Genomic DNA, 57,500 nt, shown 5'->3' on the forward strand with positions numbered 1-57,500 from the left:
GGTAGGACAGAAAGGAAGGGGGTAGGGGGAAAGGGAGGAGGGAGGAGCATGAGGGAAAGGGATGGGGATGGGGAAAGGGTAGGGCAGAAAGGAAGGGGTAGGGGGAAAAGGGGGGGCATGGGGGAAAGGGAGGGGAGGGGGAGAGGAGGGGAAAGGGGGGGGAGAGGGTAGGGTGGAGGGAGAAGGGAAGGGGAGGGTAGGGGAGGGGCAGGGGGGAAAGGGAGTGGGAGGGGGAGGGGAGGGGAGGGGGAGGGGAGGGGAGAAGGGGGAGGGGAGGGGGGAGAAGGGGGAGGGGAGGGGAGAAGGGGGAGGGGAGGGGAGAAGGGGGAGGGGGAGGAGAGGGTGGAGGGGGAGGGGAGGGTGGAGGGGGAGGGGAGGGATGGGAGGGGAGAGGAGTGGGAGGGTGGGGGGAGGGAGGAGTGGGAGGGTGGGGGGAGCGAGGAGTGGGAGGGTGGGGGGAGGTGGAGGGGGAGGGTGAGAGGGTGGGGGGAGGTGGAGGGGGAGGGTGAGGGTGTGGGGGAGGTGGAGGGGGAGGGGGAGGTGGAGGTGGAGGGTGAGGGGAGGGGGGAGGTGGAGGGTGAGGGGAGGGGGATAGGGGAGGTGGAGGGGGGAGGGGGAGAGGGGTGGGGAAGGGGTAGGACAGAAAGGAAGGGGTAGGGGGAAAAGGGAGGGGCATGGGGGAAAGGGAGGGGGAGGGGAGGGGGAGAGGAGGGGAAAGGGGAGGGGGGAAGGGGAGAGGGTAGGGTGGAGGAGAAGGGAAGGGGAGGGTAGTAGAGGGAGGGGCAGGGGGAGGGGAGGGGGATGGGAGGGGAGGGGAATGGGGGGAGGGGAGGAGAGGGGGGAGGGGAGGAGAGGGGGGAGGGGGAGGGGAGGGGGAGGGGAGGGGGAGGGATGGGAGGGGGAGAGGAGTGGGAGGGTGGGGGGAAGGGAGGTGAGGGGGAGGGGAGGAGAGGGGGGAGGGATGGGAGGGGGAGAGGAGTGGGAGGGGGAGAGGAGTGGGAGGGTGGGGGGGAGGAGGGGGAGGTGGAGGGGGAGGGGAAGGGGTAGGACAGAAAGGAAGGGGTAGGGGGGAAAGGGAGGAGCATGGGGGAAAGGGAGGGGAGGGGGAGGGGGATGGGGAAGGGGTAGGGCAGAAAGGAAGGGGTAGGGGGGAAAGGGAGGGGCATGGGGGAAAGGGAGTGGGAGGGGGAGGGGAGGGGAGGGGGGAGGGGAGGGGAGAAGGGGGAGGGGAGGGGGGAGAAGGGGGAGGGGAGGGGGGAGAAGGGGGAGGGGGGAGAAGGGGGAGGGGAGGGGAGAAGGGGGAGGGGAGGGGAGAAGGGGGAGGGGGAGGAGAGGGTGGAGGGGGAGGAGAGGGTGGAGGGGGAGGGGAGGGATGGGAGGGGGAGAGGAGTGGGAGGGTGGGGGGAGCGAGGAGTGGGAGGGTGGGGGGAGCGAGGAGTGGGAGGGTGGGGGGGAGGAGGGGGAGGTGGAGGGGGAGGGGAAGGGGTAGGACAGAAAGGAAGGGGTAGGGGGGAAAGGGAGGAGCATGGGGGAAAGGGAGGGGAGGGGGAGGGGGATGGGGAAGGGGTAGGGCAGAAAGGAAGGGGTAGGGGGGAAAGGGAGGGGCATGGGGGAAAGGGAGGGGAGGGGGAGAGGAGGGGAAAGGGGGGGGAAGGGGAGAGGGTAGGGTGGAGGGAGAAGGGAAGGGGAGGGTAGGGGGAGGGGCAGGGGGGAAAGGGAGTGGGAGGGGGAGGGGAGGGGGAGGGGAGGGGGGAAGGGGGAGGGGAGGGGGGAGAAGGGGGAGGGGAGGGGAGAAGGGGGAGGGGGAGGAGAGGGTGGAGGGGGAGGAGAGGGTGGAGGGGGAGGGGAGGGATGGGAGGGGGAGAGGAGTGGGAGGGTGGGGGGAGGGAGGAGTGGGAGGAGAGGGGGGAGGGGAGGAGAGGGGGGAGGGGGAGGGGAGTGGGAGGGGAGGGGGAGGGGAGGGGGAGGGGAGGAGAGGGGGAGGGATGGGAGGGGGAGGAGTGGAGGGAGGGTGGGGGGAAGGGAGGTGAGGGGGAGGGGAGGAGAGGGGGGAGGGATGGGAGGGAGGGGAGGAGTGGGAGGGGGAGAGGAGTGGGAGGGTGGGGGGGAGGAGGGGGAGGTGGAGGGGGAGGGGAAGGGGTAGGACAGAAAGGAAGTGGTAGGGGGGAAAGGGAGGAGCATGGGGGAAAGGGAGGGGAGGGGGGAGGGGGATGGGAAGGGGTAGGGCAGAAAGGAAGGGGTAGGGGGAAAGGGAGGGGCATGGGGGAAAGGGAGGGGGAGGGGAGGGGAAAGGGGAGGGAGGGAAGGGGAGAGGGTAGGGTGGAGGGAGAAGGAAGGGGAGGGTAGGGGGAGGGGCAGGGGGGAAAGGGAGGGGGAGTGGGAGGGGGGAGTGGGAGGGGGGAGGGGAGGGGGAGGGGAGGGGGGAGGGGGAGGAGGGAAGGGGAGGGGGAGGAGGGAAGGGGAGGGGGAGGAGGGAAGGGGAGGGGAGGGATATAGATGGTTACTGGCAATTGATCACATCCAGAAATGATGTAATCCACACAATTTATGTACTTTACATAACGTTAATAGGAATACATGGCCGTGTAGATGGGAAATACAGTTTGTTTGAAATAAATCACAAATATCAGATGAAAGTGAAAAAAAACCTATGTGGTGTGAATAGCAATGTTCCTCGCTGAAATGTGAAAAAACTGAATTACGTGCGAACGCATAACTGTGAGATTATGACGGCAAAGTTGGAACATCACGTGATCCTAGCAGAAGTACCCGGCATTGCCGGGTGGGGGAGGGGAGACCCGTACATGCGCCCTCTCGACTCAAGCTCGTATTCGATTCGTATTCGAAATCGAAAGGGGAAAGGGGAAATCCTTCGTATTCGAATTCGTAAACACGAAATATGAATTAAAATTTAATTCATATCGCACAAAATCGACACAAAACACGGTCGCATAAAGGTGAAAAACGTAATGGCTTTTCGCCCTGAATCACGTGCAAACGTGTGACGTGTGACGTGTGACGGGATGGAACATCACGTGATCGCTCTGAGCGAATCAGCGAGCTGCTCGCACTGGCTGAGATTAGCGGGTACTTCGCTGAAATGCGCTGAGGTAAATATGAATAAAAAATATGGATCTCGTCAAATATGGTCTCGGCCATGTTCGTCCCAGGCTCAATGGCCATGTCTATGCCAAATATCAAGCACGTGAGCCTCTCCGTTTCGGAGTCTATCGGTAACATTACACACACACACGCACACACACACACACAAACTGTGTTTTATATATATATATAGATAGATAATCACGGGGCCTTCTTACTATTACTATTAGTATTATTTATTAGGTTCAGTCCTTGGGGTAGTTACCCCGCCTACGCCCCTACCCCTCTTGGCTCCCCTGTCTGCACACCACACATGAAGGGTTGGGCTGGACCACCCCCCAACTTCCCCCACAATTCCGTCAATACTCATTTAAAACTCACCTGTTGAAGATGCGGCAGATATCTCAGGTAACAGCAGAGTCCAAAAAGCAGGCAAGAACGAGCATGAAGATGCGCGACATCTCTGCAGAGAAACAATGCTGCAAATGGAACTCAGCGCGCCGTGGCAATGCCAACAAGTTTCCCACGCTCTGTGACGTCATAAAGTCACGCCCCTTGTGACGTCAATGAGTTCGAACCAAAATTGCATTCAAATTTGAGTTCTTTCGTTACCATGGTTAACAGTCACCACTCACCATGGTTACCATTTATTTCAGAGCTGGTCGATTAACATCTGCGGGGCTGTCTCTATATTCCTTATGCATTTTTGGATAATTCAAGAAACCTCTCCATTGGAGGGAGGACCTCGAACCAACATCACCGATAACATTAACACACTTATCACACGTCGATCATTCCAGGTGCATCTCAAACTCTGTCTCTCTGGAAGGATTGGCAAACGAACCCAACTTGTCCAACGCGTTTCCTAAATGAACTACCGTGAATAGGTTTAGTATTTTTTTTTTTGTTTTGTATACAAGATCGAGGCTCGTGAAAGAGCTAACATTAATCACACAAAAAGTCAAACCGACACACAAAACACAAAAAACAAGGTGAGCGGCAGACAAGATGGGGAGTGAGGGGGAAGGACACAAACACAACATTTGAGAGCAGGGACAACGGGAGGACTTGGGGGGAGGTGGGAGAGGTATAAAACATATGAACACTGCAAGGACTCTGGGGTGAATTACCTGGGGAAGAAAAGATCAAGGTTTTGGATGGGGGAAGATAAGAGATGGTGGTGAACAGCTGTTTTAAAGACCTGGAGGGAGGAGTGGGATTGAAGGGAGTGGGGGAGTTTGTTCCAGAGGCGGGAGAAAAGGGGAATGAAAGAGTGAAGGTGAGCAGAGAGCCTAGATTTTGGCAGTTTAACCATAAGAGGGTTGCAGGCAGATCTTGTGCGACCTGAAGGAATATTGGGGGGACAGAGCACAGAGAGAGCTGGGGGAGCAAGGCCGGAGAGGAGTCTGTAGAAGACAGAAAGACCACCAACCTGCCTGCGGTGAGTGAGTGAAAGGCCCTCGGAGTTGACTTCATCGCAGGAGATTCCAATGATTCTGAAAGCTTTGGCCTCAACAGCATGAAGCCGAGCTAGGTGTGAGGCAGGAGCACCAGCCCAGAGGGGGGAACAGTATTCCATTGAGCTGCGGATGAAAGCCTTGTATGTGGTGAGGAGCTCAGGTGTGCCAAGGAAGGACTTCGCACGACGGAGGATGCCCAGTCAGCGACTAGCTTTGGAGGCCAGCTTGGAAATGTGGTTTTCCCAAGAAAGATCATGGCAGATAGTGACACCCAAAAGCTTGAGCGACAGAACTTCTTGGAGAGGATTGTTGAGAACGTAGATGGGAGGGTTTTCCAGTCGGTCCTTTCGGAGAGACATTGTGAGAGTGTGACATTTGTCAGGATTGAAAGACATGTTCCACTTGTTTGACCAGTCTGTGATTTTGTCCAGGTCTGCAGAGAGTGAGGAGGCTGCAGACTGCCGATCTGAGGGATGAGGAATGGAGCGGCAGATTGTGGAGTAATCAGCAAAGAGATAGAGAGGATTTTCCAGAGAGTCGGAGAGATCATTGATGAAGACCAGAAATAGCACAGGGCCCAGAACACTACCTTGGGGAACTCCAGCCAGAACAGGAAAGGGAGATGAGAGAAATCCATTCAGGGCCACACATTGCCTACGACCAGAGAGGAAGTCCGCAAGCCATGAGTGGAGATTTCCATGGATACCATAGGAGGAGAGTTTTGTGAGCAGAGCTGGGTGCCAGACCGTATCGAAGGCACGTGATATGTCAAGTGAGACGGCTCTGATTTCCTGTTTGGCATTGAGGACCTCCATCCATTGTTGAGACAGCAGAAGCAACATGTCCAGAGTAGAATGACCTGGTCTGAATCCAAATTGATGATCAGACATCAAGCCATTGGAGAAGAGGAAGGATTTGATATCCGAAGCAATGATGGATTCCATGACTTTGCTGATAATTGGAAGCAGGCTGATTGGTCTGTCGTTGCAAGGATCTGTTTTTGCACCTTTTTGTGTAAAGTGGTAATGTTTGCTGATTTCCAAGATGCTGGCAGATGACCTTGAGCAAAAGAGAGGGTGAAAAGAACAGAGAGAGGGTGAGATAGAGCGGCAGAGCAGGGTTTTAGGACCCGTGGGCTGATGCCGTCTGGTCCAGTTGCAGAATCAGAGTCGAGGTTTGATTTTAAAAAACTTCTCCACCTTGTCAGGAGAGAAGGACACAGAGTCCAGGAGCATTTGGGTTCGACTGGGAAAGGTGGGAACAGAGAGAGATGGGTTTGGGACACAACATTTTGAGGCAAACACAGAGTTGAGGCATTCGGCTTTGTCACGTGCGGTGTCAACTGTGTCGCCATTTGAGGTAAGGGAGGGGATGGAGGGGGAACAAACACCAGAAACGGATTTGACCAGACGCCACCAGGATTTGGAGGAAGGAGAATGCTGTATCTCCAAATGTATAGTATTGTAGGAGCTATGCTCCAACGTAAATCGGAAGAATGGACGCGACAAAAAGCTGGAATTCGTCCGAGTTTCTTTATTGTGTCAAATCAACTCGGTTACTCTGAAAAGCCCGTTTATCGGGCAGCAATATATATACACATTATCCCGGAGCGTTTGCCCGGGAAAGGCGAGAGGGGGCGTGCCCGGGCGTCCTGGACGAGGCCTGGCAAGTCGAGAGCGGGCATGCCCGGCGTCCTGGACGAGCCCGGCATGGTGATCGCTCCGCGTCCTCGGTAGGTGCAAGGCGATTGTGTATACCCAGCGGTAGCCATGACACACGTCCCCCCAGAATCGACTTGCACCGGCAGGGTCAATTTAAGGGGGGTCCTGATGACCCAGCCGAAGCGACCCCTGGCGGGTCATGGGGGGGGGGTCCGGTGTGGTGGGGGGCGGTCGAGTGGGGGGCACCGTGGACGGGGGGCGGCCTCGCCGCGGCGGAAGGGCCAACCGTGGCGGTTGGTCGATGTCCACGTGCGCCGGCTTGAGGCGGTCCACCGCAATCCGGTCCGACCTGCCGCCGATGTCGATGACGAACGACTTGTCGTCCCGTCGCAGGACCTGGAAGGGCCCGTCGTACGGCGGCCGGAGTGGCCCCCGATGTGCGTCATGACGCACAAAAACGTACTCCGCTGTGCGAAGCGCTGGGGGGACGTAGGACTGGGGGTCACCGTGGTGGGACGTTGGCACGGGGGCAAACCGTCGGGCGGTCTCTTGGAGGTCCGAGCGCTGGTGAGCTGCGGACCAGGGACTGGTAGCATCGGGCACGAATTCGCCCGGGACGCGTAGCACCTGGCTGTAGACAAGCTCGGCGGTGGACGCCCGGAGGTCCTCCTTGGGGGCCGTGCAGAGGCCCAAAAGGACCCACGGCAGCCGGTCGGCCCAACCGCCGTCCTGAAGGCCGGCCATGAGCGCGGCCTTCATGGAGCGGTGGAATCGCTCGCACAACCAGTTGGCTTGGGGGTGGTAGGCAGTAGTACGGTGGAGCTTGACCCCCAGGTTGCGGGCGACCATGCCCCACAGCTCGGAGGTGAACTGTGGTCCGTGGTCCGACGAGATGTCCGCCGGTGCGCCGAAGCGGGCGACCCAGGTGGCGATGAAAGCCTGCGCCACGTTGGCGGTGGTGGTGGAGACGAGGGGAACGGTCTCCGGCCACCTGGTGGTCCTGTCCACCATGGTGAGCAGGTGTGTGAAACCCCGTGATGGGGGGAGGGGGCCCACCAGGTCCACGTTGACGTGGTCGAAACGTCGTTCGGGCACGGTGAAAGGTGCCAGCGGGGCCTGGGTGTGTCGGTGGACCTTGGCCTGTTGGCAGGCTGTGCAGGTGCTGGTCCAATCGCAGACGTCCTGTCGAAGGCCATGCCAGACGAATCGCGCCGACACCAGCTTCTGGGAAGCTTTCCGGCCCGGGTGGGAAAGGCCGTGGAGGGAGGCGAAGATGCGGCGTTGCCAGGTAACGGGCACGATGGGGCGAGGCTGGCCTTGGGAGACGTCGCAGAGCAGGACAGTGTCCGCGAAGGGGATGTCGGCCAGGCGGAGGCCCGTGTCCGCCGCCCGGAGGGCTTGCACTGTGGTGTCGGTGGTTTGGGCCGCCGCCATAAGTGCGAAGTCCACGCCGAGGTGGACCGCGTTCGCGCTGGCCCGAGAAAGACAGTCGGCCACGGCGTTGTCTTTGCCAGCGACGTGCCGGATGTCCGTGGTAAACTCCGACACGGCGGAGAGGTGGCGCTGTTGGCGGGCCGACCACGGCTCCGTGACCTTGGCCATTGCATAAACCAACGGCTTGTGGTCGACGAACGCAGTGAAGGGTCGGCCCTCCAGGAGGTGGCGGAAATGGCGAACGGCCAGGTGTAGACCGAGGAGCTCACGGTCAAACGTGCTATATTTGAGCTCGTTCGGCCGGAGTTGCCGGCTGAAAAAAGCGAGTGGCTGCCAAACCCCGTCCACCCATTGCTCATGTACGGCGCCCACCGCGTAGTCGGAGGCATCCGTGGTGAGGGCGATGGGAGCGTTGAGCACCGGGTGAGCGAGCAGTGTTGCGTCGGCGAGGGCCCGCTTTGAGCTTTTAAAGGCCGCGTCCATTGCTGCAGACCAGACGACGTCGTGCTTGGCCGGCTTGCCCCGGAGGGCTTCGTAGAGGGGCCGCATGAGTTGAGCAGCGCGGGGCACGAAGCGGTGATTGAAATTCACCATTCCCAGGAATTCCTGCAGGGCCTTTATGGAGCGGGGACGCGGAAACGTGGTGATGGCCTCGACCTTGGTTGGCAGCGGCACGGCCTCATCGTCAACCTGGCCAAATGCCACTTCGGCATGACGGCCGTTGATTTTTTGGGCCACCACATCACCAAGAACGGGGCCGTGCTCGCTGAGGCGCCCGAACAGTGTTCGGAAGTGGAGGAGGTGCTCGGCCCGGGACGTGCTGGCGACGAGGATGTCGTCCAGGTAAACGAAGAGGAACGGCAGGTCGCGCAGCACGCCGTCCATCAAGCGCTGGAACGCCTGAGCCACGTTCTTGAGGCCAAACGGCATTCGCAGGAATTCGAATAAGCCGAACGGCGTGATGACGGCCGTTTTTGGGACGTCGGCCGCCCTGACAGGTACCCGGTGGTATCCCCGTATTAAATCGATCTTTGAAAAAATGACCCGTCCTGCCAAACGGGCGGAGAAGTCTTAGATGTGCGGGATCGGATACCTGTCGGGGGTGGTAGCGTCGTTAAGGCGGCGGTAGTCGCCACATGGGCGCCAGCCGCCTCCTGGTTTTGGGACGATGTGTAGTGGCGAAGCCCACGCGCTATCGGAGCGCCGCACGATGCCGAGGTGTTCCAAAGCGTCGAACTCAGCTTTGGCCACGGCGAGCGTGGCTGGGTCGAGGCGGCGGGCTCTGGCGTAGACCGGCGGGCCCATGGTTGGTATGTGGTGCTCGATCCCATGTCGTACTGCGACGGCCGAAAACGTCAGCCGCGTGAGGGCCGGGAACTCCGTGAGCAGGCGAGCAAACTCGTTCGCCGCCGGGAGGGCGCATGCCAGCTCGGTCGGAGCAGAGCTGCTCAATGTGCATGCCAGGGAGCTGAAGGTCTCGGCGTTGATGAGGCGATGCCGTTGGACGTCCACCAGCAGTCCGTGTGCGCAGAGGAAGTCAGCGCCTAGCAGAGCCATGGGCACGCTTGCGGTTACAAAAGTCCAATTAAAGCGTTGGCCGCCGAAGCAGAGGGTGACGTTGCGCGGGCCGAAAGTGCGGATGGCCGATCCGTTGGCCGCAACCAAGGAGGGGCCGCAAACTGCGGACTGCCTGTCTTGATCGGAGGCGGGTATGACGCTCAGTTGGGCGCCGGTGTCACACAGGAAGCGCCGTCCGGACGCTTTGTCCGTGATGAAAAGTAAGTTGCCCGTGTGGCCGGCGCTCATGGCTGGTAATGAACGCCGGCCCGGCCGTTTCCCGGCTTGCCGAAGGTGCACGGGGGTCGGCATGTCCGGGCCTTCTGTCCGAACCTGGCATGATAATAACACCACGCCTGGTCAGGTGAAGGCCCCGGTCGTCGTGCTGGAGGTGGTCGGCGCGGCGTAGCGGCCGCCAATTGCGTCGGCAGTTCGGTCGTCGACGGTGCCGGGTGCTCGGGCGCCATGGGCGTTGCGTCGGACGGCGGTGGGCCCCAGGTCGCTGCTGCAATGCGTTGGCCTGCCACTGAGATCTTGTCGGCTTCCCTGGCGAGGGCGCGGGGATCCGTGATCGTAGTGCTTGCCAGGGCGAGGCGTACCGGGCTAGGCAGCTGACGGAGGAACAGCTCCCGGAACAGGAATGCCGGAGAGTGCTCGCCGAGCAGCGAAAGCATGTAGTCCATTCGCTCGGACAGGCGCGTGTCGCGGAGCTCGGGCAGGTCGAGCAGGCGCCGTGCACGTTCCGCTGATGAGAGGGTGAAAGCGTCGAGGAGGAGCTTTTTAATCACGTCGTATTTGTCAGCGGCTGGTAGGCTCTCGAGGAGGCTCAGGGCGTGGGCCGCGGTGGCTGAGCCGAGTGCTGCTACCACATGGTGGAAGCAGGTGTCGTCGGCCGTGATGCCTCGCAGGGCGAACAGGGAGTCCGCCTGGGCGAACCAAACCGCCACGTGAGCCTCCCAGAAGGTAGGCAGTTTGAGGGCAACTGCCGTGTCCATGTCGGGTCACCAATGTAGGAGCTATGCTCCAACGTAAATCGGAAGAATGGACGCGACAAAAAGCTGGAATTCGTCCGAGTTTCTTTATTGTGTCAAATCAACTCGGGTACTCTGAAAAGCCGGTTTATCGGGCAGCAATATATATACACATTATCCCGGGACGAGGCCTGGCAAGTCGAGAGCGGGCATGCCCGGGCGTCCTGGACGAGCCCGGCATGGTGATCGCTCCGCGTCCTCGGTAGGTGCAAGGCGATTGTGTATACCCAGCGGTAGCCGCTACAGTATCTCCAAATGCTGGGCCACACCATCAGCCAGCACCACATATCATGGAGCACACCACTTGTCATAATTGGCATCCAGAGCGAGTCTCAAGCCATAGAAATGTCATTTGGAAATCTGACCCTCCAATGGTGCTACAAGGCCTTTGTACAAAACTGAATTGGAGTACTGCTCGCTCCTCTGGGATGGTGCAACCCGCTTCACACCTGTCACTCATGGACATTGTGTCATCGATCTGAGGCTCAAGGTGCTGCAACAGCACATGACTAAGGAAATTAAAATAAATAATTTATTTCATCATCGATTGTGTGCAATCGTGTTTATCTCAAATAACACGTTGGTCATAACTATATGACGTCAGGAGCCAATGTGGACGCACGTGACATCAGTGGACAATTTGTGGTACCCCGAACAGATTATTTTTTTTGTACACACAGTGGTCAATTTGTGGTACCCCGAACAGATTATTTTTTGCACACACAGTGGACAATTTGTGGTACAGTTAAATCATTATTATTCACCTGGTGTTGGCCTAATTGTTAGGGTGGCAGGCTTGGGATCCTAAGGTCCTGAGTTTGAATCCTGTTGACTGAGGTTGACTCAGCCTGTCATTCTTCTGAGGTCGGCAAAATTAGTAACAGATAACTGGTTATGGAGAGGCATTGCATCAGTGGCAGATGTGCCCACAGAAAAATGATGCAACCAGCAGCTGGGTGGCTGCACATGAACCACCACCATTATTGTTCAATTTATTGTGGTGTTTGCGTGTTTTGTGGTTTGGGAATAAACCCGTGTGTTCTGTTCAGATGGACGCTTCGCATTCCTTCATTCCCGTGTGTGACAAAAAATAAGGCCCCATTAAAAAAAATTATTATCGTATCACCCTATCCAGGCTGGAGAAGTGATGAGGGAGGGTGTTTTTTTGTTTGTTTTGTTTTTGCCAAAGCCAAATTCAAATATCACCGGTGTTTGCTGGCGCATTGACGGTCAAGGTCAAATACATAACATTGTGGTAAATGCGCATGTGCATAAAGTAAAAACTATCGATCCGATGACTTCCGGAGCGCGAAAGGAATCGTTTGTTGTTATTCGGAAGGAATCGTCCGCTTTTCGAGCAAAGAAAGACCGAAAAGACGATCGAAAAAAAATAAAAATCGGAATTCTACCAAAAGTGATGCGCACGAGGGTGATAAGATAATAATTTTTATTATGGGGCCTAACGTCCTAACATTTTATGGGGTGATAAGATAATAAGGGTATGTTCGGAGAACGCTTGGGTTTCGGGGAGGGTCGGAGAGCGGTATTCAGGATTGCAAAGCAGATAGCGAAAGAGAGGTGTGATGTGATGGGGGTGAGTTGCTTGAAGGATGAAGTGGGACAAATCGTTGTGGACCCAGATGGAATTAAAGGAAGATGGAAGAGATATATGGAAATGCTGTTGAATACAGAGAATGAATGGGATGGCAACATAGTGAGTAACCCAGTTTTAGGACCGGCAGAGAAGATAACCGAGAAGGAAGTTGAGGAAGCGATAAGGCCAATGAAGAGTGGAAGGGCGGGAGGGCCGACGGGAGTTGTGGGGGGTGTGTTGAAGGCAGCGGGAAATTGGGGTGTGAAGAGAATGACAGAGATCTGCAATCTGGTGGTGGGGGAGGGCCGCATTCCAGTGGATTGGGAGCTGAGTACCCTCGTCCCTCAATACAAGGGGAAGAGTGACCCTCTGGACTGTGGCTCGTATCGAGCGATGGAGTTGCTGGAGCATGGAGTGAAGGTATTGGAGGGGGTGTTGGAGGGGGTGTTGGAGGGGAGGATGGGGAAGAGGGTGAAGATTGATGAAATGCAGTTTGGATTTGTGCCGGGGGGAGGAACGACAGACGCGCTTTTTATTGTGAGGCGGTTGCAGGAGGGGTGCATGGAGGGGAGTAGGAGGTTGTTTCTTGGGTTTGTTGATCTGGAGAAAGCATTCGATAGGGTTCCACATGAAGTAGTGACATGGGCATTGAGGAGGTTAGGGGTGGAGGAATGGTTGATCAGAGTAGTGATGGCAATGTATGGAAGAGCGCGCACAGCTGTAAGGACGAAGGACGGGAACAGTGGTGACTTTGATGTGAAGGTGGGAGTGCATCAGGGGTGGGTGGAGGGAGTGTATGGAGACAGGGGGTCTGAAGGTGAATATCGTACGGACGAAGGTAATGGCAAGTGGTGAAGCATGTGGTGGGGTGGAGGGAACTGGGGGTGGCCGTGTGCTGTGTGCAGGAAGGGTGTCGGAGTGAATTCCATTCAATGTATGGTGTGCGCTGAGTGGGTTCATCAGGAATGTAGTGGTTTGAGAGGGTCGTTAAGCAGTGTGGCGGCTACATTCGGGTGTGGGGTGTGCACGGAGGGAGCTGCAGATGAAGGGGATGTTGGGTTGGATCTTGGAGACGGCGTGAGGCTGGAAGGTGTGAAAACATTTTGTTACCTAGAAGGCATGCTGAATGGAGAAGGTGGATCAGACTCGGCAACGGTTGCATGCATGGAAGAAGTTTCGGGAACTGAGTGGCGTGCTGACGAGGAGGGGAGTGTCATTGAAGCTGAAGGGAAAGGTGCATGCTGCATGTGTGAGAAGTGTTATGATTTATTGGAGCGAGGCATGGGTAATGAACGTAGAGCAGCAACGAAGGCTGGAAAGGGTGGAAATGCGAATGGTTCGGTGGATGTGTGGAGTATCGTTGAGAGAGAGGAAGACAAATGATGAATTGCAAAAGATGATGGGAATAGAGCCTGTGATGGATGCTGTGAAGAGGAACAGGTTGAGATGGTTTGGTCATGTTTTGGGGGGGGAGATGGGGGTGGCTGGTTGGGAGGAGTGATGGAAATGGATGTGGAGGGGGGTGGAGGACGGGGAGGACCGAGAGGGACTTGGCTGGGGATGGTCGAGGAAGAAATGCAGGTGGGGAGGGGGGGTTGGCGGGGGGGGGGGGTGCAGAAAATAGGGCAAAATGGAGAAGATTGTCATGGGGACCCCCGCTCTTGCAGGAAAAATGGCCTTAAAATGTCTGTTGTTGTTGTTGTTGTATTTGAGGGTTATTTGATTGTTGTATTTGAGGTTACAGTTTGTGTGTGTGTGTGTGTGTGTGTGTGTCTGTGTAATGTTACCGATAGACTCCTAGACGGAGAGGCTCACGTGCTTGATATTTGGCATAGACATGGCCATTGAGCCTGGGAAGAACATGGCTGACCTAAAAAAAAATATTTCATCATATTTTTTAAACATTTTTTTACCTCAGCACATTTCAGCGAGGAATATTATGCACGGAATCTGAGCCGGTGGCAGAGCAGCGCGCTGATTCGCTCAGAGCGATCATGTGATGTTCCTTGCCGCCATACACTCACAGTTACGCGTTCGCACGTAATTCAGAGCGAAAAGCGATTGCGTTTTTTCACATTTCAGCGAGGAACATTGCCATTCACACCACATAGGTTTTTTTTTCTTTCATCTTTAGATCCATTTTTTTTTTCAGCGAGGAATATTATGCATGGAATCTGAGCCGGTGGCAGAGCAGCGCGCTGATTCGCTCAGAGCGATCACGTGATGTTCCTTGCCGCCATAAACTCACAGCAAGTAGCATAGATTTTAGCATGATTAGCATTTAGCATGATTTAGCATAGATAGTAGCATGTTTCACATAGATTTTTTTTTCAGCGAGGAATATTATACACGGATTCTGAGCCGGTGGCAGAGCAGCGTGCTGATTCGCTCAGAGCGATCACGTGATGTTCCATCACCGCCACCAGACCATTGAACATAAAACACAGTTTGTGTGTGTGTAATGTAATGTCACCTCCCCTCCCCCCTCCGTCCTCCCCTCCCCCCCCTTCCCCTCCCCCCCTCCATCCTCCCTTTCCCCTCCCCTGTCTCCCTCCCCCCCCTCCCCTCCCCTCCCACCTCTCCCTCCCCCTCTCCTCCCCCCCCTCCCCTCCCCACTCCCCCCCTCCCGTCCTCCCCTCCCCTCCCCCCTCCCTCTCTCCCCTCCCCCCCACTCCCCCCTCTTCTCCCCTCCCCCCCTCTCCCCCGTTCCCCTCCCCTCCCCTTCCCCCTTCCCCTCCCCTTCCCCCTCCCCTCCCCCGCCCGGCAATGCGGGGTACTTCTGCTAGTCTTGTATAAGGTTTAATAATTATGCACTCTGTAACATGGAGGTCGCCCATTGGCCCAAGGGATGGAGGGGTGTAACTGGTTGGACGTTTATTTCTCACACGTTGATCAGGTCCAGATGTCTCGCAGCACCGTATGAGCCCAATTAGCGACGTCCAGGATCACGTGTTATGTTAGCCATGACGTATGACGTGTGACGTATGATGTAGACATGTGTTTGAGGGGAAAAAGCTAAGGGACTGGGCACAAAGGTAAACGTGGTGAGAGTGAGACGCCTCAGCGAGTGTGATGGATTGGAAGGATACCACAAAAGTAGCACAATCACCTTCCAGCTGTCCTGCCTGGGTTTGAATCCTGACACAGCTATAAATTGTTATCCTGGTGTTTAACTGGAGGGTGATTCATCAGTGTGTGCGCCATCCCTCAGATGGACGTTAAGCCGGCCGTCCCGTCTGCCGGTATTGGTTGATGGACATTAAGCTGGCTGTCCCTTCTGTTGGCATTGGTTGATGGACGTTAAGCTGGCCGTCCCATCTGTCGACATTAGTTGGTGGATGTTAAAGATCCCACAGTGTTATTCGGAGAGAGTAGGGGAGATGTCCCCAGCCCATGGCCTAATTACAGGACACTACAGTTTGCTTGCCTACTCAGGCCTACAACTACAGTATTATTAATATAGTGTTAATTTGTGATTGGCGTGATGAATGATGCTGTTTGGAATGAAAATATAGTGTTTGAGGAGAAACACCAGGAAAAAACACCAGGGCCCAGTTAAACACCAGGAAAACAAGCGTTACGCCTAGGTCCCCCGTCGGTGAAGTGATGTGAGTTGACAAAGTGGAAGACGCAAGGCGGCCATCTTGGATTTTGACGTGGCGACACAATTTTCAATAGCGTTCTTCCTTCGGTCTAGATACACCCACACACCAGATTAGAAGTTGGTACTTCGCTTATTTTTCAACATATTCCGCTCACAACGTTCATACGTACATGGCGGCGGCCATCTTGGATTTTGACGTGGGTTGCACCCACACACCAAATTAGAATTCGGTGCTTCGCTTACGCGCACACACACGCACGTACGCCCGCACACACGGACGAAGGGGGAAAACCATAGTCCCCCTTTCGCTCCGCGGTGCGACGGGGGACAAAAATTGCTGAGCCCACTGGGGAAGCTGAAGCTCCTTCATATGTCCCCCTCAATCGGAATTTCTGACCATGTCAATGCCTGCAGGGCGGCGGTATTTTTTGACCTTCGCTCCAAGCGCCACAAACCATCACTACACCACTGCTTGAGAACAGGTACATTGTTTGTGTGACTCAGAGATCAAGTAGGGCAGCGGTGTTGCATCACAATGTAATTGTAATCGGCTCCGTCTGTCCGTCCGTTTGTTCGTCTCTCCGTCAGGCATGCTATCTCCTCCAAAATCTTGTGCAGAAATTCACCAAACTTGGTAGTTATGATCACCACATTGAAAGAAGATGCGGGAGCAGAATCATATTTGGCCCCACCATCTAGGGTGGGGTCAAAAGGTCAAATACCAAAAATGCAAATACATGTACATTTTTAAAACACTTTTAATGAAACGATGTGTGCAATTAACATTGGGGGATGCCATTTTTTTCGATTTGACCCTCGGTTCATGCTCCAGGGGTGGGGACTTGGGGTCGCAGGGGTCAAATCAGAAGAATTTTTTAATTCAAAAGTTGATATTGGCTCATTCCTGGTGGAACTTTTTGCCACCTTTCAAGTTTGCTTTAGGCGGGAGGTGAGGATTTGCGATGTAATGCTATGGACTTCACTCTAGTCAAAATATCACCGTACATGTCAAAAATAAATGATTGTTTTTATTGGATTTATCTGTCTCAAATACTATGTATACCCATATATGTATACCAGGTATATGCATACCCATATAAATTTTGTCGGGCATGCGATTTAGATTTTGAATTTTTACGGGACATAACCATTCAAGAAGATACTCCGGAATTCAATGGCTTCAACACAAAGTTGGCACGTGAGCAAGGACATTCCCCAAATCTTTCAACCAAAGCAATATACACACCGTTGATTGATGTGGTACATTCTGACCCTGATACGATTCTGCACAATGTCTTACTCAAGAAACTGGCCAACACATCACTATATTCACTGTTGATCAGCAACTTCATCGTGTAGCATTATATACCACATGGGTATACCCTGACTTGTTCTGTACTTTGTCCATAGGCTATGAGGCATGCACACATTGATGAGCTTCATAGGTTCAGTTGGCACACTGATGGCAAACAGTGGACTCAAAAATGTAATGGACACTGTCTCGGGGGGGGGGGGGGGGGGGGAGGGCCGGAAGGGGGGGGGGAGGTAAAATTATTTCTGGGAAAAAGATTCCCTCAGAACTTCAGAGCATTGATATTAGTCGGTGTAGGAGTGTTGGAAGAGGTGCTGAACAGTGTTGAGGCTCACTGAGATTTCATGGAGGTGCTGAAGAGTACGGCTTCAAAAAGCTGAACAATAAGACTTTAGTTAGATAATCTCATCAAGCCAGTCTTCATTAATTCTGTTTGTGATGGCAGAATGTGAGTGTCACTGGCCTCGACATCTTTGGGTAGTTATTCAAATTATCCAATATTTCTTCTCTGCAGGAGACATTTTAACGATACAATATATGCCTTGTACTATCTCAGATTTATGGAGAGACTCAAGCAAGAAATTAGATCACAATTCCTCAAAGGCAGCCATGTGATGCATCACAGACCAGGAATATGGAATATAATTTCGTCTGATATGTATGTCGAATCACCATTCGTGTGGTATGGACATCCTCCAGGTGGCATCATTGACATAACGATAACGGGGTCGAAGAACGAAGGAACACGGGGAAGAAGGAAATTAGATGGGTTTTTTTTTGGGGGGGGGGGGGGGGGGTAATTAAGACTTTAAACAAAGGGTATGGGGTGAAATCATCATGTTTCTTCATCATGTTCGAGGATGTATGGGGTGAAAAGAAAGACTGGAAAAAACAGTGAGAATGAAAGTAAATGGACCACAAAGAACCGCCGAGAGGAGACAGGAAAGCCTCGAGGGACCAGGCCTGAAAAACGCGGCAGGAAACAACCGACGATTATACACAGGTATGCATGATTTACACCGAGATCTTACTGGAAACACACAGCAAGCACACACACCGTAAAATAAAAATACAGTTTTGACAAAAATACAAACGGGAAAAATATTTTACTTTGATAGCGTGAAGAGCATGGAAAAACAACCTCGCGGGCAAAACTGGAGGCGGAAGATTGTAATAAGTGGGATAACTAGACGGGTTAACTCTGCAGTGTCTTTTTGCTTTGCAAATATCGCAGCACATGGATACCCCTATTGTTTGTTTTATGCCGCACCACACAAATAACTGTCTTTTACCCTGCTGTACTAACGTGTAAATAAACCCTGATTGTTAAATATACCTTCATCCTCTTTACTGCTGTCCGCACCTCCTCCTCCATGATCTCCACTACTTCTACATAACATGGAAGCTCCAGCTCACCACTGCTTCCTCCTCAGTTCAACAGGTCCTTGAAATATCCTTCACATACCTTCAATACTACCTCCCTCCCTTTCACTAGCCTTCCAGCACCATCAATCACCAGCACCACCCCTTCACGTCCTCACCACTCATCCCTGTCATGAGGCAATTTATGGATCATCTTCTTACCACCATGGGCTTCCAACTTGTTATACTACACCTCTTCCACATCATTCCTCACCTTATCTACAGCTCTCCTTTCTACTTTTAGCCATACAGGTGCGCAAACCCTGGCATCCAGTTGTCCCCCCTCTACCCTTGATCTTCTCTGTTGTCTTCCAAACCTTATTTTCACCAACTGCCTTCGCTACTTCCTCCATCCACCATACCTGGTTTCTATCCCTCGACGATGCACCTTTTCCTGGCGTCCTTCCACACCAAACTCCTGCAATTCCCCTAAACCCCTCTCCGTACTTCTTCCACTCCTCCTCCAAACCTCTGGCTTCTTCGTTAAGTTCCTGATACCTGCCCTTCAACCTCTCCTTGTTGGCAACATTGTCCCTCTACTTCCCCCACCAAATCATCTTCCATCCCCTGGTCTTACCTTCCTCCTTTTCTTTCTGATGTAAGTAACACCGCCGGCTTTGTACTGGGTGGTGACATGCTCTCCCGCCACTGCCTTGCAATCCATGATCCTCAAAAACATTTACTTCCTCACAACAAACAAATACAGTTACTTCTACGCTGTCCACTCTTGTAATTTTGTGGGTGTCCACTTCTGAAAAAATGAACCAACTATGGCCATCCCATTTCTTGTCACCAGCTTCCAATTCTCTCTATTCCTCGTTCCCCAACCAAATTTAGAAACACATTCCACTTCCCCTGGTTCCGCTACTCCCACATGCATGTTGAAGTCCCCTGCAATGCACATCACCTCCAGCTCAAACCATTATCCTCTTCCAGAGCGACTGTCAACAGGATCATAACGTAAACTCACCTAAATCAAGACTTTAAAATTGAAAAAACCCGGTTCTATTTCACAAATATTAATTGTTAACCATTATCAAAGAAAGGTTATTCAAGTACGATGCAAATTTCCAACTTCTCCACAAACCGGAATGAGGACTGTTCCTGCTATTGCAAGTTGAGACACTTGGCACAAATTTTTTATCTTCTGTATGGCGTTTCCAGCCATTGTCACTTTCTCCCAGCACCGGGTGCTTCCCGATGTCATTATAACAGAAATCATGTTTTTAGAACAAAACTTAAAAGGAGTCTGTCTCCTACTCACAACCAGTAACTTGTTGGATATTTCCACCAACTGGAGAATGCAAGGTTCCAATAATTTTTTTAAAACATCAACAATATGTGGTTTTTAATCTCAAAACAAATTTTTAGGTGTGACAAAGGATTAGGTAACGAACAAGGTTTGTACAAAGGGGAATAGTTCTTAATCAGGAATGTGCAACATGTGGAATGGCTGCAGATGGGAGCACCATTCGGAAGGTGAGATTACACACGAGGCAGCAGAACACGTTTACGCACAGGAACACTGTGGGTACCAATGTATGTTGGTGGGATGCTTCATAACCAACAAGCTGCCATGCTCGAGTACAACGCGCACTGGTTTTGGAGGGCAGCATGACTGGTGTGACTCTTTGGCCAGCGTGTCTTGAGAGGCCGTGTCGCAGAACAAAGTCCCGTGGCGCTCCCACAGTGACACGGAGGCAATGGGACTACGTGGCACAAGTTCCTTTTCATCATCGCGATGCTCCCCGACATGATCCAATCCATTGCGATACCTGAATGAAAAGTTCCTCGTCATACAACGTTTTTCTTCCACCCCAAATGTAATCTCAGACTGTCCAGTAACGACCACATGAAATAATTATTTAGCTGCATTAAAGAAGACTAGGGCATGCCGTACTATATATATATCTAAAATTATATCCCCCCCCCCCCTCTATTTACATGAAATGGTTTGGTCCATTCGCAAAGCCAAAGAGCGAACGGCTTGCGAGTACGGTGACAATCCCCCCCCTCTATTTACATGAAATGGTTTGGTCCAAAGCGAACGGCTTGCGAGTACGGTGACAATCCCCCCCCTCTATTTACATGAAATGGTTTGGTCCAAAGCGAACGGCTTGCGAGTACGGTGACAATCCCCCCCCCCCCCCCCCCCCCTCTATTTACATGAAATGGTTTGGTCCAAAGCGAACGGCTTGCGGAGTTTGGTAAAGAAATCGCCATCGCGTGCACAAACGCGCAGGAAAAGCGAATGAATCGCAAATTAGTTTTAATTAGTTTTAAAACATAGTTTAACGGCAACATAGTTTGCCAACGTGAAATAAATGAATACGCTCTCAAATGTGCCGTCCGAGGCAGAGTCTGTTCGCCACGTTCGGCACACGTGATAGCTCGCTGCTCTCTGATTGGTTGAATCGTTTTTTGGACATAGCTCGGTAACTACTTCTCCGATTAATATGAAACCTTGAAAAGGCACATCCTCGGGTCCCCAGCAATATACCTGGCAAGTTTAAAGTATATCGGACCCGTGGTTGTCGAGAAACAGCGGTCACAGACATACAGAGATTACTGGAATTATAGATAGATAAGCCAAGCTACTGTAACCAGGTTACATCACAATATCTAGTGGGTGAAGGGATAAGGGTAAATATCACACTGGACATGTTTAAATTGTTTGTGTTAAGCAGTTATACTTTTGGCCTTATCAATTATATTTTGGTCAAAGTGTAGGTATGGTAGATGCAGCCTTCATAATATGGTAGGTAGTATTTTTACGGCATAGCCCATAGGGCAAAGCTGTCTAGAACAGTGTTTGTCCATCCGTATGTATGTATGTATGTATGTATGTATGTATGTATGTATGTATGTCTGTATGTCCCCTCAAACGTATACCAATCGGAGCTGAGGATCTGGTCACATGACAGGGTGATGTGATTACATCTGGTGTCATTACGGTGTACAGCGGCTGCTTCCACAGTCCGCCATTTTGATTCCTATGCCGTTCAAGCCAAACATATCGTTGAACCTGTCATAGATCACAACCGCTGTTCTCTACCTTTACGTTTTTCATTCAGTGTGAAACACACACAAACCGATTGTTAAAATGACCATGAAATATCAAAAGCATAGACGTTACGGATCTTCCAACGACAGTACGTATAGGCCTTAGGCTTCATGCCTTCATGCCTTCATGCCTCACCTTCTGGCCGCTTCGCACAAATTAGCCCAGATTTCTTAATAGACTAGTATTGTTTCAGTAGTATCGTTTTGTAATGATAATCTTACTATAATTCACCAAATGTCCATCCGTCCGTCCGTCTGTCTGTCTGTCCGTTCGTTCGTTCGAAGGTACCGCAAAAACGGCTGAACCGATCGCAACGATATTTTGGGTGGGTAATCCTAGGACCCCCTGGAGTAAAATAGGCTATATTGTTTTTCCAATTTTTCCAAGTTTTCCAATTTTCCAGTTTTTCCAAACACGATGGAATAATATTTACCGATATGAACAGTGATGTGGCTTTTATTGAAATTTTACAAATACTGTTTAGATTTTGATGATTTGCGTGTGATATGATTTAATGGATGTTTATATAAATCGTTTATAATAAAAAAAGCCTTCAATTTCTGATATTTTGCCTTTTCATGTGGGCCTCCCAATTGAAGCCCCACCCGTAGGGTGGGTACCGTTGCTAGTAATAATAATATAGTAAATATAACCATAACACTTTAATCCCAATGTCATGAATGCAAAGTCAATAGATTGAAGCGGTGTATTGTTCATGGATCAATGATAAGCTGTGTACGTTTTTTTTAAATTGTAATATCATTTTCGTAATAATGACAACATAACGTTAATATTATAGTAAATCTAATCGTAACACTAATCCCTTCAAAGTGACTGCAAAGTCACGGGAGGTTAAACGATATCATCTTCTATATGTTAAAGTAGCGGCAGTTTTGTGTCCGTCCGTCCCACTGCGTCATTACGTCGATGATGTCATTACGGCGTACGATGGCTGCCTCCACTGATGGACATTTTAATTTAAATGCCGTGCATGTCGTCGAAGCGGTTGAACCTGTCATGTTTTTACACACGGACAGCTGTACGATGCACCGGGTAGAGACCCACTCGATCTGCGCATCTTTGCCAACCAGAGTGAATTCCAGATAAGGAGAGGAACTGCACATGCTGCAGGCCGACTAACCAGCAATGCTGTTTAGTGTTTATAGTGAGATCATATAAACTCAGGAGCAGATCGAGAGTGAAACTTGGAGGGTTAATAGCTCCCAAGAAAATGTTCCTTTAAAATATTTTTTTCATGGACTAAAAAAAACTTTCAATGAACTAAAATACTTTAAATGCACCTTTTATAGTTCACTAATATACAGTCACATGAAAAAGTAAGTACACCCCATGTAAAGTTTTGACTTTTTCAACATATTTCAACATACAGCTATTTGATCTTCATCTATCTATAATTCCATTAATCTCTGTGTGTATGTGTGTATGTGTGTATGTGTGTATGTGTGTATGTTTGTCTGTGACCGCTGTTTCTCGACAACCACGGGTCCGATATACTTTAAACTTGCCAGGTATATTGCTGGGGAACCGAGGATGTGCCTTTTCAAGGTTTCATATTAATCGGACAAGTACTTACCGAGCTATGGCGATTTCTTTACCAAACACTGCAAGCCGTTCGCTTTGGACCAAACCATTGCATGTAAATAGAGGGGGGGGGGGTTCTGTGGTCGTTGCGAATGGACCAAACCATTCATGTAAATAGAGGGGGGGGGGTTCTGTGGTCGTTACTGCCACGTGGTTTCAAAGTTTTTTTTTGTTGTTGTTGTTTGCACGCATGTTTTTTTGCACCCACGTACGGGCACGCCCTAGGATGTTTACACACACACACCCCTACACAAATTTTTTTTTTTTTTTTTTTTTGGCAAGGAACGGGCACCCACGTACGGGCACGTCCTAGCTTATATATAGTACGGGCATGCCCTAGTCTATCTATAATTCCAGTAATCTCTGTGTGTTTGTTTGTCTGTGACCGCTGTTTCTCGACAACCACGGGTCCGATATACTTTAAACTTGCCAGGTATATTGCTGGGGACCCGAGGATGTGCCTTTTCAAGGTTTCATATTAATCGGACAATTACTTACCGAGCTATGTCCAAAAAACGATTCAACCAATCAGAGAGCAGCGAGCTATCGCGTGTGCCGAACGTGGCGAACACACTCTGCCTCGGATGGCACATTTGAGAGCGTATTCATTTATTTCCCGTCGGCAAACTATGTTGGCGCTATGTTGGCGTTAAACGATGTTTTAAAACTAATTAAAACCCCGGGGGGATTGTCACTGTACTCGCAAGCCGTTCGCCGTTCGCTTTGGCGTTGCGAATGGACCAAAACATTTCATGGACCAAACCATTTCATGTAAAGCGTTCGCCGTTCGCTTTGGAGTTGCGAATGGACCAAAACATTTCATGGACCAAACCATTTCATGTAAATAGAGGGGGGGATATAATTTTAGATATAGATATAGTACGGGCATGCCCTAGTTTCAACAATATTGATAGATAAAGGTGATATAATATAACAAATATCATGAAACATTTACATTTTGTAGTCCATTGTATAATTTAAATAAACATAAATGCAAATCTGGCATGTGGAAAAAGTAAGTACATCCTTGGCTCAAATAGGTGGTATTGCCCCCTTTGGCAGAAACAACCTCAAGTACCGCAGGCGTTTCTTATAACTGTCTACCAGTCTCTGACCGACTGGGAGAAATTTTTGCCCACTCCTCCATGCAGAATTCTTTCAGCTGTGTGATGTTTGAGGGGTTTCTTGCATGCACAGCTCGTTTCAAATCCCCCCACAACATCTCGATGGGATTTAGATCCGGGCTTTGACTTGGCCATTCCAGAACCCTCCATTTCTTTATTTTCAGCCATTCCTTGGTGGATTTACTGGTATGTTTAGGGTCATTGTCATGTTGCAGGGTCCACCTTCGGTTGAGCTTCAACCTCCGACAGATGGCCTCACATTATCCTCAAGCACCCTCTGGTACAATGAAAAATTCATAGTGGATTCTATGATGGTGAGCTGCCCAGGCCCTGATGCAGCAAAGCTGCCCCAAACCATAATATTTCCACCACCATGCTTTACAGTTGGTATCAGGTTCGTGTGGTCAAATGCTGTCTTTGGTTTTCGCCAAACATGTCTTCTGGTACTGTGGCCAAATAGCTCTACCTTTGACTCATCTGTCCAGAGCATATTGTTCCAGAAGTGCTGGTCTTTGCCTAGGTGGTCATTGGCAAACTTTAGTCTTGCCCTGATGTTCTTTCTGGACAGCAAAGGATTCCTCCTGGCACACCTCCCATGTAGATCAAATTTGTGCAGCTTCTTTCTAATGGTAGACTCGTGCACTTTGACATCAACAGTACTGCAAGATGCAAGAGCTACCTGTAGAGTCCCGTGATGACATTCTGGGGTTCTTCGAGACTTCTTTCAGCATCTTGCAGTCTGCTCTCGGGCTGAACTTGCTGGGGCGGCCTGGCCTGAACAAGTTGGCAGTTGTTTGGAATCTTCTCCACTTGTAGATGATCTTCCGGACAGTCGAATGATTTATTTCAAATTGTTTGGAGATCTTTTTAAATCCCTTCCCAGACTCGTAGGCATCTATAACCTTCTTTCTGAAGGCCTCAGGGAGCTCTTTTGATCTAGGGATGGTGACGCCACACACTTCAACAACAAAGAGCAAACCGAACTAAATGTCTGAGGTTTAAATAAGACAGGTTCCTCCAAGATCCTCTCCAACAATGTTCTAATCATTTGCACCTGAGCTGGTGCATTTTTTTTTTTTTTTTTTTTTTTTTTTTTGTATACAAGATCGAGGCTCGTGAAAGAGCGAACATTAATCACACAGAAAGACAAACAGACACATAAAACAAATAACATCGGGAGCGGTAGACAAGATGGGGAGAGAGGGGGAAGGACACAAACACAACATTTGAGAGCAGGGACCGAGAGACATGGAGACATCGAGAGATCTGTGGGAGAGAGAGGGCTTTGGGGGGGAGGCATGTGAAGGGGGGGGGGGCGGGGTGGGAGAGGTATAAACATATGGACACTGCCAGGATTTATGAATATGAATATGGACACATATGAAACCTGATTCTAATTTTAGGTATTTGAAGTAGTGATAAATGCAGGGGTGTAGTTACTTTTTCCACATGTGAAATGTGCATTTATGTTTATTTATATTATACAATGGACTACAAAATGTAAATGTTTCATGATATTTGTTATATTATATCACCTTTATCTATCAATATTGTTGAAATGAAGATCAAATAGTTGTATGTTGAAATATGTTGAAAAAGTCAAAACTTTACATGGGGTGTACTTACTTTTTCACATGACTGTATAAATTACAACAAACGTAGGCTCTATGTAAAAATAGAATTACCAGGGGTAGGCTATATGTATATGTAAAAATAGAATCTCCACCCAGGTCATACTATCCTCTTCAACTAAAGTATCAAACAACCTGGCTACGCCGCTGTTCGTGTGTGTGTGTGTGTGTGTGTGTGTGTGTGTGTGTGTGTGTGTGTGTGTGTGTGTGGCCCCGCTCATTTATACTTGCCTACACATCACAATTTTAAACCGATCTTCACAAAACTTCACCAAATGGTATAGTTTGTGGTCCGACAAAATCGTATTTATTTTTGAGATCAACATAGGCCAAAAGGTCAGCAACCTTTTCAATTTTCTAAAATCCTCAATTTTCATCCGATTAACTTGAACTTTGAATAGGATTTTCATATCAGTTAACTGAATTCAACCAACAACTATTTTTGAGGTCAACATAGGCCAAAGGTCAACCACTTTCTCTCAAATTTCTAAAATCCTAAATTTTCATCCGATTGACTTGAAATTTAAATAGGATTTGCATATCAGTTAACTGAATTCAACCAACAACTATTTTGAGGTCAACATAGGTCACAAGGTCAACAAAGGCCCAAGGTCAACCACGTTCTTTCAAATTTCTAAAATCCTCAATTTTAATCCGATTCACTTGAAATTTGAATCGGATTTTCATATCAGCAAAATTAATTCAACCACCAACTATTTCTGAGGTCAAAAGGTCACAAGCCCAACATAGGCCAAAAGTCAACCACTTTTTTCAAATTTCTAAAATCTTCAATTTTCATCTGATTGACTTGAAATTTGAATACGATTTTCATATCAGCTAACTTAATTCAATCATCAACTATTTTTGAGATCAGCATAGGCCAAAAGATCAACATAGTCCAAAGGTGAACAACCATTTCAAATTTGTAAAATCCTCAATTTTCACTGATTGACTTGAACTCTCAATAGGATTTGCATATCAGTGAACTCAATTCAACTGCCAACTATTTTTGAGATCAACATAGGCCAAAAGGTCAACATAGGCCTAAGGTCAACCACTTTTCTAGAGTTTCTAAAAACCTCAATTTTTTCCAATTGACTTGAACTCTGAATAGGATTTGCATATCAGCTTACTGAAACCAACCACCAACTATTTCTGAGGTCAACATAGGCCAAGAGGTCAACATAGGCCAAATTTCTAAAATAGTCAATTTTCATCCGATTAACTTAAAATTTGAAGACGATTTGCTGATCAGTCCACATAATTCAACCACCAATTCTTTGTGAGGTAAAAAGGATGCTTTACCAAGTGCCATTCTACTTTTTTCTCATTTGCCAAATGTCGCACGATGAGTGATTTTTCATTTGTTTGTCTGTTAACAAGATATCTCAAAAAGTTGTGGACGGATTCAGACGAAATTTGGCAGAGAGGTAGTGTATATGACAAGGACAACATGATTATATTTTGGTGACGATCTGGATTCGGTCCGGCTAGTACAATTTTTAAAGTGATTCTTCACCATTGGGAGATAGAGCCAAAACGACATATAGCAGGATATCTCAAAATGTTATGGACGGATTTGGACGAAAGTGTGTGTGTGTGTGTGTGTGTGTGTGTGTGTGTGTGTGTGTGTGTGTGTGTGTGTGTGTGTGAGAGAGAGAGAGAGAGAGAGAGAGAGAGAGAGAGAGAGAGAGAGAGAAAGACAGAGAGAGAGAGAGACGAGGACAAATAGATTCGATTTTGGTGAAGATGACAATATGGATTCGGATACGAGAATTGTTTCATTGCTCAGTGATTCTTCACCATTGAGTGAAAGGGCTAAAAACGCTGTCTAGCACGATATCTCAAAAAGTTATGGACAGATCTGGACGAAATTTGGTGGACAGGTTGGGTGTGTGACAAGGACAAATCAGTTCGATTTTGGTGAAGATCCCAATCCGGATTCAAGTGATTCTTCACCATTGAGAGATGCGGCCAAAAAGGATACATAGCACGATATCTCAAAAGGTTATTGAGGAGTTCTGACAAAACTTGGCGGATGAGTTGGTTCGGTGACAAGAACAAGCCGATTAGATTTTAGTTCAGGTCCGAATCTAGATGCAACCTATCAGTGGGATGCAAAACGTAAACTAATCAGTCTGGCAGAGATATGCGCTCTACTGAGTGCCCTTATACAGCAGTTTGTTACTTCATTACCTTTCAAAATGGCACGTATGAATATACAGATGAAGTGGCAAAATTCTCATGGTGACCAATAATTATGACCATGATTATTACATCGATTTATGTTCACCGAACTGCAAGCAAATCATTTGTTGCATTATCTGGCATGCCAGCACATTTTGTTTACAAAACAATAGAGTAATCTTTATATATATTGTCGCGATCCCGGCTGTGAAATGGTTCCCAGCACGGAATACGGACGTTAATGTCCGGGCTTCAAGTAGTCCACGGAGTGGACAGAGAGAACTCAATAAACACAATTGTGTTTTAATCGTCCTTCTAGGGGTAAGGCACGATGCTTTATTGGCTCGATCACAAAAACCATAAATGGTAACAGAATGGAATACACTGCACAAAGCCTGCAGGAACTGTCGGCCCCAGAAGCTCCAAACAGGACGCAGGCAAGATCACTCGCGGTTCCAATCGACGATCTCCGGGACTCGGAGGGTAACAGAGTGGAATACACCGCACAAGGCCTGCAGGAACGGTCGGCCAGCAGCTCCAACACGACGCAGGCAATATCTGACTCACGGTTCCAATCCACGAGATCCGGGAATCACTCGTTCTCTTCCGGAGTTACTCACTCGTAAAATACAGAACGGTAAACGATCAGCCCAACGCGGCTGTCGTGAAGATTAAGGGAAATCCCTTTATCTATTTCCCACTCGGGGCCTTCGAGTCGCGTCCGTTGCATAAGATGGCGACCGCGCTCTCTGACCCTCCACCAATCACGTGCCGAATCGCCTCCCGATCGCGTGAGGCTCCAAGGAGGCCACGTCACGCGGTGGGCGGGGCACCAAATCTGGGTGAGAACAGGTGGTTTCACCGGTGGTTTCTCACAGTCCTCCCCCCCTAAGTAAAAACCCCGTCGAATAGACGGCGTTTTTAAAACCAGTATTTGTAGTAGGTGCAAATCACATGGCAAGATGATGGCGGTAATCGCTAACAGGCAATTAACGCAATTAACAATTATTAACACTTATTAACAACAATAACGCAACAACGCAACAATACAACGCAACGCAATAGCGCAACAATAACGCAATTATTAACGCACAGGCAATTAACAGGCATTAACAGGTTAACAATGAACCAGTTTGGTTTTTTTTTTTCACACACAAATTTTAACACCATACACCACATTAATATCTACCCTACAAGAGTTACACTTCACACAAAGCACAATAGAGAGGCAAGGGGGCCAAACTCAAGTTGGGGGAAGCGTTGACAGGAAGGAAACGGGCCGAGACCTAGAGCGGCGGGTACTCCTCCGGTGTCGAGAACAACAGTCATATGCGTAATGACCCCTTTCACCGCACTGGTAACATCGATCGTTCGGGTCGAAAGGCCTGCGGACCAAAGGGCGTCTGAAACGAGGCCGCCGCGACATGCCATTCGACATCTCGACGCACACACGCGATCCGCAAATTAACCTTCCATCAAGGGCTCTGACCGAATCTTCAGCATCTCGTGGCTCTTCAAACTCAACAACTGCAAATCCAGGTGGGTTTCGAGCAACCCATACGTTGCGGAGTGGTCCGTAATGTTCGAAGACCCTCCCTAGCTCGGCTTTCGCTGCTCCATTGCCCAGGTTTCCCACATATACCTTAGCATTAGCGTTCCTGCTGAATCGCGACATGGCGGGAGCGGTCCCTGAGGAGCACGGCACCTGAGGGTGGCTTGACGGGAGGCTCGGGTGGACTTCAGCTGACGCAACGTCACCGTCGGGAACTGGAGTCGAGGCGCTAGGCTCCTCGGGCCAGAGTGAAGATATGTCTGACTCCGCCACTCTCTCCGCCTGTTTACTCTGGGATCTAGTGACCCCCCCACAGGTCAGAGTCAATGACTCCTCCCTGGCCATGGCATCATTGCCAATCAGCAAGGAGACCCCGGGTATCGGGTAGTAGGGTACCACCACACAGGTCACTGGACCCTTAAAAATGTCACTCCGGACCTCGAGGAGGGCAAGGGGATACCGGCCAAGAACCCGGTCAATGCCCCGAAGGAGGGTATACTCGCCGGTATAACGCATCTGAGAGGCCGGAACTACCCCCGCCCGGAGAACACACCGTGTCGCCCCAGTATCCCGAAGGTATTTGGCCTCAAACTTCAGCATCGAATCAGGGCCACCCACTAAGGCTGTCCCTGAATAATCCTGGTACAGTGGATGAATGGAATTAGCCTCGGTGGCAGTGACCTCGGTCACCGATGCCACCGTCGTGTGCGAGGGCCCGGCGGATGAGCTCCACTGATCTCCCTCCGACTTAACAGGAGGGTTGCCTCGGTAGGCCGGACTAGCGGGATTAGAGAAGCAGCGGTTTTCACCGTGCCCCACGCGTTTGCAGAAATCGCACCAGGGCCCTGCCCTGGTCTGCGGCTCGCGACCGCCACCAGTGGAGGGCATCGGAGAACCCCTCCCCTCGATCCAGCCGCCGGGCAGACGGGGGGCGGTCTTGATCGCAGACTCCTCCATCTTACGACGCGACTGCGTGACTTGCAGCATTTTGCACGCCAAAACATGTTTATCAATAAGGTTGACGCAGTCTGCCAAGGAAACAGTGTCTTTGTCGACAAGAAACAATGCTAAGTCAGGCGGAAGCTGTTGATCGATACGGTAACGCACCAGGAGTTCCGCAACCGCTTGAGGTAACTCAACCTTGCTCCCCTTGAACCATCTCTGCAGCTGTTCCAACAAGGCCCGCGAATGTTCCTCATAGGTTTGACTGGACTGACGAGTCCAGCTGAAAAAATTTCTCCTATAAATACACGCGGACACCGCATAGGCGTTCAAAATCTCGGTCTTCAATGCCCTGTATTTGTTTGCGTCCTCGGTTGCCATCCTCGCATATACCTCCCTCGCCTTCTCAGATAGATGGCTCACAAGATGGCCGACCCACAAGCTCTCATCAATGCCACCGGCAGCCAACAACTTCTCCGCCATCTCCAGATACGCTTCTGGCTTCGTGTCTCCCGTCCAGTCCGGCAAACGAACATGAACAGTTTCCGGGACTCTTGCAGCAGACCCCTCTGCCCGCGGTCGTTCAGTCAACATTCGCAACTCATGCTCTCTGACGTGTTCAGCTTCTGCTGCTGCCTCTGCTGCTGCCGCACGCTCTCTCTCTCTCTCACGCTCTCTCTCTGCTGCCGCATGCTCTCTCTCTGCTGCCGCAGCACGCTCTCTCTCTCTCTCACGCTCTCTCTCTGCTGCCGCATGCTCTCTCTCTGCTGCTGCACGCTCTCCCTCTGCTGCCGCAGCACGCTCTGCCTCTGCCCTGTCATTCTCCCTGTTATACATGTCAAGTTGTTGAACCGGAGTCAGCCCGGTCCAGAAAGGCGAACGCATGCATTTAGTCATGATGGAATCGCTTCCTAACATATCGGGTTTAGTGACTGGGTCAAGGCTGATTGCGTCGCTCGCATCGCCACCCACGCGACTGTCAACATGATCAGGTTGAACTCTCACTTCTCTGGTCGACATAGCTTGGCTACGAGTTATCATAAGACAAGGCACAAAACACAACGCTCAAACACAACGCTCTGTTGGGGAAATACGACACGAACTACACAATATCACCACCGCACATCAAATTGCCAATGAGAAAAATACCACGTACAAATACTCACGTTTTTTTTTTTTTTGTCGGTTGTTTGGAGGGATCCGAAGCTATTCACTTATTCGGCAGTGAAGCACCACCCAAGACAGCGTCCCACGGCGAGAAGGCTCCTCCAAGACGGCGCCCGCTGGCGAGAAGGCTCCTCCACGACGGCGTCCGCTGGTGAGAAGGCTCCTCCAAGACGGCGTCCGCTGGTGAGCAGATGCAAAGAAGATGCAGATGCAGAATTCCCGTCTCAATTCGAATGTCTCTTACTTGAATTATCCCGGACGGGCCCCCATTTGTCGCGATCCCGGCTGTGAAATGGTTCCCAGCACGGAATACGGACGTTAATGTCCGGGCTTCAAGTAGTCCACGGAGTGGACAGAGAGAACTCAATAAACACAATTGTGTTTTAATCGTCCTTCTAGGGGTAAGGCACGATGCTTTATTGGCTCGATCACAAAAACCATAAATGGTAACAGAATGGAATACACTGCACAAAGCCTGCAGGAACTGTCGGCCCCAGAAGCTCCAAACAGGACGCAGGCAAGATCACTCGCGGTTCCAATCGACGATCTCCGGGACTCGGAGGGTAACAGAGTGGAATACACCGCACAAAGCCTGCAGGAACTGTCGGCCCCAGAAGCTCCAAACAGGACGCAGGCAAGATCACTCGCGGTTCCAATCGACGATCTCCGGGACTCGGAGGGTAACAGAGTGGAATACACCGCACAAGGCCTGCAGGAACGGTCGGCCAGCAGCTCCAACACGACGCAGGCAATATCTGACTCACGGTTCCAATCCACGAGATCCGGGAATCACTCGTTCTCTTCCGGAGTTACTCACTCGTAAAATACAGAACGGTAAACGATCAGCCCAACGCGGCTGTCGTGAAGATTAAGGGAAATCCCTTTATCTATTTCCCACTCGGGGCCTTCGAGTCGCGTCCGTTGCATAAGATGGCGACCGCGCTCTCTGACCCTCCACCAATCACGTGCCGAATCGCCTCCCGATCGCGTGAGGCTCCAAGGAGGCCACGTCACGCGGTGGGCGGGGCACCAAATCTGGGTGAGAACAGGTGGTTTCACCGGTGGTTTCTCACAATATATACATGCTATCAGGCTCATAATGGAGCTGCCACACGCACACGAGCCAAACACCTAAAGCCAGTGAGCTTGGTGGAAGTGCCGTCATTTCCCGGGATACTCTGGGTATCAGCGACGTCATAACTATGGCGCCGCTTTTTTCACCCCACACAGTGGGACATTTCCTTTCCTCCTTCCCATGGGGATTGTCCATGCTCTATCCTTTTAAATGCTGAAAGTCAAACAAGGAAGCAGCACGTACCATTTTTAATGTCTTTGGTTATGACTCGTACTGGTCCAATCCGGATGGGTGTTTATTAGGAGACACCATCGTCTTACCGGATAGCCATTGGTTCCCTTCAGGAGCTCATCTGCCCTTAGTCAGGTGTTCTTTTTAGTGCTGTTAAGGTGTCTAGGATACATGTTTCCAGTGGCAGCCCAAAACACTGACCTGACACTCAAACTTTCTATGAGAATACTCGTAGTGGCGGAATCTGGTTCACCGAGCACTACGAGTACACTCGTAGTCGGCAGTCAGGCTTCAGAACTAGAAAGTTCATGGAACACCTTACCCCACGCAGTCTTGAGAGGAATGACATGGGAATGGTCCTTGCAAGTCGATGTGTGTTACTCAAAAAAACAAAAAAAACAAAAAAAACAAACAATGTAACTGCAACTGAATCAAAATAAAACAATTTTTTTTATGGCTGTGGTTAAAAAACGATTTTTTTCAGCAGTTTACTCCTCTTGATGCACCTTCTTTTACACCACATTATTTAACACGATAAATTATTTCTTCGTACCTGTTGTTTGTGTCCTTTCGGAGATCCCTAAAACGGTAAGTTTCTGGTTTAGAATGATTTTAAATCTTGTTCGACTGCCAGACAGGGATACAGACTACAACAATGAACTTACTCCTCTCTGCGGATGCATGCTCAGGATGAGATCCCATACAGTTTGCAAAATTCAGAGCAAGTACTGCTAAACTGCATTTGTCTTTCAATTTGGGTTCTAGTGTTGAAAATAGAAAATTAAATTGAAAATAAGTAGCTCCTCGAGCATAGACCGACGTCTGTCAGACAGACAGAGTGAACCAATTGCTTAACCCCGCTTTGTGCTACGCGTGTAGGGTAATGAGGTGCAAGAGATGTTGGCCCACATTTAATTGAACATGGAGATTTTTGTTTTGAAGTGGAATTAAATTAGATCAAAACATCATTATTTTATTACTGGCAGACTGTCTCCTGCAGAAAGCTGGGGGCGAGGGGCAGAGCATAGAAAGGGCAGAGAGTCCAAGACCAGAAAGGTGCTGGTAGGAGACAGACCACTGATCTGTCTGCAATGTTAAAGTAATAGGCACAAGGTCAACAAAGGCCCAAGGTCAACCACGTTCTTTCAAATTTCTAAAATCCTCAATTTTAATCCGATTCACTTGAAATTTGAATAGGATTTTCATATCAGCAAAATTAATTCAACCACCAACTATTTCTGAGGTCAAAAGGTCACAAGCCCAACATAGGCCAAAAGTCAACCACTTTTTTCAAATTTCTAAAATCTTCAATTTTCATCTGATTGACTTGAAATTTGAATACGATTTTCATATCAGCTAACATAAATCAATCATCAACTATTTTTGAGATCAGCATAGGCCAAAAGATCAACATAGTCCAAAGGTCAACAACCATTTCAAATTTGTAAAATCCTCAATTTTCACCGATTGACTTGAACTCTGAATATGATTTGCATACCAACTTCTGTCCTGGAAGTCCTTGGTGTTCTTGTGTTTTATACTTCTCCCACACTCAGCATGCAGCACACTCAGCATGCAGCACACTCAGCATGCAGCACACTCAGCATGCAGCACACTCAGCATGCAGCACACTCAGCATGCAGGACACGCAGCATGCAGCACACTCAGCATGCAGCACACTCAGCATGCAGCACACTCAGCATGCAGCACACTCAGCATGCAGCACACTCAGCATGCAGCACACTCAGCATGCAGGGCACTCAGCATGCAGCACACGCAGCATGCAGCACACGCAGCATGCAGCACACTCAGCATGCAGGGCACTCAGCATGCAGCACACTCAGCATGCAGCACACTCAGCATGCAGCACACTCAGCATGCAGCACACTCAGCATGCAGCACACTCAGCATGCAGCACACTCAGCATGCAGGACACGCAGCATGCAGGACACGCAGCATGCAGCACACGCAGCATGCAGCACACACAGCATGCAGCACACAACACATGCAGCAACACTGTTGAGATTACTTTGACAACTCCCTCCCAAGGACGTACCTGTTAACAAGTACAAAGTTAAATGCAAGGCCCAAGTGAGACTCGAGGTCATCTCTAATTTTGGTGAGTACTGGGATCCATGGTTCTGGAGACAGGGATAGGCCTGAGTATCGGTACAGAAGACCTGGGTCACCGTATGTGGCTTGCTGACGTGGGATGTTGTGCCATTTTCCAAATATCCTTACACGAGCCAAGTGTCCTGCAAGTCCCAAGTGAAAGGAAAGGATAAAGTGTTAGAGGCAAAATTGCGAACTCCAAATAAGTAAGAATAAAAAAACATTGTGGTTCAGCAGAAAAAAAAAATTTCCTGTATTGGTCAAAATTACAATCAACAACTACAACCTATTAATCATACAAAAAGTAACGTGAAATATTATGTGTATGGGTAATCAATTTTGCAAAGATAACAAAATGTAAAAATCAGCTCATCATCATGATCATCATCATGTACCACGCCATATGCAGAGCGCCGGTGCTACAGAAGCAGTTACTACGCTCCAATACCAGACAGGTCACCACTCCGACTCAGGAAGTAAGGGCAAGAATTTTGTAATTTGTTCAGGGTGCCGGCAATAGCTCAAATACTCTTCTTGAAGGACACCGTGAGGTCTTCAACGTCCACCATCTAACGTCGGCAAACACGACGCCAGGTTAAACGTCCATCCAAGGGACGCACATTGATGAATTGCCCTGTCTGTGAAACACTGGGTAAAGGTTTATATTTGGGTTGGGATTCAAACCCAGGCGAGACAGCTTGGAGGCGAGGTGCACAACTCTAGGCCATCCGGCCAGCCCAATATATACCTATAAAAAATAATTTCAACGAAATAAAAACTTGTGTTGGGAACTTTCCAGGGATTGAACAATGGTCAAACCCATGATATTTGTCAATCCTACCATCAAGACACTTCAACCATGAACAGCACATACCTGAAAAATACTTGATTTGTTCTTCACAAGCAGTCAGCAAATCGTCAGCCACAGACTTGCGATACAACCTTACATAGTCACAGTCAAGGCCCACGTCACGTATAAAATGCCAATCGAGGACGCTTTCTGTGGCAGCACACCTTGACCTCCCTGATCCAGGCGTCTTCTGTCCTGCACACGGGTAAGCATTTGATACAAGCTCAGGTGGTGGACATTCAAAGGAAACCTGCAAAACACGTGGTGGACATTTACAGCTCCATACGCCATCATACTCGACGAGCCAAATGGGCAGCTACGTTTTAAGAATGGACACGAGTACCTTGAGGATGACCCCCAGGTTAAGATGGCTGGCAGAGAAGACTGTCGGAGAACCTGTTGCCAAAATCGAGGAAATAATCATGAAGGTTCATAACCTTAAGGTTATTGAAATATCCAGAAAACTTTGAATTTCTCACTTGGCATTCACAACCACAGCAAGATGGTCATCCTATACCTCAGCATTCACAATTGGCAGCAACAGCTGGCATCATGTTGCAAGTTTCTCAAATTGTTGAATGCAGATTCAGCTGTCATTCATCTTGTAACTGGTGACAAAACATGGATTCACCATTGGAATCCTGAAACAAAATTGGAATCGATGCATTGAAAGATTGTACAAGATGCTGCACCGAGACTGTACGAGTAGGGTAGGTCATAGGTGGTGGTCAAGATGGATACAGAAGCAAACACTGGAATTTAAAAAGAGGTGGGTTTGAGGTTAACGAGGGTAGAAAACATCATGGTTTTGGATTGGGGATGATCTGAGATGGTGGCAAACAACTATCTTGAAGACCTGGAGGGAAGAATGAGATTGAAGAGAATGTGGACGTGGGTTCCACAGGTGAGAGAGAAGAGGAACAAATGAGTGGAGGTGAGCAATGATCCTGGATTTAGGGAGTTTCACCAGAAGGGGTTGACTGTTTGCACCCTGCAGAAACCTTGGGGGAGGAGGAAGGGAGGGAGAAGTAGGCAGGGAGGAGAGAGGAACGGAGGAGAGGGGGAGGACAAAGCACCAAAATACCAAAAAGGAGGAGGTAAAAGACAGAGAGACCCCCAAACTGTTTGTGATGGGAGAGTGATAGACCCATAGTCTCAGCTTCATTGTGAGGGATTCCAATGATCTTGAAGGCCTTGGTTTCCATGCCGTCAAGCTGAGGAAGATGTGAGATAGGGGAGCCAACGCAGAGGGAAGAGCAGTACTCCATCAAGATTAGTAAGGTGTGATGCAGGGGAGCCAGCCCAGAGGGGAGAGCAGTACTCCATCAAGATTCGTAAGGTGTGAGACAGGAGAGCCAGCCCAGAGGGGAGAGCAGTACTCCATCAAGATTAGTAAGGTGTGATGCAGGGGAGCCAGCCCAGAGGGAAGAGCAGTACTCCATCAAGATGAGCAAGGTGTGATGCAGGGGAGCCAACCCAGAGGGGAGAGCAGTACTCCATCAAGATTAGTAAGGTGTGATACAGGAGAGCCAGCCGAGGGGAGAGCAGGACTCCATCAAGATTAGTAAGGTGTGATACAGGAGAGCCAGCCCAGAGGGGAGAGCAGTACTCCATCAAGATTAGTAAGGCGTGATGCAGGGGAGCCAACCCAGAGGGGAGAGCAGTACTCCATCAAGATTAGTAAGGTGTGATGCAGGGGAGCCAGCCCAGAGGGGAGAGCAGTACTCCATCAAGATTAGTAAGGCGTGATGCAGGGGAGATCTGGAGAAAGCATTCGATCGGGTTCCACGCAAAGTATTGACATGGGCATTGAGGAAGTTAGGAGTGGAGGAATGGTTGATCAGAGTAGTGATGGCAATGTACAAAAGAGCGCGCACAGCTGTAAGGACGAAGGACGGGAACAGTGGTGAGTTTGAGGTGAAGGTGGGAGTGCATCAGGGGTTGGTACTAAGTCCACTACTATTTGTAGCTGTGATGGAGGTGCTGGCTCAGAACGTAAAGGAGGGTTTACCGTGGGAGTTGTTGTATGCAGATGATCTGGTGTTGATTGCGGAAAGTATGGATGGACTGAAGGAAAAGATGAACATGTGGAAGGAATGTATGGAGACAAAAGGTCTGAAGGTGAATATCGGAAAGACGAAGGTGATGGCAAGTGGTAAAGCATGTGGTGAGGTGGAAAGACCTGGGAAGTGGCCCTGTGCTGTGTGTAGGAAGGGTGTGGGAGTGAACTCCATTCAGTGTACAATGTGCGCTGAGTGGGTTCATCAAAAATGTAGTGGTCTGAGAGGGTCATTAACCAGTGTGGCAGCTACATTCAAATGTAAGGTGTGCACAGAGAGAGCTGCAGATGGAGGAAATGTTGAGTTGGATCTTGGAGACGGCGTGAAGCTGGAAGGTGTGAAAACATTTTGCTACCTCGGAGACATGCTGAATGGTGAAGGTGGATCAGACCCGGCAACGGTTGCTCGAGTGAGATGTGCCTGGAAGAAGTTTCGGGAATTGAGTGGCGTGCTGATGATGAGGGGAGTGTCGTTGAAGCTAAAGGGAAAGGTGTATGCTGCATGTGTGAGAAGTGTTTTGATTTATGGGAGCGAGACATGGGTAATGAACGTAGAGCAGCAACGAAGGTTGGAAAGGGTGGAAATGCGAATGGTTCGACGGATGTGCGGAGTATCGTTGAGAGAGAGGAAGACAAATGATGAATTGCGAAGGATGATGGGAATAGAGCCTGTGATTGATGCTGTGAAGAGGAACAGGTTGAGATGGTTTGGTCATGTGTTGAGGAAGGATGAAAGTGACTGGTTGAGAAGAGTGATGGAAATGAATGTAGAAGGAAGTAGAAGACGGGGAAGACCGAGAAAGACTTGGCTAAAGATGGTGGAAGAAGAAATGCGGGCAAGGGGGTTAACAAGGAGAGATGCAGAAAATAGGGCAAAATGGAGAAGATTGTCATGGGGACCACAAGGCTAACCCCCGCTCTAGCAGGGAAAATGGCCTTTAAAATGCATGTTGTTGTTGTTGTTGTTGATGCAGGGGAGCCAACCCAGAGGGGAGAGCAGTACTCCATTAAAATTAGTAAGGTGTGATGCAGGGGAGCCAGCCCAGAGGGGAGAGCAGTACTCCATCAAGATTAGTAAGGCGTGATGCAGGGGAGCCAGCCCAGAGGGGAGAGCAGTACTCCATCAAGATTAGTAAGGCGTGATGCAGGGGAGACAACCCAGAGGGGAGAGCAGGACTCCATCAAGATTAGTAAGGTGTGATACAGGAGAGCCAGCCCAGAGTGGAGAGCAGGACTCCATCAAGATTAGTATGGTGTGATGCAGGAGAGCCAACCCAGAGGGGAGAGCAGTACTCCATTAAAGTTAGTAAGGTATGATGCAGGGGAGCCAGCCCAGAGGGGAGAGCAGTACTCCATCAAGATGAGCAAGGTGTGATGCAGGGGAGCCAGCCCAGATGGGAGAGCAGTACTCCATTAAGGTGCAGATGAGGGCCTTGTAGGTGGACAGGAGTTCAGGTGTGCCAAGGAAGGACTTTGTATAACAGAGGACTTCGAATGTTGGTATTATTTATGCCAAATAGCAAAACATTCAGATTCAGAAGAGGTCACTGCAAACAAATTGTTAAAATGGAACAGAATTAGCAAATGTAATCACGCCGGGTTAGAGTCCAGACTCGACTCAAAGTCCCATTTACACACCCGAACAGCGCACCTTCAGTCGACCACACGGTCATGAGCCCAGGGAGAAGGTTCGAGCTTTTCCCGTCATGTTTGGGGGACAGGTGAGGTGAACATTTTGTTCGAACTGCTAACAATTCCTTTCTCGCGGTTGCTTGGTCTGTGGACCCCGTTAGAAAGCGATCCATCGCCCGAACAAGACCATCAACACGCGAACGCCTCGTTGGCATCAACACTTCCAACACACACCAAGTTTATCATCAGATCATTGAGGCCCCTCAAGTACATTTTGTACACCTCTGTAAACATTCAAATAAGCGTGATTGGTTAAAAATAAATAAATTTATTTATTTGCCGATCCATGCCGTGTATATACAATTTGATTTACTTTATTCTACTTTTATCTTTATTCCGTTTATTTACGAACTTAGATGCTGCAATGCTTCTCTAATGGAGAAAATCTATAGATTTGCTTCTATTAAAAAAATTTAAAATTACATGCCGTGAATATGCATAGCAGCTTCAAATAATATAAATATCCGAACTACACCTCCGCAAAAAACGACTGCTTTGCTCTGTCTTATTATTCCTATCTTTTTGATTATCCTCAGCCGGTATAACTTGTTTTTATCCAACATTCTTAAAATATAATAAAAATTAAGTTATCTTATTAAGATATATTTAATTATTTTGAATATTTCATCTTCACTGCTTTGTAGGACTGATATATACTTGGCAAAAAAAGAAACGCGTTGATAAGACGCATTTTTTTAAAGTGCATTGTTGTGCACAAATTATCAATGACAAAGATTTGTAATACCATTTTAAGCACCTGTATTTTCAACCACATTTCTGGAGCGTCATGCCTCACTGAACCACCACAATGGGGGTTCAATGAATTTTCAAACAATCACTTATGCCTCGGTCACAAATGGCCTGCGGCGTAAGTCCTGCGGCGTGTTGGCGGCGGCCGTAAGTCCCCAAAATTGCCATAACCGTGCGGTGGCCGCACGGTAGATACGGCAGCCGTGAGGCGATCTCAAGGTTTTTTGCTCGTCGCAGGGGCTTACGATTTTTAAAATTTGACATTAAACTTTTTTTCGGAAATCGCTAGGCCGTAGGCTGCAACCCCACCGCATGTAGTATCGCAAGGTCTTGCGGCCTCCGTGAGATGGCCGTACGATGTTCTAAATATCGTACGGCGGCCGTGCAGTGACTTTAGTGCTGCCGTACGATGGCCTAACGGCAACCGTGACAACCGCAACAACCGTGCGGGCGCCTTGCGATTGCCTCGCGGTTCGCCTCGCGGTCTCCTCACGCATTTTGATTTCATGACTTTTACGATTGCCGTGCGGACCCCGTAACATTTGTGAACACTGCTGCCGCAGCCCGCAAAGCCGTACGATTTGTAAAAATCTCATCTACAAACCGCAGACCGCAGAACCGTGCGGCGGCAGCATCATATGTGACTAAGGCATTACTGTGGCTTCCAAGGCTAAATTGCATAAGAATGTTGATGTTCCTGTGGTAGTCTATGGTGCATGGAGGCTTGAACCGAATTCACTCAGCAGACGACAATGCCACGACTAAGGCAGTATGACCGGGCCCACCAACACCGTGACTTGACGCAGAGAATGTGGAACCAGGTGTTGTTCTCGGATGAGTCACGATTTCGCGTAAGCAATGATGACGGACGGGTACGAGTTTACCGTCGTCGTGGTGAGCGACTTTTTGACTGTAACTGTAAGGTCGTGGAGCTGGACAGGTGGGGAGGTCCCAGCATTATGATATGGGCCGGTATTACGGCAAATGCCCGAACTGAACTGATCGTCATCAATGGTAACCTCAATGCCCAGAGATACCGGGATGAAATTTTGGAGCCTGTTGTGAGGCCATTTCTGGATGAACATCTGAACATAGCCTTGTTTCAACAGGACAATGCGCGACCTCATGCAGCAAGGGTGATCACCCAGTATCTTGATGACCACTATATTAAGCTCCTGCCATGGCCTGCGTTCAGTCTAGACCTTTAGGGGCGGATCCAGGAATTTCAAGACGGGGGGGGGGGGGTGCATGAAACTATCGCGCTGGGGGTGAGGGGACAAGGGGGGGGTCAGGGGACCCTCCCTCAGGAAATTTTTAAAAATTGATCGTCAGAAACGGCATTTCGTGCGTTTTTGGAAGTTTCTGCAGTTCCTTGTGTTCTTCCCTGGTCCAACAGTTCAGCAGATTCGCACCGCCTGCACCCTCATCCTGGATCGAAGGGGGGGGGGGGTGCACCCCCTGAACCCCCTCCCCCCTGGATCCGCCCCTGACCTTAACCCCATCGAGCATGCGTGGGATGAACTCGATCGCCACCACCATGCTTCACCATGGTGCCTCGAACAGCTAAAGAACTTGTCGCTGCTTTTTTTATTTTTTATTTTTTTATTATATACTGAATCGAGGCTCGTGAAAGAGCTGACAACCGCGAGGGAAAGACAGCACAGGGGGACCGCGAGGGAAAGACAGCACAGGGGGACCACGAGGGAAACACAGCACAAAGGGACCACGAGGGAAAGACAGTACAGGGGGGCCACGAGGGAAAGACAGCACAGGGGGACCGCGAGGGAAAGACAGCACAGGGGGACCGCGAGGGAAAGACAGCACAGGGGGACCGCGAGGGAAAGACAGCACAGGGGGACCGCGAGGGAAAGACAGCGTCAAAGATTTATCACATATCGAGCATTTGTGGGGTCGCTCTCCTGTGTGTGTCAACATGTGCTCTTTCAAATGGCTGTTTTGAGAGAAACCTGTATCACATATCGAGCATTTGTAAGGTCGCTCTCCTGTATGGATCTTCATATGTTTATAGTGTAGCAGCATAGCAAACCTGTTGTGCATTTTGTGATACAAGCACCAAATTTGGCACAAATGTACATTAATATGTTGCGAACATTTTCAGATATTGGGCCACTTGAAATTCCGTAATTTTATTTTTCAAATTTTTTCAAATTTCGTAATTTCAAGTTTTTCGGGTGACACCGTCACAATTTCGGTCTTCGAGGCCGGCCGATATAGTGGGGCGGCTTAGCCCAAATATTCAAAAGAATTGTGCATTTTGTGATACAAGCACCGAATTTGGCACAAATGTACATTAATATGTTGCGAACATTGTGTGGTCAGCAATGAAGACGAGAGTCTGAATTACATGTATGCAAAAGACCTTGTGAACCAGTGAAGCAAATACACGGGTAAGCATGAATTAAATCTAGGGCATGATATAATTTCCATGATGTTTACCTCTACACTCAATGGTGGAAGGAGGTAATGTTTTGATCCCAGCTTGTCTGTATGTCTGTTTGTCTGTTAGTCCACAAAATTCCAGACAAAGCTTGTAGTAGTGGTAGTTGTAGTGGTAGTGGTGATAACAGAAATTGTTATATAGAACTGAACTTATATTATTATTATATGCAGAAAATAACTTCATTTCTATATGCCCTGCAGTGGACAGGTTAATTGGTTTATGCACTGAAGGGGTCACCCTGGTGTGCACTGCTGTGTTCTGCCTCACTGAGTTGTTCAGGTATGATGTACTCAGCACAAGCTTCCGGTCGGCCCGGAGGTGGGGGTGCGGGGCCTGTCACGGAACGTCAAAACAAACGGCCTGCCGGGGCCGCCCAAAAGTCGGGCGTGAGGGGCGCGTCCACTAATGGAACGCCTCTCGCTTCCCAGATCGAGGGCCACGTGGTCAGGAGAACCTCGTCCCTTCCGGTCACACTTTGCCTATCGGCCGGCCTCGAAGACCGAAATTGTGACGGTGTCACCCGAAAAATTTGAAATTACGAAATTTGAAAAAATTTGAAAAGAAAAATTACGGAATTTCAAGTGGCCCAATATCTGAAAATGTTCGCAACATATTAATGTACATTTGTGCCAAATTTGGTGCTTGTATCACAAAATGCACAATTCTTTTGAATATTTGGGCTAAGCCGCCCCACTATTATTCAAATTGCTTTTTGTCAAGAAACCTTTATCACAGACAGAGCACTTGTGGGGGTGTTTTCCAGTGTGGATCCTCATGTGTGTTTTCATGTTACTCGTTGAAGCAAAATTCATTCTGCACACATTACACTTGTGGCGTCTTCGCTTTTCTAGAACCTTTTTGTGTTTGTTTTATTTAACATAAATCTTGGTGTTGCGATGCCCAGACATGCACTTGTATTTTATGGGAAGTGAGTCTTGATTTTGTGACTGTTTCTTCAAAAAAGGCTTCTTCCTCACTGTCAAGTTGCAACTGGACCTTATTTGTCCCATATTACTTCTGGATTGTTCAGTTGCAAAAGAGGAAGCACTTCCGTTTCTAATGTGAATATCATCTGAATATTCCTTTTGAGAAGCACATTGTGAATCTTCTGACAGCTTTGAGGAGGCCGATTCAGTCCATGCACCGGCGCATCCAAGTGTGCATCACAGCAGAGGGAGGTCATACACCGCACTAATCTGTTGTAATTGAATGGTCATGTGATTTTGTAGATTTCATTCGCTATATTATACTTTGACATAAAAACTTGCGTTTCTTTTTTTGCCAAGTATACATTGATTGATACCATCGCTGCCTCTTGTTTTTTTTTTTTATGACCTACTCTCAAACTGTCATCATGGTGTTTCCCAGGTAGGGTGATCCATCAATGTTTGTACCGTCCCTCGGATGGACATTAAACTGGGCGTCCCGTTTGCCGACATTAGTTGGCGGACGTTGAAGATCCCATGGCATCCTTCCAGAAGAATTGGAAAGAGCTATCGCCGGCACCCTGAGCAAATTCAAAATTCCTCCCATAATTACTGCTGGGGGAGGGATGATAAACCGCCCAGCATGACCCTCGGTCAAGAAACTGCTTCGGCCGAACAAACGCTCCATAATAGAGTGGTACATCGGATCGGAAGAATCCGTCCGAAGAAGCTTACAAGATAATAATTGGAAAAACTTATTCCTGTCAGGAAATGTGAAGTATTTATCACCTTTAGTCTCATTCACCACATGGAGTGCTTAGTAAGGTGTGATGTCAGATGTCTACCATCATGATTTTTTCCCCTTATTTACAGTGCATTCAGAAAGTATTCAGACCCCTTCACATTTTTCACATTTTGTGATGTTGCAGCCTTATGCTGAAATCGATTAAATTCATTTTTTCCCTCATCAATCTACCCTCAATACCCAATAATGACAAAGAGAAAACAGGATTTTAGAAAGTTTTGCAAATTTATTAAAAAGAAAAAACTGAAACATCACAATGACATAAGTATTCAGACCCTTAACTCAGTACTTAGTTTAAGCACCTTTGGCAGCGATTACAGCCTCGAGTCTTCTTGGGTATGATGCGCCAAGCTTTGCACACCTGGATTTGGGGATTTTCTGCCATTCGTCTCTGCAGATCCTCTCAAGATCTGTCAGGTTGGATGGGGACCGTCGGTGGACAGCCATTTTCAGGTCTCTCCAGAGATGTTCGATTGGGTTCAAGTCAGGGCTCTGGCTGGGCCACTCAAGGACCTTCACAGAGTTGTCCCTAAGCCACTCACTCCTGCGTTGTCTTGGCTGTGTGCTTAGGGTCATTGTCCTGTTGGAAGGTGAACCTTCGGCCCAGTCTGAGGTCCTGAGCGCTCTGTTTCAGGTTTTCATTAAGGATATCTCTGTACTTTGCTCCGTTCATTGTTCCCTCAACCCTGACCAGTCCCCCAGTCCCTGCTGCTGAAAAACACCCCCACAGCATGATGCTGCCACCACCATGCTTAACCGTTGGGATGGTATTGTGCAGGTGATGAGCGGTGCCTGGTTTCCTCCAGACATGACGCTTAGAATTGAGACTAAACAGTTCAATCTTGGTTTCACCAGACCATAGAATCTTGTTTCTCACAGTCTGAGAGTCCTTTCGGTGCTTTTTTGCAAACTCCAAGCGGGCTTTCGTGTGTCTTTCACTGAGGAGAGGCTTCCGTCTGGCCACTCTGCCATAAAGCCCAGATCGGTGGAGTGCTGCAGTGATGGTTGTCCTTCTGGAAGTTTCTCCCATCCCCGCACGGGATCTCTGGAGCTCAGCCAGTGACCATCGGGTTCTTGGTCACCTCTCTTACCAAGGCTCTTCTCCCCCGATTGCTCAGTTTGGCCGGGCAACCAGCTCTAGGAAGAGTCCTGGTTGTTCCAAACTTCTTCCATCTAAGAATTATGGAGGCCACTGTGCTCTTGGGAACCTTCAATGCAGCAGAAATTTTTTTGTAGGCTTCCCCAGATCTGTGCCTCGACACAATCCTGTCTCTGAGCTCTGCAGGCAGTTCCTCCGACCTCATGGCTTGGTTTTTGCTCTGATATGCATTGTCAGCTGTGAGACCTTATATAGACAGGTGCGTGCCTTTCCAAATCATGTCCAATCAATTGAATTTACCACAGGTGGGCTCCAATCAAGGTGGAGAAACATCTCAAAGATTATCAAGACAAATGGGAGGCACCTGAGCTAAATTTCAAGTGTCATAGCAAAGGGTCTGAATACTTATGTCAGTGATATTTCAGTTTTTTCTTTTTAATAAATTTGCAAATCTCTCTAAAATCCTGTTTTCTCTTTGTCATTATGGGGTATTGAGTGCAGATTGATGAGGGGAAAAATGAATTTAAACTATTTCAGCAAAAGGCTGCAACATAACAAAATGTGAAAAAATTGAAGGGGTCTGAATACTTTCTGAATGCACTGTATCAACCGAAAAACTGAATTATATTCGCCTGGAATAATAATTGTGAAAAGGTAATTGGTAGAACAGAGTTTGAAAGTCATCAATGTGTGCCAGAAGATGTGATAAAAAGCAATTTGCAAGCAGTTTTAAAATGTGTGCTGAAAATGACTACAAGGAAAGCAGGTGGTAGGAACTTGCCATATACCTTCAATACCTCTAATAGAATGCACCATACCACAAAAAAATTACAAAAAAAAGGTTGCTCAATACTCTGTTACCATCAGGTTTATTGAAAGAGCATTTGTACAATAACTATAATAACATCAGCTGTGATTCTGAATTGTGGTCGAACAGGCTTTTTATAAGCCTCCCTGTTGCTGTTGCTGTTGCTGCCTCTCTTTTATCATCCGCTCTTTCTGCTTCATGAGACTCGAACGTGCTGTCGCCAAGGCCCCCAATTCTCCGTCTGTCAGACATCACACGGACAAAGGAATCCAACATTCATATTAGTATGCTGTATGCCCGTCTTCGCTTCACACTCATTTTTACAAAGCGTAGTTAGTAGAGTATCAGCCTTGCCTACCATAGTTTCACTGATGGATTTAATCACAACACTTAGTTGTTGTTGCTGTCGTGGCTGAGGTTGTTGTTGTTTGTATGCTCCTTCCATGTACTATTATATATTTTATATTGTTTTAAAAAGTATTACTATATATAATTTATGCGCTCCTTCCATATCCGTCACACATTATCTGAAAGGGTTCCTGCTGTTGTATCGTTGGAACCACTCACTACATTAAAACTCCAGGTCATGCTTCTTCTTCCATCCTGGAAATAATTTTACCCCACACATGCGAAGCGAAAATCAGGGTGAAGCAATTGGTTAATGTCTGTCTGTCTGTCTTATCAGTTTATAATCACAGAACAACTTATTTAAACTGAATGTTATATTCTGAACATGAATCGGAACATGAATTGGAAGACACATATTTCCTTTTACAGTATTTGGCTCAAAACCCATCCCAGCCACACTTGCGCAGATGAGAGCGATACTATTTTTACTCTATCTGCCTGTCTGGCAGTCAAACAAAATAGAAAACAAGTACAGATACATTCAAAGTACACCATCCCCATGGCAAATTAATTAATTAATATCCTCCAGCGCGGTATCGCTGGGGTGCGTTAGGCACCCAGCGATACCGCCATGCAGCACATAGAGACGGTATTGGGAAGGAGAGGTGTACACTAATTGATTAATTAATTGCGTAATTAAAATCAATAAATAATAATAATCGTAAAATAATTTCTTATGAATTGGCTAATCGACCTCAACTACCAGTGTTTCATCTGAAGCTGTAACTTTTTGAAAAATAATTAAGTCATTAATTGAAAAAAATTAAATCATTAATTGACGAATCAATAAATAATTAATCGATTCATCGATTAATCAATAAATCAAAAATATCCTTTAGAGCCACATCACTTGGTCACTGTCATGTCTGAATATCAGCCTCACACACATTAAGCTTCACACATATATTCACTTCACATATTAACAACAGCTCTTACATGAGCCTCGATCTTGTATACAAAAATAATAACAATAATAAAAAAATAAAATGGGGCCCGCAAGGCCAGCAAGGAAAATGGCCTTAAAAAGGGAATTTTAAAAAAATATTTAAATTGAATTATATACTTGAAGACTGTCGTATGCAAATCGCCTGTCATAATACTTCCAAAAACCTCCAGTTTTGCCGCAAATTTAAATAAAGGGTATATGCGGTGGTGTATAAAGGGGATCAGGACCGCTTCTGGACTACAATAGCAATAAACTTTCGAATTTTTACAGTGTAGCCCATAGGGCAAAGCTGTCTCGAACAGTTTGTTCATCTGTATGTATGTATGTATGTATGTATGTATGTATGTATGTATGTATGTATGTATGTATGTATGTATGTATGTATGTATGTATGTCCCCACAAACGCATACCAATCAGAGCTGAGGATCTGGTCACATGACAGGGAGATGTGATTACGTCCAATGTCATTAAGGCGGTATGGCGGCTGACTCTCCACACACCGCCATTTTGATTTATATGCCGTTCATGCCAAACATATCGTCGAACCTGTCATATATCACAATCGCCATGCTCTACCATTACGTTTTTCATTCAGTGTGAAACACAAACAAACCGATTGTTAAAATGACCATCAAATATCGAAAGCATCGGCGTTACGTTTCTTCCAACAAAACAGTACCTAGCCAACCCTTGTGAGGTATAATCTAGATTGCAGTAGATCTTCCCTCAGTTCTGCAAGTAAAACCTACCTCATAGATGTCGGGATTCCTCCAAATTTCTTTGTTTAATGTTATAAACAGCATTAGCAACTGTTTAGAAAGCTAATCATGTGTGTTTGTGGTGTATAATACTTTACAAGCCCGGCTACGCCGCTGTAAGACTTTCGGTCTTGTTTTTTAAACAATAGCTAAAATTATTGTATTAAAATTGAAGTAATACTGCAAGGGGAATTGTGTTCTATGAACTCGTTTGTTTTTTGGGGGGTTTTTTTTTTAACGGGCATTTTTTACAATTCAAAGGGCATTAAGTTTTCTTCCAAGTCAATATGTAATTATCGTTCTGATAAAGTAAATCAATTATTAGCTTTCCAACGGTACCATTTTTATTATCCATTAAAACCAGGAACCCTTTAGATTAAAGTGTGATACACGCTTCTTATTTTAACAACAGCTCATTGGGTAAAGCAGTAATAACAAAACAGATTGGGCCTGGTCCAGGGAAATGACTCACAGCGACAATTGAAAGCCTTCATCGTTTTCTCAAATTTCTCGATGTCCTCTCTGCACATTTCTTCAGAGTCTGGCCCTTCTCGGGTGTGACACGCTTGCAGCCGCTCCTGCAACACCTTTACAATCTCCTTATCCACCATCCTACATGAAAAGTACAAAAAAAGGAAACTAGGTGCAGATTACCGACAATACTCGAGCTTTGAAAAATTCAACATGCTTCCAAAACATCCAGTTCCATGTGATGCCACCAATTAATTCCAAATAATTATGCAATCAGCTTGTTCTTATGAACGTGTAAGCCATTCTATTCATGTGATCATGCGTAGTACTCATCCGGCATTTTTGTCATTCTTGGTTGTGTTTTTGTAACAAGTTGCGGTTGCAAATAAATGAGTCAGGCGATGGAGGCTGACAATGTAACAGCACAGGTTTTTTTTAAATCTCCAATTTTTTTTTGTCACTTCTTTGTATGCTCACGATAATCCAGGGTGAGTTCAGAATATACAAATGCAACACTTAGATCCAAACCCCAACGTAAACCAACAAAAGCTATACACATTCATTTTTGGAGTAGCTTCATTTTGACTGGAGGCAGTGACAATAAACTAGGACAAAATAACATTCTGTCAGGCCCAGTTGCAAGAACCTTAAGGGTTGTCAGCCTAAACCTTGTCTTACGTGTTCCTCCCAAAACCCCGGTTACCGTGCACCTCAGTCTCGAGAGGGAACGCTGGAGAAATATTTGTTAGTTTGAGTGTTCTAATAAACCATGGTAAAACCACACAAATGCAATTGTAGAGCAAAACAAGTAATTGTATTAAGAACCCTCACATACACAATAATAACATTATTAAAGAAAGTACAATGAAAATATCACTTGCATCAAACGAACAATACATTTGATGGTACCATCATTCCCCAATGCTCTCAAACAATAAACTCACAATACGCCCAACGTGAGTGGAATGTAGCATTCCCCAAAGTGCGTTCACAAATCCCAATGCGGTGAAGGTCGAAATCGTGCAGAACGGCAAAGCAACAGGCAAGTACTGGCGCGGCTGTGGATGAGGAGTTACGAGGTGAGAGGTCGATATGGGAATTGAGCCAATATGGAAACCAACGGCGCTCCACACAATGACGTCGATATGGGAATCCCAATGACAAAACACGAAGCACCAGGCGGACAGCCTCGAGGACAAAATGGCGTATAGGCCTGTAACTTTCTCAACAATCCTCTCCAAGAAGTTCTGTCGCTCAAGATTTTGGGTCTCACTATCTGCCATGATCTTTCTTGGGAAAACCACATTTCCAAGCTGGCCTCCAAAGCCAGTCGCCGACTGGGCATCCTCCGTCGTGCGAAGTCCTTCCTCGGCACACCTGAGCTCCTCACCACATACAAGGCTTTCATCCGCAGCTCAATGGAATACTGTTCTCCCCTATGGGCCGGTGCTCCTGCCTCACACCTAGCTCGGCTTCACGCTGTTGAAACCAAAGCTTTCAGAATTATTGGAATCTCCCGCGATGAAGCTATCTCTGAGGGCCTTTCACTCACTCACCGCAGGCAGGTAGGTGGTCTTTCTGTCTTCTACCGACTCCTCTCCGGCCTTGCACCCCCAGCTCTCTCTGTGCTCTGTCCCCCAAATATTCCTACAGGTCGCACAAGATCTGCCAGCAACCCTCTGATGGTTAAACTGCCGAAATCTCGGCTCTCTGCTCACCTTCACTCTTTCATTCCTCTTTTCTCCCGCCTCTGGAACAAACTCCCTCACTCCCTTCAATCCCACTCCTCCCTCCAGGTCTTTAAAACAGCTGTTCACCACCATCTCTTATCTTCCCCCATCCAAAACCTTGATCTTTTCTACCCCCGCTAATTCACCCCAGATCCACCTTGTTTGAAATTCCAACTTCTTTCCTGGAAGTCCTGGCAGTGTCCATATGTTTTATACCTCTCCCACCGCCCCCTTCCCATGCCCCCCCCCCCCAAAGCCCTCGCCCTCTCTCAGATCTCTCGATGTCTCCATGTCTCTCGGTCCCTGCTCTCAAATGTTGTGTTTGTGTCCTTCCCCCTCTCTCCCCATCTTGTCTACCGCTCCCGATGTTATATGTTTTATGTGTCGGTTTGTCTTTCTGTGTGATTAATGTTCGCTCTTTCACGAGCCTCGATCTTGTATACAAAAAAAAAAAAAAAAAAAAAATGGAGCGCTTGCTCCCTCCAACAATATCTCACACTTGGTGATAAAACCTGAATGAATATATGAATGATCGTTTTAAGGCCATTTTCCCTGCTAGAGCGGAGGTTAGCCTTGTGGGCCCCATGACAATCATGGTTCCCTGTTTGAGGCAATGTTTTTTATGGCCGGATGCCCTTCCTGACGCCAACCCTTGGTCACGCTCTTACGATGCGCAGGGATACGGTGCACCTATTCTAAACCGGGGTACACACCGGGATCATTCATCCCAGCAAACTGGTACTCAATTTGCCGACCTCGGAAGGATGACAGGCTGAGTCAACCCCCTGGCGTTAATTCAGCGATCAATCGGGATTCAAACCCAGGATCCTAGGATCCCAAGCCGGAACCCTAACCGCTAAGCCAACACCAGGCTGGTGATAAAACCTGAGATGCAGGTTTAATTGCAATCGCAATATAGGACGATGTCGCGGACGATCTCTTTCACGAGAAGCCTCAACTCATTCGTGACCAATATCAAAAAAGTCGCTCGCAGCCTCGATGCAATTCACGGCTGTATCTCTCTCTCATGGCCGTCTCTTCCTCCTCTTCTCTTCTCTTCCGGTTCTTTGCCGCATTTTTCTTTTTCCTCCACAAGCATTTATTTTTACCTTTTACTAAAGTCATCTCCATTTCACACAAAAATCTTAACAATATTACCTGAAACTAAAAATCCTACAAGTACATAATAACAACAAAGGCGGAAGTGACGGATCCGTAAACACTAGTGACGGACTAGGACAAAATAACATACCGTCAGGCCCAGTTTCAAGAACCTTAACGGTTGTCAGCCTAAACCTTGTCAATAGGAAGAAAAGGTTCTGAAGGAAACTACTCCACAAGCTGTCAATTTTAGAAAGACGATAACCATAACAAACCAACACTAGAGCGAAGTCGATGGCATGCCATTGCAAATCCCCACACTTCCCACCTACAGCAAAATTCAAAGAGGCATATGGTTCCACCAGGAATGATCCAATATCAAATTTTGAGTTTAAATTTTTTTCGCTGTTTTGACCCCTGTGACCCACAGCCCCCATCCCCTGGGATATGAACAGGTGGTCACATCTGAAAAATCGTTACACATTTCATGCACCTCCGATGTTGATAGCACATACAAAGTTTCATTTTTGAAAATGTTTTAAAATGTGCCCCTTAATTGCATTTTTTGGTATTTGACCTTTTGACCCCACCCCAGGAGGCGGGACCAAAAATGATACTGCCATCGCACCTTCTTGTCATGTGGTGATCAGAACTACCATGTTTGGCGAAATTCTGCCCAACCATTTAGGAGGAGATAGCGTGACGGAGGGACAGACAGACAGATTACAATATCCTCCCGTTTTTTCAAAGAGCGGAGCGTGGGGATAACAAAACATAAATAGTGGCTTAGTACTCCTGGAGGTATAAGAAACCCTGAGGTATCATTCAATTTGGGGACACTAATTGCAGCAAGAAACCATACAACAGCTATAAGCCTCCCCCTATCATACAGGGGAGGCTTAATCACAATTTTTGGGAAAAAGTAGAATCAAAAGGTAATTAATAAAAAAGAAAAAAAAAAGACAAATCACCTACCAGTCACGATGCCACTGTATCTCAGCTTCATACTGGCAAATGTAATCTCCAACAACGCATTGCGTTATATCAGGTACACGATTGTACCTACGATGGTAGTAATAAATTTTATTCTTCTGTTGCTGGGTGCTGACCCAATCTGCGGGAGAAAAAGGTATACTTTGCAACAACAAAACAATGAGACGAGTCAAAAACTTTTCCAAAAAGTCTCCAGAGCCATTAACATGATTTCTGCTGCAATGGCGTCAGGGGCAGTTGAGAGAGAGGAGGGCGAGGTAGGAAATCACCAATCACTGGGTAGAATGCTCCACACTGGCGAGAAATTGAGTTTGGTAGGTGCAGCCCCATTTTTCATGATAGGGAAAGTGTAATGGTGGGGATGCTTTGACTCCCCCTTTCACTTCAATAAACATTGTGGTCAAAATTAGATAAAACTAGAGTGAATTTGATGGCGTGCCTTTGCAAATCCCCATGCTTCCCACCTTAAGCAAAGTTGAAAGATGGCAAAGGGTTCCACCAGGAATGGCCAATATCAATTTTTGAGTTAAAATATTTTTTCCCCGTGACCCCAAGTGCCCACCGCTTGTGGCATTAACTGGGGGTCAAAAACAATCGTTATACATTTAATGCGTCCCCAAATGTTGATTGCATGTCCAAAGTTTCATTGAAAAAAATGCTTTAAAATGTGCCTGCAATTGCATTTTTTCGGCCTTTTGACCCCATCCCGGCATCCCAGGGGGCAGGGCCAACAATTATACTGCTTTTGCACCTTCGTGTCATGTGGTGATCATAACTACCAAGTTTGGTGAATTTCTGCACAACCGTTTAGGAGGAAATAACATGACGTACGGACAGTCAGATGGAGCCAATTACAATATATCCCTCCCCCCCCCTGCCCACCCCCTTCACCCCGTTTTTTTGCAAAAAGCATGGGAATGAATATGGTAATTTTTACTTAGCATAACATCTGACCTTTGACCTCTTGACCCCAAAATCTCAGTTCATGTTTACATCATGATACATACTTGTACCAAGTTTGATTTAAATCCCTTCAGCTGTTCTAAAATTTGTCACATTTCTACCTGGCATGACCTCTGATCTCTTGACCCCAAAATCTAATCAGTTCATCTTTACATCATTATACATATCTGTACCTAGTTTGACTTGAATTCCTTCAGTCTTTCTCAAGTTATCGCAGTAGAGAAAACCTATCACGGACGCATGGACAGACAGCCGAACGGACAACCCCAAAACATAAGGCCTCCAGTGATGGCATAAAAAGACTAGATTCTCAAACACCCCCAGCTTGGCAGAAATAACGCTGATGAAGGCCAAAGAATGGGGCTAATTGTTGAGGGAAATATGAATGTCCAGTAATGCCAAAAGTTTGAAAACCCGCCGCACAGGCCTTCCTCCTGCAGCATCTTGTGGTGTTTATCAAAAAACGAAATGCTGATGGGAAGAGAGAAATCCACTCATCATTATCCCCTTCGTGTCATGGGGTTGTGTGTCAATGTCAATCGTGTCGCGTCAATCCACGAGAACGTGGATTTCGAGAAATCCACGTTCTCGCTTGGAGACTTTTCCCGGATTGTTTTTTCATCGTTCTGTTTGGATATTGTTGGAATATGTTTAAACCGCAGCCGTGATGCTGACGCCCCCCCCCCCCCCAAGAATTTACATGTTTTAAACGTTTCCCAGTGTGTACCCTGGTCAGAATAGGTACACCGTATCCCTGCGTGTCGTAAGAGACGACTAAGAGGGTTGGCGTCAGGAAGGGCATCCGGCCATAAAAACATTGCCTCAAAAAGAGAACCATGACAATCACAAGTACATATGGGCAGGGTGCAGCCCGAAGTGGAGATCGGTTTCTGAGGTTTGGGACATGGAATGTGGGGACAATGACAGGGAGATCAGGAGAAGTGGTGGAAGTATTGGTCAGAAGAAGAGTGGACATATGTTGTGTGCAAGAGACGAGATGGAAGGGAAGTGGTGTGAGAATGGTGAAGGGTAGGCAGGGACAGAAATACAAGTTTGTGTGGCAAGGGTGCCCGGAGGGCGTGAATGGTGTTGGTGTCCTGTTTTCTGAGGAGTTTGTAGACATTGTGGTGAGTGTGACTAGAGTGAGTGATAGGTTGATGATGGTGAAAATGATGATTGGAAAGCTCTTGGTGAATGTCATCTCGGGATATGCTCCGCAGGTTGGTCGAAGCGATGAAGAGAAGGACAAGTTCTGGTGTGCGATAGAGAAGCTGATGGAAAACGTGAAAGATGAGGAAGTTGTTGTGGTGGGAGGAGACCTGAATGGACATGTGGGAAGGAGTATGGATGGTTTTGAGGGAGTTCATGGGGGTTACGGATATGGTGTGAGAAATGGAGAAGGTGAAAGGATTTTGGAGTTTGCTGATGGAGCTGATTTGTTGATTTGTAATACTCAGTTCCAGAAAGAGGACAATAAGCTTGTTACATACACGTCAGGTGGGTCGATGACAACCGTTGACTACCTGATGGTGCGTCGGCGAGATAGGGGGCACCTCCGGGACACAAAGGTGATCCCGGGGGAGGAGGCTGTTTCACAGCACCACTTGGTTGTCTGCGACATAAGGGTGAAAGGTGCGAGGAGAGCTCGGCGGGTGAAGTACCAACCGAGAATGAAGGTGTGGAGGTTGAAAGAGGTGACAGTAAGGGAGGCATTAAAAGAGAGGCTGAGTAGGGTAGAGGATGATGTGGTTGAGCTTGAAAGTGGTTGGATGTCAATGAAAGCTAGTCTGTTGGGAGCCGTTGGTGAGGTATGTGGATGGACAAAAGGACCACCGAGGCACTCGGAAACATGGTGGTGGGATGTTGAGGTTGGAAAGAGGATTGATGAGAAGAGGAAGAAGTTCAAAGAGTGGCAGAAGGCGAAGGGTACGGGAGCAGAAACAGCAGAGCATGAAAGTTATAAGGCAGCCAGGAAGGCTGCAAAGAAAGAGGTAGCAAAGGCGCAGGAGGCATGTAGAAAAATGTTCGGAGAACGCTTGGATTCGGAAGAGGGTCAGAAAGCAGTATTCAGGATTGCAAAGCAGATAGCGAAAGAGAGGTGTGATGTGATGGGGGTGAGTTGCTTGAAGGATGAAGTGGGACAAATCGTTGTCGACCCAGATGGAATTAAAGGAAGATGGAAAAGATATATGGAAATGCTGTTGAATACAGAGAATGAATGGGATGGCAACATAGAGAGTAACCCAGTTTTAGGACCGGCAGAGAAGATAACTGAGAAGGAAGTTGAGGAAGCGATAAAAGCAATGAAGAGTGGAAAAGCGGGAGGGCCGACGGGAGTTGTGGGAGATATGTTGAAGGCAGCAGGAAGTTGGGGTGTGAAGAGAATGACAGAGATCTGTAATCTGGTGGTGAAAGAAGGCCGCATTCCAGTGGATTGGGAACTGAGTACCCTCGTCTCTCTATACAAGGGGAAAGGTGACCCTCTGGAGTGTGGCTCGTACCGAGCGATAAAGTTATTGGAGCATGGAATGAAGGTATTGGAAAGGGTGTTGGAGAGGAGGATAAGGAAGAAAGTGAAGATCGACGAAATGCAGTTTGGATTTATGCCAGGAAGAGGAACGACAGATGCGCTTTTCATTGTGAGGCAGTTGCAGGAGAAGTACATGGATAAGAGGAAGAAGTTGTTTTTTGGGTTTGTTGATCTGGAGAAAGCATTCGATAGGGTTCCACGCAAAGTATTGACATGGGCATTGAGGAAGTTAGGAGTGGAGGAATGGTTGATCAGAGTAGTGATGGCAATGTACAAAAGAGCACGCACAGCTGTAAGGACGAAGGACGGGAACAGTGGTGAGTTTGAGGTGAAGGTGGGAGTGCATCAGGGGTCGGTACTAAGTCCACTACTATTTGTAGCTGTGATGGAGGTGCTGGCTCAGACCGTAAAGGAGGGTTTACCGTGGGAATTGTTGTATGCAGATGATCTGGTGTTGATTGCGGAAAGTATGGATGGACTGAAGGAAAAGATGAACAAGTGGAAGGAATGTATGGAGACAAAAGGTCTGAAGGTGAATATCGGAAAGACAAAGGTGATGGCAAGTGGTAAAGCATGTGGTGAGGTGGAAAGAACTGGGAAGTGGCCGTGTGCTGTGTGCAGGAAGGGTGTCGGAGTGAACTCCATTCAATGTACAATGTGTGCTGAGTGGGTTCATCAAAAATGTAGTGGTCTGAGAGGGTCATTAACCAGTGTGGCAGCTACATTCAAATGTAAGGTGTGCACAGAGGGAGCTGCAGATGGAGGAAATGTTGAGTTGGATCTTGGAGACGGCATGAAGCTGGAAGGTGTGAAAACATTTTGCTACCTCGGAGACATGCTGAATGGAGAAGGTGGATCAGACTCGGCAACGGTTGCTCGAGTGAGATGTGCATGGAAGAAGTTTCAGGAACTGAGTGGCGTGCTGATGAGGAGGAGAGTGTCGCTGAAGCTGAAGGGAAAGGTGTATGCTGCATGTGTGAGAAGTGTTATGATTTTTGGGAGCGAGACATGGGTAATGAACGTAGAGCAGCAACGAAGGCTGGAAAGGGTGGAAATGCGAATGGTTCGATGGATGTGCGGAGTATCGTTGAGAGAGAGGAAGACAAATGATGAATTGCGAAAGATGATGGGAATATTGCCTGTGATTGATGCTGTGAAGAGGAACAGGTTGAGATGGTTTGGTCATGTATTGAGGAAGGATGAAAGTGACTGGTTGAGAAGAGTGATGGAAGTTAATGTAGAAGGAAGTAGAGGACGGGGAAGACCGAGAAAGACTTGGCTAAAG

At 48.1% G+C, this 57,500-nt stretch overlaps 2 protein-coding genes across 2 annotated transcripts in view; both read right to left on the reverse strand.

Annotated features, from left to right (window-relative positions):
* Nucleotides 1-19,495: 19,495 nt before the first annotated feature.
* On the reverse strand, nt 19,496-39,728 carry LOC137412825 (DNA oxidative demethylase ALKBH2). Its single transcript, XM_078779136.1, is given in 6 exon segments — nt 19,496-19,664; nt 19,666-19,707; nt 19,709-19,952; nt 34,809-35,007; nt 35,739-35,909; nt 39,425-39,728. Coding segments are annotated over 6 exon segments (912 nt in total). The 5' UTR covers nt 39,621-39,728; the 3' UTR covers nt 19,496-19,604.
* Nucleotides 39,729-46,358: 6,630 nt separating this feature from the next.
* Nucleotides 46,359-57,500, reverse strand: part of NDUFB10 (NADH:ubiquinone oxidoreductase subunit B10) — a 28,316-nt gene continuing 17,174 nt past the window's right edge. The window contains exons 2-4 of the mRNA XM_068098150.2: nt 52,705-52,843; nt 48,900-49,039; nt 46,359-46,555 (exon numbers count right to left, since the gene is read on the reverse strand). Of these exons, the coding sequence (XP_067954251.2) occupies nt 46,449-46,555; nt 48,900-49,039; nt 52,705-52,843 (386 nt within the window). The 3' untranslated portion in view covers nt 46,359-46,448. The remainder of the gene's footprint in view (nt 46,556-48,899; nt 49,040-52,704; nt 52,844-57,500) is intronic.

Source organism: Myxine glutinosa, chromosome 5, assembly GCF_964187855.1.
Source record: "Myxine glutinosa chromosome 5, kmMyxGlut1.1, whole genome shotgun sequence".
Classification (NCBI taxonomy): Eukaryota; Metazoa; Chordata; class Myxini; order Myxiniformes; family Myxinidae; genus Myxine; species Myxine glutinosa.